This window comes from Vicia villosa, linkage group LG7 (assembly GCF_029867415.1).
Source record: "Vicia villosa cultivar HV-30 ecotype Madison, WI linkage group LG7, Vvil1.0, whole genome shotgun sequence".
Lineage (NCBI taxonomy): Eukaryota > Viridiplantae > Streptophyta > Magnoliopsida > Fabales > Fabaceae > Vicia > Vicia villosa.
Window position 1 is genome coordinate 114,611,006 of NC_081186.1, and position 72,089 is coordinate 114,683,094.

At 34.3% G+C, this 72,089-nt stretch overlaps 6 protein-coding genes, 1 long non-coding RNA gene and 1 other non-coding gene across 9 annotated transcripts; 5 read left to right on the forward strand and 3 right to left on the reverse strand.

Moving 5' to 3' along the window:
• Window positions 1-2,516: 2,516 nt before the first annotated feature.
• On the forward strand, window positions 2,517-4,285 carry LOC131616640 (exopolygalacturonase-like). Its single transcript, XM_058888019.1, has 4 exons — window positions 2,517-2,663; window positions 2,770-3,078; window positions 3,179-3,700; window positions 3,784-4,285. Exons 1-4 carry the CDS (start codon window positions 2,538-2,540, stop codon window positions 4,012-4,014), a joined length of 1,188 nt encoding a protein of 395 aa, XP_058744002.1. The 5' UTR covers window positions 2,517-2,537; the 3' UTR covers window positions 4,015-4,285.
• LOC131616641 (F-box/kelch-repeat protein SKIP4) lies at window positions 4,266-6,708 on the reverse strand. 2 transcript variants are annotated; one of them, XM_058888020.1, is made up of 3 exons: window positions 6,569-6,708; window positions 5,240-5,751; window positions 4,266-4,954 (listed from the first exon to the last, which is right to left on the reverse strand). In XM_058888020.1, exons 2-3 carry the CDS (start codon window positions 5,734-5,736, stop codon window positions 4,357-4,359), a joined length of 1,095 nt encoding a protein of 364 aa, XP_058744003.1. In that variant the 5' UTR covers window positions 5,737-5,751; window positions 6,569-6,708; the 3' UTR covers window positions 4,266-4,356. The 2 variants fall into 2 exon arrangements, with proteins under 2 accessions (XP_058744003.1, XP_058744004.1); XM_058888021.1 differs by lacking the exon at window positions 6,569-6,708 and adding an exon at window positions 6,352-6,562.
• Window positions 6,709-20,209: 13,501 nt separating this feature from the next.
• LOC131618330 (voltage-dependent chloride channel 1, chloroplastic-like) lies at window positions 20,210-23,128 on the forward strand. The gene is made up of 4 exons (XM_058889575.1): window positions 20,210-21,007; window positions 21,851-22,018; window positions 22,236-22,442; window positions 22,617-23,128. The coding sequence occupies exons 1-4, from the start codon at window positions 20,321-20,323 to the stop codon at window positions 22,791-22,793; spliced, it is 1,239 nt and encodes a 412-aa protein (XP_058745558.1). The 5' UTR covers window positions 20,210-20,320; the 3' UTR covers window positions 22,794-23,128.
• Window positions 23,129-24,515: 1,387 nt separating this feature from the next.
• On the reverse strand, window positions 24,516-24,589 carry TRNAV-CAC (transfer RNA valine (anticodon CAC)). Its single transcript has one exon. It is a non-coding gene; the product is annotated as a tRNA-Val (tRNA).
• Window positions 24,590-26,605: 2,016 nt separating this feature from the next.
• On the forward strand, window positions 26,606-31,490 carry LOC131616643 (uncharacterized). The gene is made up of 2 exons (XM_058888023.1): window positions 26,606-26,902; window positions 31,080-31,490. Exons 1-2 carry the CDS (start codon window positions 26,780-26,782, stop codon window positions 31,194-31,196), a joined length of 240 nt encoding a protein of 79 aa, XP_058744006.1. The 5' UTR covers window positions 26,606-26,779; the 3' UTR covers window positions 31,197-31,490.
• A 1,113-nt stretch (window positions 31,491-32,603) lies between these two features.
• LOC131616642 (serine/threonine-protein kinase BSK3-like) lies at window positions 32,604-36,569 on the reverse strand. Its single transcript, XM_058888022.1, has 11 exons — window positions 36,291-36,569; window positions 35,192-35,413; window positions 34,886-35,103; window positions 34,649-34,784; window positions 34,437-34,570; window positions 34,254-34,359; window positions 34,091-34,176; window positions 33,776-33,964; window positions 33,452-33,604; window positions 33,235-33,348; window positions 32,604-33,144 (listed from the first exon to the last, which is right to left on the reverse strand). Exons 2-11 carry the CDS (start codon window positions 35,271-35,273, stop codon window positions 32,890-32,892), a joined length of 1,473 nt encoding a protein of 490 aa, XP_058744005.1. The 5' UTR covers window positions 35,274-35,413; window positions 36,291-36,569; the 3' UTR covers window positions 32,604-32,889.
• A 27,641-nt stretch (window positions 36,570-64,210) lies between these two features.
• LOC131618331 (uncharacterized) lies at window positions 64,211-64,929 on the forward strand. Its single transcript, XR_009288802.1, has 3 exons — window positions 64,211-64,390; window positions 64,477-64,538; window positions 64,842-64,929. It is a non-coding gene; the product is annotated as an uncharacterized LOC131618331 (long non-coding RNA).
• A 1,228-nt stretch (window positions 64,930-66,157) lies between these two features.
• LOC131618333 (uncharacterized) lies at window positions 66,158-67,077 on the forward strand. The gene is made up of 3 exons (XM_058889576.1): window positions 66,158-66,351; window positions 66,438-66,499; window positions 66,757-67,077. The coding sequence occupies exons 1-3, from the start codon at window positions 66,294-66,296 to the stop codon at window positions 66,880-66,882; spliced, it is 246 nt and encodes an 81-aa protein (XP_058745559.1). The 5' UTR covers window positions 66,158-66,293; the 3' UTR covers window positions 66,883-67,077.
• Window positions 67,078-72,089: the final 5,012 nt, after the last annotated feature.

A 72,089-nucleotide genomic window follows, 5' to 3' on the forward strand; every position in this document is an offset into this window, starting at 1 on the left:
AGAAATATAGAGAAAACGAATTTTTAAAAAAATATAGAAAAATATTTGACATTTTTTGAAAAAATGATTTTGTTTAGAATGATAAAAGAGTCATAATTATTACAAAATTTTTAATTTTCAAAATAGTATAACAACCTAAAAGATATTTGGAAAATTTATATAAGCCCTTCAAAACCCTCCAAAACCCTCCTTCAATACAATTTTTGAGTTCCCCCATTTTATGGGGTTTTTGGTGTTATGAATAAAACCAAACCCTCCAAAACCCTCATACTCAAAATCCTTTTATTCTTTTCACACAATTCTTCTTATTTTTTAAAGCCCTCCCCTCCCATTCCCTCCAAACTCCCAAACATAGCATAAAGATTCACCTATATTTAAAGTCTAATTAAGCTTATTAACTTTATTAACAGTCACATCCCCTTTAATTTTAAATCATGCACTAACTTCTCGTGAGGTTTATTAAAACATCATTGACACCTTTCGCGTGAGCTTTATTAAAACAGAAATGATAGGTTGACACTAAAACATACACCAACACCGTATTTCTATACAGTCACATGCACATTTGTATTTTTTAATAATTCTTTTCTTGCTTTGGTTGTTGTGCCATAGTAAAATGTTTGAAAAAAAATACGGTGTACATACGGTGTAAGAATTATCCGGTGTCAACATAGCACACCTCTTATTAAAACGTCTTAGACACCTCACATATAGATGATATTTACTATTATTTTTTTGTTTGTCACTAAAACATTTTGGTTGTATATTTTAAAATTAAAAGGGTATCAATGCTATTTTAACATACTTCAGAAAAGATTGGAGAAATATATATATATATATATATATATATATATATATATATATATATATATATATATATATATATATATATATATATATATATATATATATATATATATAAAAGGAATATTCTTATTCCAAGAGTAAATTATCAAGACTTACCATACATATTTGATCATATATTCTGCTCAATCTAATGCTTAAAAATAATGAAATAATGAATAATTAAATATGAAGAGAGAAATCTTATACTCATTTATTTTAACTATTATATTAAAAAAAATTAATGATAAAAATGTAGAGTAAATCTTGATAACTTACTTTTTGAAATAAGAATATTTATCCTTAAATATTTGAATAAAAAATATTTCAATAAAGATAGGATTAGGGAGCACACTTATGACTGAGGAAGAATATCATAATAATAAATTTGAAACAATCAAAATTGATTATAAATCACTATCACTATTAGGAGGTCATATCAAAAATGAAAAATCATATTAAAATGATCTCTGATGATCTTTTGTGTCATGATATTTATTAAAAAAATTAATAATAGATATTTTCACTACTTGTAATATAATAGTATATTTCACCTCATAATTTTAAATATTTAATATTATTATAAAATTTAATTAATATGCAATATTTTACATCAATCATTAAATATTTACAAGTTTGAATTTTACTTTTATTCCATCTAAAATACCATTTAAATGGTTGTGATAGCTTTTATATATATATATATATATATATATATATATATATATATATATATATATATATATATATATATATATATATATGAGGGTTATATTTACTCCAGGAGTAAGTTATTAGAACTTATTCCAAATCTATTTATTCCAAATCTAGACCATTGATTCTTTTCAATCTAGTAGTTAAAAATAACCACTAGATTGAAAAGAATCTAATAGTTTTCTCTCCACATTTAATTACTTGTTATTTTTAACTACTAAATTGAAAAGAATCAATGCTCTAGATTTGGAGTAAGTTATAATAACTTACTCCTGGAGTAAATATAACCCTCCTTATATATATATATATATATATATATATATATATATATATATATATATATATATATGGACTTATTAAATAAGAACTTTATCTATAATGAAAACTGAGAACTTTTAATAATAACCATTGAATTTGAAATAATGACTCAGAAAATATACACTATCGAAAATATCACTTCAATAACCATCTCATATTTTAAGAAGTGTATTAAAAAAATGGGTCACCCTCATTATCTAGAAAACTAATTTCTTTTTGTTTTTTGGTCTAGTCAAAAATTAAGAAAAAAATTTGAAAAATAAATCAACCTTTTTGGTCAATTAATCAAACATATCCGATCAAGAACTTTCTTCCCAAAAATGATTTCAATAGTAATTTTCATTATATTATATGATTCTTCTTTGAATAATATTTATGGAAAACATATTAACTTTATTGATATATGGATATTGTTTGTGTTTCCCATAATAATAATGACAAAAAACATTAATATTTTGCCTCAAGAATAACGTTAAATATTTCTTACCTAAGATCACGCTAATACTCATCTTGGTTATTATCAAATAAATAAAAAAAAAGAAACGATATGCAAATTACTAACATTGAATACATTTGATTTCCTAAGATTATATAAACCTAGTACACTATTCTCAAAAATCCAAAACCAAACTAGAAAGCTTTGTGATAAAAAAAAAATAAAAATGAACACAAATTTTTTGTTTGTGTTTTGCTTACTAGTTTGTATTGCAGAAGCAAAAGTTGAATACAAAATTTTCAATGTGATGAATTATGGTGCTCGTGCTGATGATAGAACTGATAACAGTGTGGTAATTAATTATTATTTATTATTATTAATTATTAATTAATAATATTCATTAATTAGTAATTTCTTCTCTTAATTTTTTTCTTACAAGTTTGATTTTGATGAGTTAGGCATTTTTGAAAGCTTGGAATGATGCATGTAAATGGAGAGGAAAATCAACAATTTTGGTTCCACAAGGATCATATATGCTTCATGAAGTTATATTTAGTGGTCCATGCAATGCTTGGATGAACTTTCAAATTGAAGGAACATTGAAAGCTCCAAGTGATATATATTTGTTTAGGACTGATACTTGGATAAGTTTTAGATATATTAACAAATTGAATGTTGGTGGAGGTGGTACATTGGATGGTCAAGGAGCTTTTGCTTGGGCCAAAAATGATTGTGGGAAGAATCAGAATTGTCGAACACTTCCGACCGTAAGTTTTTTATATTTATATAGATTTAATTCATATGCACTGACAATACTGGTGATTGGTGATGTTAACGGTTTATATGTTTTGTGAATTTGTTTACTAGACGATGGCATTTCAGTTCGTCACGAATGGTTATATCCATCACATGCGTTCGATTAACACCAAACAAAACCATTTTGTATTGTTTGAATGTAAGAACATATTGATGACAAAATTGAAATTAATGGCTCCTGACGATAGTCCGAACACGGACGGTATCAAAATCGCGAAGTCGACGGGAGTAACGATCTCGAGCGTGAACATTGGAACGGGAGATGATTGCATTGCTATGTTATTTGGTACTAAAAGGGTTCGGATTTCAGATGTTTTTTGTGGACCTGGCCATGGAATTAGTATCGGAAGTCTTGGAAAGAATAACGGCGAAGATGATGTTGATGATATAGTTGTGAAAAATTGTACATTTAGTGGCACAGATAATGGTGTTAGAATCAAAACATGGACTGCTGTGTTGCAGAAAACCATGCATGTTTCTAATGTTCATTATGAAGATATTGTGATGGAGAATGTGCAAAAGCCCATTGTCATTGATCAAAATTATTGTCCAAGTCATCCATGCCGTCCAAAGGTTTGCACTCCTAATCCACACTTTTTGAGATCTCTATAGATATCTTTTGACTAAATTTAATCTCTGCTAAAAAATTTGTGTAGGGAGGGGTTTCAAGTGTGCAAATAAGCAATGTGAGTTACAAGTTTATTAGAGGAAGTGGAAATTCAGATGTTGCAGCAAGTTTGCAGTGCAGTCCAAACAAACCATGCCAAAACATTACAATGGATACTATTAATTTGTGGCCTAGTGGTAAGGGTAAGAAACTAAACAATGAGTGTCTAAATGTTAATGGTGCTTCTTCTGGCATCCAGAGCCCCCGTGCTTGCATATAGTTTTCTCGATTTCTATATGCTCATTGATACAGAGATGGAGATGAAATCTCTGTATTAATGAGAGGATTACTCAAGTACATATTGGTGTAATATTAAGAATAATGTTGCATCAACTAAGAATTAGATGTTAAGAGATGCAACAAATGTGTATCATTGTTTGTGTTTGTGGTAAGAAACCCTTTTGCAGCAAGAATAGTTTGTTATGTATTATTCAATTTTTGTCAGAGGAATTGGTGTAAGAAAAAATGAAATGAAATAATACAATACATTCTTTAATCTTCATATTGACAAGCATAGAAGAATCTTAATACTATCATTATACAAAATACACTTTAATTGTGATCAGATTGACAAGCATTTACAACTAATTACATTGTAATCAGAGACTAATTTAGGTATAGAAGAACCCACCATCAACCTTCCCGTATTTTCAATATCGCCAACATCAACAACCACAGTGCTAAGCTCTTTTCCGATTATATAAATGCTTTTACCAACTGCAACAAGTTGGCATGGTGGTCTTGTACGCAGTGGTGACAACTTACCAACCGGTATCCACTCGCGTGTCTGTTTATGCCACATCATTAGCCTGGTACCTGAACTTTGATCCAAAACGAAAAGGATTCCGTCCACAACAACCGCAGGACCTCTCCATCCTGAAACCATGTCAGCTTCTGCATGCTGCCATGTGCCACTTGATGGTTCGTATACAACAGCATACACGTGAGGTGTCACAGGAGATTTGCCACATCGGATGTATATTTTTCCGTCCATAACTATTGAATCTTCAATTTCGGGAATGATATTTGGATCTCTGTGAGATGACCAACCATTGATGCGAGGATCAAAAGTATCCCATGAATGAGGATCACTTGAATTTGAACCTATGCCACCAATAGCATATAGTTTTTCGTCCATAACTTCACAAGCAAAGTAGCACCTGAAAGTTTTTTGTGAAGGAAACTGGTGATTCTTACATTACAATCGGAACATACCATGCAATTTCAACCTTTAATTCGTGAAAATCAACAAAAATAAAAACTTGCAGATCGATATTATAAAAAAAATCCATGTATAGTACTTTGTTTGTGGCTTTGTTTTTGGCATAAAAAGTTCCTAGAACTCCGAAAATTCCTAGCAGATTGATATTGCCAATCTATTTCTCGCATTTCTTCCAACAGTTACTAACATAACTTCCCAAAGGGAGAGACTAGAGGACATTTACCTAGCAGTTGACAAAGAAGCAGCTTGAACCCAAGAGTTCGAGGAAGCATTGTATGCATAAACCTCGTCAGTAGCATCTTCAGACCAGCCACAACCACCCAATAAGAAAAGCTTATTTCCCAAAGCTTCAAAACCCATACCCTTCCTTCTCACGATGTGAGGCGGAAGCCCATGAATGAGCTTCCAAGATTTTCTTGACGAGGTTGGATCCAAAACATAACAGCATACATGATCCAATTTGTCCCTGCACAAAGCATAGATCCATGTCTCGTCAAGTTTGTGCTTTCTACGATAATGAAGCCACTCTTTGCTAGAAACTAAGTCCCTCCATCTCTTTGAAACAGCCCTCAGAACTGAATGATATGTTCTAGGAACTCTTGCCAAGCACAATAGAGAAATATCATCCGGAAGGCCACAAATAAGTGGAGTATTAATAGCGACTTTTACTTCATCAACATTCTTTGATGATGATGCTTCCTCATTATCTAAAAGCTTCATAATAATTTAGAGAGCCTGAAAACAAAACAAAAAAACATGTCACTAGAGCTGACAACAAACCATCATTTCAATTGTATTTACAATTAATTTGTGTACAATGTATGTAAAGCATCTCGCCATTATGTTCCCAAACTAAATCTGGGTGAATGCCAAGACAAAAACAAGATCAAGATTTATCACATTTGTGTGATAGGGTTCATACATCTTTATGGCTTGATATTTTTACAATGACATGGCATAATCATATGACTTGCATATGTTTGGTTTTACCATGAAAAAAATTGATTCCGAGTGAATTGATTCAGTAAAATTGATTCTCGATAAAAGTGAGTTGAAGGTAAAATGATTTATTTTTTGATAAATTCTTGTAAATGTGAGTTGAACAGTAGAAATCACGTTTAGACTCAAAAGCTACAAATTCTAGCTTCAAGTTGAATCAATTCTGGAAAGCATAATCAACTCTAATATAGAGCAACCAAACATGTCAAAATCAATTCTACGCGTTCAGATGCCAAAATAAAAAACTAAGCTATATAAAAGCAATAAACTATAAAATCAGATGCTTAATTATTTCAAGTACAAATTTTTTCACAAAGATTCAATTTTTAAACCCACCCAAAAAATGCAGTGCGTTTAATTTTGCTAAACCTAGGTTTTGACAGTTTTCCCCAATTTGATTTTCTGTAGTTGGAAGCAAGAGTTGCAATTTCAGATCCAACTCTAAAAGGGCACTAAGATTTCATTTTGCGATTGCGAAAGTTTATGAATTGCAAGTAAATGATGAACAATCGAGGAAATAGTGGAAGGGAAAAAGAGAAGAGGGAAAACTCACCAGCACGGAATTAGGGATTTCGTCTAAAAAGCGCGTTGCAAAAAAGAAGAGAAAAACCATAAATTTCGTCTATATTTTCATTACATTCCATCATACTTTTATCCATATGACCCGAAATTTAAATTCAATTATGTCTTCTGTTTTCGTAGATACACATTCGAAAATATTTTTTTAATAAAATTTGGTTTGCCCGTATGTACATTTATGAAAGCATTAAAAACATAGTGAACGTTGAGGAAATTCATATTACTCAGTTTAGTGAATCTTCCCTAAATGTATCTACGAAACGTGTTAAAAACAGAATGTTTTGTAGATGTACCTACGGAACCTTCTGTTTTATGTTCAAATCAATTACATTTCACTCCTAAACTCCAATATTTTTAACAAAATAAAAGATCAAATTATAGTACATCAAAGTAATGCAATTTAAAGGCAATGGAATATAGTACACCAAAAGAATATAACGTATAAATCATCCAAATAATGTCAAATACATAATCAAAATAAAGTACATGAATGTAGTCGAAATACAAACATCAATAAAATCACTGGTATCACTATTGTGCGTGTCGGACAACATCTTCCTCCACTCCTCTACATTTGGCCCCGCCTCTGCGTCCACCACGTCGTCTGCTGGCTACTCTGCCTCTACCGTCAAGTGTCTCACTTGTCCTGGCACGATGTTAACGGTACAAAAATGCCTCATTTGTCACCTTAATGATATCATCCAGTATACGCCTGAGATCAGACCCCTCAAGGAAGAAACCATCAACAATGTCTGGCCGCGCCATGTCAGATATCTCAAGACAACGAGGAAGAACATCGTCAATGTGGTCCAACTGAGACTTATGAGTCTGCAATATCTCCTCATGGGTTGGTCTGGGTGGTGATCCTGTTGCAGCGAGGAACATGTATGAATGTGACACCGTGAAGTACCAAGTGATGTACCCACTGGCGCAACTCCAGTCTCTCTTTGATCTGGTCGCCCGAGTCTCACCAGGAACCTTGTGATGCTCAAAGTCTGCAAAGACCTCATCTATCTGTCGACGGATAATGATGATAAGAGCGAAAACGAAAGGGTGGTGAAGTATCGTTTGAAAATAGGCAAACTGCCGCATGACACGCTCCAGAAGATAACGAACAATTATGGTCGAATTGGAATATAGGGCAACATCATCTCACGCAACCGTCTCACGGTGAGCAGCATAGCACTCGTATCGGATGTCCTATGCAGCCATGCGGTCAAGAGACTCTATGTAAGGATCTGACACCTGGTTCCCTCTGAGGGGGATGAAAGCACTAGCACGCGGCATGGTCTTAGTGTAGCCAAACACCTCTCCCCAACCAATGATCAGGGGGGAAGTGCCGTAATATCCAACCCTGAAAAAAACACGGGGATCGAACACTATCACAATGATATAAGATTGTTACAACTAAGAGGGAACAACTGTCAGCCACAGTCATTGCCTTCCACAGGCATCCCTCTCCGAGTCTATGGTAGTTGTACGCCAGTGTAGCCGCTCCCCACTTGTACGCATTGATACGTGCGATATCGATAAGTACTTCAGGTAAACGACGTATGTGTACGAGGAGCTCGTGTCCACAAACTGCTGAGTGCCTAATAAAAATAGGAAGTAACATCTCAGCACTTGCTGTTTGTGTATCTCCACCTCTACTGGGTCACCAGCAGCCTGTTGTGCCGCAAGGAGCTCGGCCTCGTACTGGCGCGTCAAGAAGGAAAACCTCACGTGCACGGCGCGAGTCCTCTCCACCTCCTCAAGCGCGTCTTCAGGATCAGCCCGGAGCTCCTCGATCAGAATCTCCCTCGCTTCCTCCTTCGTCATCCTATTGTGACCAAGGAGAGTACCCCTAATATGTATATTCAGGAGGCATGCGGTGTCGTCAAGAGTGATGATAATCTCACCATGAGGTAGATGGAATGACGACGTCTCTGGGTGCCACCTCTCCGCAAAAGCCATCAGCATCCCATTATGTATGGTGGAGTAACCATTCTGACAGAGGTCCTTCAGCCCAGAAGCTGTGAGGACATCATGGAACCACTGCTCGATAGGCTCCATGAGAGAGGCAATCTTCCAGTCGTGGTTGTAGAACTTTTGGGGATCCATATCCTGAAATTTTCCAAAGAAAACACTGTTAATAATTATCAATGTTAGAATAATAAATTTTCACTAAGGAAAAAAATAATAAGTCTAAGAAATTTTACCTCTCTATCTCAGACATGTCTAGCTGTATGATCTACATACCCTGTCAACAGGGATAAATCATAAGGACCCCCTGAGTAGCCCACGGGTGTCTCATGCACATCCTCCTCCTCGTGCAACGGGTCAATACCATCAGGAGGTGGCACGGGAGATCCAGCATCGGTCAAAGGTGGCATAGGAGTAGAAAAAGTGACCCGACAACGTCTGCGGGCGGAGGGCATCTGTGAGGAACCCTCACCATCATCCCTCGCCCTCTGAGATGAAGTGGTAGATATGAAATGCCCCTCTGCTGGAACAGGTGTATCAGGTACATCTACTGGAACTGATGTACCAGGTACATCTACTAGAATGGATGTATCTGGTACATCTGATGGAACGGTGGATCCATCTGTCACCTGGACACTACCTACATTCGTGCACGTCGCACAGAGGCATGTTGTGCAACCCTCCCACGTATAAGTCTGTCTAACTGGTTGGCCATAATGTCTGTATTGTTTTACAAATAAAATCGAGTTAAATACAATTTAGTTATAAAAATAAAAAGAAAAACAAATTTATCTCTGTAGGTGCAAATATGAAAATATTTCGTCGATGTAGCTACGGAAGCACTCATCATTTCAAAAAAACTAGGATAGTTATGTAGGTGCATCTACGGAACTACCTAACGTTTCATTTGTTTCGTATATGCACCTACAGAATATTCTAAAACTCCAAAAACACAACAATGGCGTTTGTTCCTGTTCCAGTCACTAAAAAAACTCCATTTTGGTGGCTACATTGTCTCTAAACTATGTTTCTAAAACTAACTAATGATTTATACACCTAAAAGTGTTTTCCAACTCTATTACGGGAAATACTCTAAAATAACTCGAAATCTCAAAAACTTACCGATTAAATTGAGTTTTAAAGTTGTTGGAATGTGTTGATCGTTGATGCACAAAAGTTTAGAGCGAACTCGAGAGAAAAAACAACTTTGGTGGATTTTATTTTTGAGGTTGAGAGAGTTTGAGAGCGTGAAGAAAATGAGAAGTGAATAATGAGGGAGGAGAAGAGTCTGGCGGTAATATAAGATCAAATGCTTCCATAAATGCATCGCTGCAAGTCTTCCGTAGATGCACCTGCGGAACAAATGAACTTTGAAATAAAAAAAAAAGTGCTGCTGGAGATACATCTACGAAAGCAGGGGGATATTTTTGGCAACGCATATGGTGCATAAGACACTCAAGGGATGGGGTTAAAGTTTCTCAAAATATATAGTATTTAAAATAATACAAACTAACTTTATACATTTTTATAAATTTAGTTTTTAAATATTTAAAAATATTAATTTGTTTGAACCGAACCAATTTTTTTTAATTGGCTTGACTTAATTTTTATTTCATGAAAAGCAATCCCACCATCGAGCAGAGCACATTTTCCACGTACTTCTCTTCTGAGGACACACCATCAACTGTCTCCCACATCTTGCGCGGCTAGTAAGACAGTTTCGTCTCCCGTAACAGGCAACTCTGCCCACGCCTTCGGAGATCGCAGAGCAGTTGACCCAGGATGGTGAGCACGTGTTGCTCACCCCACATGCACGTGGAAATTCTGGCATCCATTCATTATGGGCTTGGACATTTAGCCCTTAATGGAGAACATTGGTCTTGCACTGAGGCTCACTATACATACCCTCCTCTGCAGGAGGGTCATGTATTCACTTTTCTAACTCTAAACTTTGTATCTCTACGACCGATACTTACTTTAGCATAGGAGTGTATGCAGGTACACCCCTCCCCCGTTGATTGCATCAAGTCCACGATGTCTACCGGCCACACCACAACTTTCTGATCCCAGTAAGATCGGTGGCGTTGTAACACTTATCTAAATCCCGCAGAAAATATGACTTAAATTAGAGTAATATATCATGCATATCAATTCAAGGGTGTCACACATAATTCAAAAAACCACTAACACGTATCATGCTCAATAACACTTGTCTATAATTCACGTTTTTTCATAAACTTCAACATATGCACTTTCGCATCGGAATCACATTCAATCGAACAAACACAATTATTGTCTCATAATAAATTCACTTTATTTGAAAACTTAGGCATAAAAGCCAAACATAACATAATCTCTTTAGGATTAACAAAATAGAAAAAGAATACAAAGTATCCTTCATAACATGAATCAAAATGTTCCCAAATATGACATGACCAGAGCATGACTCAAAATCCAAAATGCAAAAATAAATAAAGGTAGCTTCTCCAGCTCCAAGCAAACTAGAATCAACTATAATCTTCGGTACCTGAGCATTGCCAATATAAAACACCATTCCAACAAAAGGGTGAGAATTCACATCATTATATAAATTATATAATAACATATAATGATTAACATACATACACTATTAAGAATTCACCACACTTCATATGTTTCACATATATAGCATCACTTAATTATAATACTATTTTCAAGAATATACCCACAATTTATATTTTCACAAAATACATCATTTCCACATAATTCCATACTTTCACATAACCACAATGTGACTCAATGCAGTACTCACGCATGTGGTACCAATCACTTCTTACTTTATTCGGTTTTTACATTTAAATTGGGTCCGTCCCCTAGACCAATAACACAACAAAAAGTCTGTCCCCTAAGCTTTCAAACCCCACTCTAGGTTTGGGACAAGTCACTAGCTCCCACAGAACTAACGAACATCGCCTCTTGACCAAATGATGCATGTGCAATTACAACAACCATATGCATTTAAGACCATTCTCTAATCTTAACATTCATGCATATCTTCAATAATTCATCACACTTGAATTACCACACATTTACACATACATACACATACTCGTGAATTATTCACATACAATTCAAATTTATAGTATCCCTGCACCAAAACATCTTCACAACACATAGTAAACAATGTACAAAACATCTTTATAATCCAACATCAATAACCAATATGCATAACACATATACATGTCATTTTACACAACCACACAATGATTAAATCACCTACTGTCAACAAAACTATTTTTATTGAAAATATTATCGCGCTAGCTTTATAACCCTTCGAACGATACTCAAAACAGACTTACGGTTTGGAAGTTATAAATTTTCGAAAATATATAAAAATGTTGTTTTCGCGAGCTCGCTTAGCCACCCAAGGCGGCTTAGTGGGATCACCTAAAACGACAAAAATTTCTTGCGCAGACAACATTCTCTATGTGCAATTCCTCCATCCAAAAACACATTTTAACACCCAAATTTCTACGATTTAAGGCATTATAACCTATATCTAACATGTATTTTCAAATAGAAACATCATAACACAATTACTCATCATATTCAATTATTTCTCATCAAAACCTAACAATTTCAAAACTATGGAAATGTAGGGATTTCATCCTAAACATGAATCTACCTATCATACATCACCATGCAATTCCCATAACAATGTAAAACACCCACCCTTATCTTGTTTGTTGATGAACTCTTTCGAACTCTCTCTTTAGGATTATCTTCTCCTCTTTCTCCTTTTTGTCCTCCTCTTTCTCCTTTTGTCTTTTTCTCTACTTTAGCATTTTTTCTCCTTATTCTCTTACTAACTTCTATTTTCCTCTTTTTATTAAACCCTTAACAATACACTAACTCTAGTAATCACTACTGGGCTTACTAACACACCCCACATCTACCCTTCACATTTCATCATTAGGCCCAATTACTTATTATTCTACTATTTTCTACAATTCTCACTTAATAAAATAATTTCATCATAAACCGACATTATTACTAATTATAATTCTACAGTTTCGACATACTTAACTCGACTAACCCATCACAAAGCACACCTATCAAATAATTTAAATAAAACCAATTACTCACAAAAATAAAACAATTAATTAATATAAAATGTATAAATAATTACTAAAATTGGGGTGTCACAACTCTCCCCCGCTTAAGATACTTTTATCCTCGAAAATTACCTCAAACGAACAGATTAGGATAAGACTCCTTCATCTGGCTCTCGAACTCCCAAGTCACATTTCCACCCACTGTTCCTCCCCAAATTACCTTAACCAAAGCGATCTCTTTACCTTGAAGCTGCTTCAACTCCCGATCCTCTATCCGCATAGGCGATGCCTCCACAGTCAGGTTATCCCTCACCTGCACATAATCTACTTGGACCATATGAAACGAATCCGCAATCTATATTCTCAATTGAGACACGTGAAACACATCATGGAGATTAGCAAGCGACGGCAGCAAAGTAATCTGATAGGCCACCTCTCTTATTCTCTACGAAATTTGATAAGGACTTATCAGTGCATTTTGATGCACATTCCTCTATGTTTATACTTATGCATTTTCATACTTTACCTTGGTTATTTTTCTATTTTAATGTGTTTTTATAAATCAATTTATTTTTGCACTTATTTGATTTTCGCACTTTATTTTCAGCATTAGCAGTCTGCACTAAAATGATCATAATTGGAGCTACGGAAATCTGATCGACGCGTTCTGATAATCACCGGAAAGCTAAGAGAAAGAGCTACAACTTTCATGTTAGAGTCAATGGCATATTTGGAGTGCATAATTCCCAGAATTCCGTTTAAGTTGCAGCTTTAGTTATATTTTCATTTTGGGTCATTTGTTATGGGCTTGGGTTATGTATTTGACCCAGTTGGGTTGTAAACCGAATTGGTTTTTCTCTAGTACCTAGGTCTGGATGTACTGTTCATTGACGTTTTACTATTCACAAAATTATTCGAGTACGAATTCCTATGGATAACTAATTCCTTTGAGTTGATCTGCTATATTCAGGTTCCGATACTTGAGGTTATAAGATTTTACAATTCAATTACTATTCATATCAATCCTGTTTTATGCTATTCGTTTGCTTAATCCTAATTATCATAGAGTAGTTTTTTTGATTCGATTGATTTATGCTCCCTAAATTTTATTGTGTGTTATCGTTTGCTTAATTCGTTAATTTGCTTATCTCTTAACCGTTTGCTTAATTCGGTGAAAAAGAAACATAATTCTTATAATTTCATTCTCGCTTGTTGATTGATTTTGTGATCGAATATGAATAGAAATAACCTTAGGGCAGTGAAGTTATAGTAATCGATGATAGGTAGGAACCGAAACAACATATTAACTTATTTTCATAATCACTTATTTTAATCACTTTTTCACTCTGTTATTATTAAATCGATTTTAAACCAAACCCCCTAAATCGATTTACTGTTGGTTAGTAATAATCAAGAATCCTTCTGAGAACGATATTCGGGTTGTCGTTACCTCTAAACTACTGTTTTACAAAATACTCATCTTTTATCCGTGCGCGACAACGAATCAAGGACCAATAAAACGCGACGTTAACTTACGCGACTTCAACACTCGACCAACACCATTTACCGGAGTAACTCAAAGAAATACATGATCTCCTTCTTAAAATTTAAGTGCTTTCCTCCTCTGATCATGATAACTCTCATGACGACTCTGAGAAGCCTTCATCTTCTTCCGAATCATCTTAATCTTATCGGTAGTCTACTAGACTGTCTCAGGTTCAATCATAACACTCTCTCCCGAATCATACCAACACAATGGTGTCCTACACCTCCTACCATACAATGCTTCAAACGATGTTATTCCGATACTCGAATGGAAAATGTCGTTATAAGTAAACTCAATCAAAGGCACTTAGCTATCCCAAGAACCTCCTTTTCCAACACACAGGCTCTTAAAAGATCCTCAAGTGACTGAATCGCCCTCTCTGTATGACCATCTGTTTGTAGGTGATAAGTAGAAATCCAACGCAACTTCATGCCCAAAGCCTCTTGCAAGCTTCCCCAAAGTCTCGAAGTAAACATTGGGTTCTCTATCTGACACAATGCTAGACGAAATACCGTGCAAACTGACAATCCTCTCAATGTACAACTTTGCTAACTTCTCCAACGGATAATCCATTCTCATTGGGATGAAATGAGAAGATTTCGTTAATCTTCCCATAATAACCCAAATAGCCTTAAAATTACTTGGTGTTCTGGGTAAACCAGACACAAAATCCATAGAGATACTATCTCATTTCTATTCAAGAATGGATAACGGTTGCATCAAACCCAACAACTTTTGATGTTCAATCTTCGACTTTTGACAAGCCAAACAGGAATACACAAACTCTGCAATATCTTTTATATTTAGAACACTAACTCTATCACGACATCTCATGATACCATTTTCATCAATTCGAAAATCGCTTCCTCGACCTTGATTGATCAAAGTCACCTGATCCACCAAACTCATATCAAAATTTTGACCTTCCTGAATTTCATCAAGAATATCACTAGTAAGCCTCAATATACCAAGCTTAACTCCAGAAGAAGTCCTTTCACAAATCAAACTCATATCTCGAAATTGTTCAATCATTTCTGATTCTCTTACCATTAACATCGACATATGCAAGGATTTCCTACTCAATGTGCATCACCCACCATATTTGCTTTACCCGGATGGTAATTCAAACCAAAATCATAATCCTTTAGAAATTCTAACCATCTTCTCTGCCTCATATTCAACTCTTTTTTATCAAAGAGATACTTCAAACTCTTATGATCATTGAACACTTCGAATCTCGATCTAAACAAATAATGCCTTCAAAGTTTCAATACAAACACAACGACAACCAACTCCAAGTCATGCATCGGATAATTCCTATCATGCACTTTGAGTTGTCTTGAAGCATAAGCCACAACTTGCTGATTCTGCATTAACACACCTCCCAATCCCATCAATGAAGTATCACAATACACAAAAAACGGTTCTGCCGATTAGGCAAAATCAAAACAGGAGTTGTCGTTAACTTTCTCTTAAGTTCACGAAAACTCTCTTTACATTTTGCATCCCAAATGAAAGCCTGACCTTTCCTAGTTAATTGCGTCAACGACAAAGCTAACTTGGAAAATCCTTCAATAAATTTTTGATAATAACCTGCTAAACCAAGAAAACTTCTAATCTCAGACACAGATTTCGAAACTTCCCACTGAGATATAGCCTCAATCTTCGACAGATCAACAAAAATACCTCCATTAACACGAGGAATACAATATAAATTTGAATTGAAGGTAGATTTGTCTTAAAAAATAGAAGACTTCAATGAGATAGTAAAAAACACAAGAACACAGTAAGGCATCAAAATCATTAAGACCCAAAATAATAAATACTTTTATTTATACCTAAGCTAACCAAATCCAACAAAATACCAAGATACAATAATTTACCTGATTGGAGGATTTTCGACTTGCTGATGTTTGGTTGGTTCATTGCCTGATTCTACACATGGTAATTGACTCATAAATGTTTACATCATTTTGATCTTTCTTTGGAAAAAACAAAGTTACAATGAAAATTTGATAAATCCATTTTTCAAATGCAAAGTAAAACATGTTATTACATCTCCAAAATGATGATTAAGTTGTGACATAGTAAAATAATATTTTGCAGGTGGCAGAATATCCAATGAATCTCATGTGTAAGAAGTTATTTCCCACATTATTAAATAATTCATAATCAAAAATAACATTAGTGGGCAAAAATACTTGCATTAATTGAAATTGCATCTGGTGGAATTTAAGGTATTGTTGATAAGGATCAATGAAGTTTGAGATACATGACTGATTTGAATCATGTGTTCCAACTGAGGAGGGTATGTTATTATTTGCCAGTTTTGTTGTTGGCATTGTGAATGAGTCAGGTGTAGGAACATGCGACATATGGAAAGGAGGCATAGGGAACCTTGGTTTGAAATTTGCAGGCAAAGTATAACCAAGCAACATGTTGGGAAATGACATTACTCGTTTGTTGATTCCCATTCCAATTAGAGGCATATATTGTTGGATTCCAAGGGATATCATAGGTATCATTCCATATCCCATGGACATCATCTGCATAAGTTGTACTCTCTGTTTCATAAAAGAAACTACATGACAAACTTGCTACTATAGTGGCATGACTGTTTGTAAAGATAGCAAATACATAGAGGAATCTACCTGAACTTGCAACTGCAGTGACTCCAAGTACTCGATTGCCTCATTCAACATAAATGTTGTGTCAAACTATGAATTAAGAATGAGAGAAAGATTAGAAACAAAAATTAGGAAGGAAACGAAATCTAAAATCCCATCCCTTGTATCATCAACAAATAAAGAATATGAAATCTCAAAAGACAGTTAACCTTATTATATCGAGATATAAATTCTTGCAGAACTTTCATCTTTTTATTAATTCGACCACGCCGTGATAGGAAGTTGTTCCTATCAAAACTAGGGTTTATAGAATAGGAAAGGAAAACACTAAAAGACTAGAGAAGACAAATAAAAACTAATTAAAAAGATAAAATTCATTTGATTTCTTGATTGATTCCAAATGTCTCTATGAGACTACAATATATACTACTCTAAATGGATATTAAACCTAAAAGCCCAATTACAATTAAAGCCCAATACTAATAATAATACTAATAAATAATACTATAAATACTATTATCCCCTCTATCATTGCCGCCGGGTTCACTTGAACCTTGTCCTCAAGGTTCTAAAATAACACTAAATAATTTTTTTTTCTCTCTTAAAAATTGTATAGAGTCCTTCAATGTGTTGGTCTCCTTGATGGTACTAAAAAAGTCCACTTTTGATTCTTTGGGGATTTTGTTTGGTTTATGATGAGAGAATAAGTTGGAAGGAAATTTGGTGGATTTACTAACATTTAATTAATGGGTGATTGTATGAAAAAAATGTTAGAAAGAAAATGGGAAGGTGTTGGTGACGTGACACAAAGGTTGTACAACCTTTTGTGTGTAGTAAGCCACTCTTGATGACATGGTCTTGTCCTTTTCAATATAATTCATCAGCACTACACCAATCCATAGAAAGCAACTTCAGGATTACATAAAACTTCATACAACATCATAACCATTGAATAGTCACAACTACCATCAATCATGCCTCTAAGAATGCAACACGTGTCCATCATTATCTTTCAATTTTCAACAAAAAGACAAATTTGTAGAGAGTGGCACGCGACCCACCTGTTTTTCTATATGATTCAAAATGTTGGTGAGGGCACATGAGAGAGTCTAACCAATTAATAACTTTTTTTTTAACGTCACTTTTTTTTCCTTCTCCTTCTTTCTCTTCACCATTCATTTCTTCTTCTTCTTTTTTTTCCTTCCCTTTTCTTACTCTTTTTTTCCTCCTCCCCCTTTCTCTTCTCCATTCACTTATTATAACAAAGTGTATAACTTTAAAAATTTTATTGCTTATAATAGTGAATATTCCTCCGGAATCAAAGGGAAAAGTATGTTTACCATGGATATAATCTGATTGAAGAGGGTTAGAGATGAGAATCCCAAAGGTTGTAAAACGTTTTGATGCTCTCTCCGATTTCTTCTGTGGTGCGAACGGAGCCGGAGCTGATGCCAGAAATTTAACCGGTGGGGATGTCGCCGGAAATTTGGCCGGAGAAGGTGTCGGGAATTTTGCCGGAGAAGGTGCCGGAAATTTCGCCGGAGAAGATGGGTCTGTTTTTGTCGAAGAAAACAAAGAAAATTTTGCAGAAAAAGATTCTGAAATAGTCGCCGGAGTTGTTGCCGGAGATGCTGCCGGAGAAGAAGCAGGAATTGTCGCCGGAGAAAATCTCAGGGAATCAAAATTTTCTGCTACTTTTTTTTGCTCTTTCCATTTTTCATGTGTTTTTTTGAATGAATCAGAAAGATTTTGGAGTTGTTCTTTCAACTCCTCTCTAGATCTGTTTGAGATTTCATGAGTCTCAGTTATATATTGTTTTAGAATTTCTAACTGTTGAAGTGTTTCTGGCTGTGAAAGAAAATTTGGAGATGATGATAGTTCTTGAGGTGGAGCAGAAACTATGTCTTCTTGTTGATGGTATGTGATGTATGGGGTGTAAGGAATAAAGGTTGAAAATGGAGGATATGAGGTTGGATAATAATATGCAGGAAATGGGTTTATGAATGGTGGGGCAGAAATTGTTGCTGTAGTGGAATAATGTGAGTGAGTGCATGAAGGAGAAAATGGGTGGTTGTAGTAACAATATGCCATGGAGGATTGAAGTTCAAGAATGAAAGCACCAATTGATAGGAAGTTGTTCCTATCAAAACTAGGGTTTATAGAATAGGAAAGGAAAACACTAAAAGACTAGAGAAGACAAATAAAAACTAATTAAAAAGATAAAATTCATTTGATTTCTTGATTGATTCCAAATGTCTCTATGAGACTACAATATATACTACTCTAAATGGATATTAAACCTAAAAGCCCAATTACAATTAAAGCCCAATACTAATAATAATACTAATAAATAATACTATAAATACTATTATCCCCTCTATCATTAATGATAGAGGGGATAATAGTATTTATAGTATTATTTATTAGTATTATTATTAGTATTGGGCTTTAATTGTAATTGGGCTTTTAGGTTTAATATCCATTTAGAGTAGTATATATTGTAGTCTCATAGAGACATTTGGAATCAATCAAGAAATCAAATGAATTTTATCTTTTTAATTAGTTTTTATTTGTCTTCTCTAGTCTTTTAGTGTTTTCCTTTCCTATTCTATAAACCCTAGTTTTGATAGGAACAACTTCCTATCAATTGGTGCTTTCATTTTCGATCTCACTTCCGCTTAAAGTCATGACGATATTATTATTTGATGGGGAAGAAGATGCATATTGGTGGATTCTATGTTTGGAGAAATTTTTCAAGGAGCATGAAACACCCAAATCCTAATAAAAACTAATTAAAAAGATAAAATTCATTTGATTTCTTGATTGATTCCAAATGTCTCTATGAGACTACAATATATACTACTCTAAATGGATATTAAACCTAAAAGCCCAATTACAATTAAAGCCCAATACTAATAATAATACTAATAAATAATACTATAAATACTATTATCCCCTCTATCACGCCGCCTCTAAATGTGTTCAACTACATAATGTATTATCTAATTTCCATCATAAAAAAACCGAATAGTGACAGTTCATATTAAATAGTTTGAGTAAGTTAGTAATTACTAAGAATTATGATTAAATAATTTTGAAACTAGAATAATTCTTCTTTCATATATATTTTTGATTTAACACTTAATTGACCCGTCAACATAGACGAGAAACTAGAATAAACTGTATTAGTGTATTCTAAGATTCTCTTTTTGAAAATTTTCCTTTTTATGTTTCCTCATACCGGCTACTATCTGGTATTTTTCTAAAATATCTTTTTCTTTCATTATAGATATCCGAGACGTGTAAAAACATGGTTCACTACAAGCAATTATCATGTGTTTTAAAATCTTCTCTAAAAAAAATAAAAATCTGGTAAGATCTTTTAAATAGTAACTCACCCACCACACCAACCAATTTTTAACCAACTCACTCTCTCTTCTTCACCTTTAACATTAACATTCTCATGCTTTCTTCATCTTTCCCTATTCTCGATCTCAATGTACCATCCCAATAACCAACTCAAACCAACAACTCTAACAAACTTAACTTCCCAATTCACCCCAAAATGCCCCTACCAACTAACCCTCCTTCCCCTTCACTCATCTTCCAAACCCTTCAAACTCCAAACCCTAACAATAACATGCTCCTCCTCACCACCCTCACCAATCAAAACCCTAATCTCAATCCTCCGTACAATCCCCGACTGGGCCGACCAAACCCAAGAACGCGGAATGCAGAAGAATCGAACTCTTTACAACCACACAGACTGGGTTCAACACCGTTCCTCCCTCCGTCACGTGCGTCACTTTTTCTCTAGTCTCTCGTCACGTGTCATTCTCTCTCTTGTTCCTCCCGTTCTGTTCTTCACCTCCTTCGCCGCGGTTGTTGCTACGTATAACTCCGCCGTGTACTTCCAGTTGTTGCCGGAGTTTTTTCCGGTGTTTAGAGCTTCTTCGCTTCCGTATCAGCTTACCGCGCCCGCGCTTGCGCTGTTGCTGGTTTTTCGGACGGAGGCTTCGTATAGTAGGTTTGTGGAAGGGAAGAAGGCTTGGACTTCGGTTATTGCGGCTGCTCATGATTTCGCGAGGCTTGTTATGGCTGTTGTTGATACTGGGACTCAATCTGAGTATGAGCTCAAGAATGGGCTTTTGAATTATATCATTGCTTTTCCTCTTGTTCTCAAGGTGCTCATTCCCGTACTCTTTCTTATTTTTTATTGCTTAGCTTACCATGAAAATATTAATCTGAGAGAGTGTCAGGTAGCGTCTATAATGGAGAAGATGCGTAAATTAGACTTAGTTGGTTTGAGTATGTAGAGATAAGACCCGTAGATTCTGTAACAAGGATGATAGACCAGATGGAGAAAAGACAAAAAATTAGAGGAAGAGGAAGACCTAGAAAGACTATCAGAAAAGTTATTAAGAAAGATCTCGAGATTAATGATTTGGATAGAAGCATGGTCCTTGATAGAACATTATGGCGAAAATTGATCCATGTAGCCGACGCTACTTAGTGAAATAAGGCTTAGTCGCTACTTAGTGAAATAAGGCTTAGTCGTTGTTGTAGCTTACCATAGAAGTGTAATAAAAAGTAAAAACTTAGTCTCTGTAACCTAGAAGCTAATTCAATTTGGGTTATGCATTGTTAGATTGTTAGTTATTTGAGGTGAAGATAGTTCAATGCTTCTTGGATTGTAACTTAAGGTGAGACTGGGTTTCATGTTTGTTAGGTTTCCCCTTTTTTCCTCAATGATATAGTGAAGGGTGTCTGCAATTGCAAGGTTTTGTTTGAGTTGGTTCGAGTAAGATTTTTAGATTGGTAGTTGTAGTTGAAGATGGGTGAATCGCCATTTTAGTCAAACTAGTTACATGTTTGTTGGGTTTCCTTTTTTTTTTCTCTCTCTTCCAATTAATTAGTGAAGGGTGTCTATATTGTAAGGTTTTGTTCCGAGTTGTTTAGAGTAACTATTTTGGGTTGGTAGTTGAAGTTCAGGGATGAAACTCATCATTTGAATAATTTGAATGCAGTGTTATGTGTTGTATGGTTCAGACATTGAGAGTGATCTTCAACATTTGCTAGAGGTAGATGATATAGCATTGATCATGAAATCGAATCATCGACCTCGCTGTGTTATTGAGTTTATATCGCAAAGTATTCGGCTACTAAAATTGGAGGATTCTAGAAGAAATATCCTGGTAAGCACATTTGTTGAAATTGTTGCATTATAGTATAGAACTACATATTGAATTTTAATATCATTGTTTTCGAAAATAACAATTTGATTGCTTAAAGGGTAAATACATGTGTTTCCATTGGTAATTAGGTGAAAAATGTTAGATACAAATCTTTTGATATAAAAATTCACGCAATTTATTATTTGTTTGCAATATATTTTCCCAAATTGCGGTACAGGAATCAAAGATCACTTATTTCCATGAAGGAATTGGCTTATGTGAACAGCTTAAGGGTATCCCCATTCCGTTATCATATACTCGCTTGACTTCGAGGTTTCTTGTCCTATGGCATCTGACTCTACCTATCATACTCTGGGATGATTGTCACTGGATTGTGGTTCCTGCCACCTTTATCAGCGCTGCCTCTTTGTTCTGCATTGAAGAAGTATGTCCCTCACCTTATCTCAGTCCAAACTATTGACTCAAATTTTCATTGTAAAAACATATTTGCTATTCTGAATGCATACAGAAGTGATTGATAGATGGATTGTTAAAATGCAACTCTGATTTTTGGCAAGACAAAAGCTAATCGAAAAAAATGTGAAAATGATATTTGTAGGTTGGAGTTCTTATCGAGGATCCATTTCCAATGCTTGCACTTAATGATCTCTGTCGAAAGGCCCAGAATGATATCCAAGAAGCAATTGCGACGGAAAGTGTGATTAATGTGCACCTTGCTGCAAAGCAAAAGCACCACTCTAAAGAACATTCACCAAATGGCCGACCTAACTCCTGAATCGAAGAAAATTTTGCTGCGAATATCTTCTTCAACTTTTGCTTATGAGGTGGATCTGTATGTGGCATCTGTTTAGCCACATTAGCTGTGGTTTGGAGTTATATCATGTAATTAATCATGATGATAATTGTACTACACTTGCACCAGCTTGACAATTTCTTAAGGAAATTGCTTCAGATACATCAATAGTGCTTTAGGAGTATATTAGGCTAATGTAGTGAGTCTGTATATATCATAAAGCCATAATCATGTAAATATAAAATCTGCGTGTACTATACACCAATTTGTACCTGGTGCAGCTGTTATAATCTAAAATCTTTTGATTTTTTAGGTAACATTCTAACTTTATGGTCACAAACTGTCACTTTATTCACCTTCATTCCCTCTCTCCCACCCTACCTCTGCCCTCCTATTTCCTCCTCCCCTCAGTTTTATACACCAATTTGTACCTGGTGCAGCTGTTGTAATCTAAAATCTTTTGATTTTTTAGTTAACAACTTTCTAGATTAATGGTCACAAACTGTCACTTTATTCACCTTCATTCTCTCTCTCTCTCCCACCCTCTGCCTCCTATTTCCTCCTTCCCTCAAAGTTTTATTTCCACGCAGTTTTAAAGCTTTGATTAGAGAGAAAGACGCATAACTCTCAGAGCCATCTTAACTTTTTGGAGGTCTTGTGTAGGTTAGTTTTTTGGAGGTCTTGTGTAGGTTAGTAGCACATTAACTAGTGGAAAACTAATAGAGATTCTATTAATTTATGATATTTACTTTTGTTTAATTAAAATAAATTTATGATTTAAATAATAATGAGAAAAACACATTACGGAGAATGATAGAAAAAGAGGAGAACAGATGAATCTTAATTTTTAGATTTGAGAATTTGAGATTTAAGAAAATAATATTTTTTATTTGAGAATTAAGGAATTTAAAAAAAGAATATTTTTGATTTGGAAACAAATAGATTTAAAAGAAAAAGAAAGAAAGAAAGAAGAATAATGACAAAAAAGGAAGAAATAAATTGAAAAAAAATGGACTTGAGAAGAAGAAATAGGTTAAATTTATTTTTTTATGTAAATTTTTTAAAATCTTTAATTACATGTTATTCTTTAATATAATTGAATTATTCCATGTCACAAAATCTTGGGTTATATTATTAAAACAAAAACATATAAAAAAAACATATCATCATTTTTTATCATAAATAAAAACAATTTAATTAATATGTACTAATAATGTAAAGATGTTTTATACGATCAGTTAATCATGATTATTAAATTTTTATAAATGTAATTTTTCTTTAATCACCTATAAAATACCAAATGATTATAAGGCATTGATATATAAAACTTTTTTATATTAAAAGTGGATACTAATTAATCTCAATAAAAGATATCAAAATTATTTAAAAATAAAATTGGTGACAAATTCAGAAGTGACCAAATAATCAAATTACGCGATAGAGTGGATTGAATCAATGAAAAAAAATTAGCGGCTAATTTTATAAAAAAGATGATGTTTATTTGATTAAAAAAAGAAGAAGACCGATATGCAATATCCAATGAAAGTAGAAAATATTATGATTATTAATTCCTTTCTTGTAATCTTTTACTTTAATTAAAGATTTCGGTTTAATCATAATCCCCAATGTTTTTAAAACTTGAAGCTTTACTTAACCACACACACTACGCTGTCCAACATATAAAAATAAATCAGCTGAAAAAAATGTCTGAGCCCGGGTTCGAACCGGGGACCTCTAGTGTGTGAGACTAGCGTGATAACCGACTACACCACCCAGACGCTTGTTTTGTTGTGTTGTGATGAGTGTTCGAAATATATCTACTAATAGATGTTTTAACGAGAATGAACTAAGTTGTTAATTAATATAGTGAATAGTAAATCACAAACTCAGACTTTTTTTTTCTTACTCAAAAATCATATTAACATGAAAGAAAAGGGATACATATTGTACAATTAAGATAAAAAAAAATATTAAGATTAAATATATACTTTTAATTTCTATAAATTATTAGTCTTTAAATTTAGGTTTTTGGAATAGTTTGTTTACTTTTAGTTCTTCTTAAGAGACTATTTTAAAAATTAAAAAATATCTATTTATATTAAAAAAATTAAAATATAGACTTACAAAATAATAATATAACCTTTCAAAAATAAATAAAAATTTAAAATATTAGGATTTTAATATGTGAACTAAACTAAAATCCTTGTGATTATATATGTTAAATAACAAAATTATTTAACATAAAGTATTATCGTTATTAGGGATGTTCAAAGAACACATATAACCTGAACTCAATTTTAAGAATAGACTGAGTCAATTATAGACATGAATCTAATTTTAAATTTGATAAAATACAAGCCTAATAAGAATGTGATAAAATACTAGTCTTACGACAACAAAATTCATATATGCGAGTATTCACCTGAACTCGCTCTAAAGTTGACGGTAAAAATCGGTTTTGATTGGATTTAGGTTTGGATTTGAGTTTTTCTGATTACAAAAGATGAGGACGGATCGGGTAATGGGAACACTGGTACTCACCCCATTTATTTTATTATGTACGTTAATATTTATTTTTGATAGTTTATAATATTAAATACGTGGTCAAAGTTTTGATAATTTGTTTTTTATTTATTATTTAAAATATTTAAAATGTATGTATGAAATATTTTGAGATTTTTTATTTTATTATTTATAATGCAATTGAATACTATCTCAAATACTTATCAAACATTTTCTTCGTCTCATAACTATTTTTTCAATCACAATATCTTGAAAACATATCTTCATTCTCTTAAACTTTTCATTTTCATTTGAAACACACTTATGCAATCATATTTTAACTCAATATTTTTTCTCCAAAGTTAACTAAATTTATTTTTAATGGATCAACCCAGCTTGACTCATAAAAATATAGGCCAGTTACTAACCTCACTATCATCACTTTCTAAAACAAATATCAAAATATAACATAAATTATAATTCCGTATCAAATACCAAAGAACATTATAAAACACTAAAAGATAAATACACCTACCCGCATCCGGAGTTTCAAGAACAGATGCTTTAACTTGTGAATTCACACAACATGGAAAAAATCTCGAACATTGAATCCCCATTTCTATGTACTAAAATCAAACGCGCGAAAGTAACAAAAAAACCTTTTCCACTTTCAAAGACGCCGATTTATCAAACTTATGAACTCACAAAAGACCCCTTCATATCCGACTCAAATAACTCGATACCAAAGCTTCAGTATCTGTAACATGTACGAATCAAAACTACAATCTTAATCACATCAAAACCTACAATCTCAAAGCTACAAATTCTAACTTCAAATAGAATCATTTTGTGTAATGGTCTTAACTGATATTTGGAATCATCTACTGGTATTTTGTGTTATGCTTATGTATCTCAATTTGAATTGATGTCATTTTGTGTACTGGATATGAAAGTCATGTTTAACAAATTTATGTTAATGCCAATTATGTGTTATCTTGAAATTCTTCCCTAGGACTTGTGGGTTGGTCCAATGAGCAAAGTTCATTTTGACAACTCTACCCATCGATACTAGTCTACATATAATTAAATATTAAGTCAAAATAAACCAGTTCTTAAAATTTTTTATACATAAAACTAACATGAAAAAAAAAAATCAAATTGACTAATAGAAATATATTTAGAAGACCTAATAGTACCTTTATTAAAAAAAAATGTAAAGGATTAAATACCAAATTAAGTCAAAATTTTATGTTAAATTCCAAGTACTTTTTACTCCTAAAAACAACCGAACCAGGAAGCAGAGCATCCGTAACCTCAACCAATCCATCCATACCTTTGTCAAAAGAAAAAAAAACCAATCCATCCATAGCCTCCTACGCCTCTCGCACACACAATCCATCACAAACCAGAACTCAAGTGAAGATCAGATTCATAGTTAGGTTTCATTACAAGATTATCAATCAATCATGAGTTTAATCAATCCAAAAACCGACAAGCTTGTGAGAAGATTAACCATTGCTGCAACTATTACCGCTTCCTATTTTCTCTTAACTGCTGATTATGGCCCTCAACCTAATGCTCTTGACCCTGTAAGTTTCTCTTTTTTTTCTTTCTTCTCTTCATTCAAAGCAACGATTTTTAACCTATCCCTGTCATATTTCATGATTTCTTTGATACCCAAAACGGATTTAGCTTGGTGGGTGGTCTTTGTTTTTGAAATTTCTAAGTGGGTTTTTCTGTTTCTAGTTGTATTACCGTTTGGAAATTGGAATACTAGTTGTTTTTCATGAATGTTTGTTTGAAATTAGGGTTATGTTGTTGTTGAGTCGACATTGGTTATTGGTTTTTCATTCTATTTGTAATGGTGAATGGTTTGGTGTGAAGTGCGGTTGGTTGCTCTAAAGTAGAATTGATTATGCTTTTTAGTACTTAAAGTTAGGATTTGTATCTTTTGAGTTTAAATGTGATTTTTATACTGAAATTTATTATTCAACTTAGTTTTGCAAGAATTTATTGAAAAATAAATCACTTTACCTTCAATTCACTTTTAATCAAAATCAATTCACTCATAACTAAACACACACTAAGTCTCAAAGCTTTGTTGAATAGGTCTGACCTATTCTAAAAACTTATGGTTGTCGGAGTTATTTTCATTCTTGTGTTTGTTTTAGGGGTAACATGATAAAATGCATGCCAATCATAATGGGAATGGTTACTGGCCTTAACATATGCATTTAGCTTAGGATGATTACCTCTTCAAAAATGTTAACTGGATCAATGATTTCATCTTTGCAACCACATACGATACATGTTTAGTATTGATCATGTTTTAATTAAATTGTTCAAGATAGAATGAAAACGGGAGAATTAATTTCGTTTTTTGGTTACAAAGAAGGTTTGTCACTACATACCATTCGAGATCGAACATTATAGCATGCTTTGACTCGTGTAGCTCACCCTATTTAGTGAAGAAAAAAAAAAGCTTTGATTGTTTTAGTTGCAGAGTTTGCATTGCGGCGCCATGGCGACCGCCACGAGTTCAACGTTCATGGCGGTATTATAGAAATTACAATTTTATTTTTTTAAATCTGAATAATTATTGTTTGAGTATTCAGTATTGTTTTTCCCGACCCGTAAAGCCCATAAAAATTATAATTGTGGTTAAATACTAATCACTACCATGATTAAATTAAATATTTATAAAACCAAAACCTAACCTTTCGATTCTCCATGCTTTTCTTTTCTCCCTATGTTCCTATTCTCTTCTCACGCCACAAACATTTCTTCTTCTCTCTTTACTCCTCTTCATACGCATCTGTTAGATACTCTTCTTCAATTTTATTTCTTTTTTTATTTCTTCATTTGTTTTTTCTCTTTTTATTTCCGCATTCAACTGTATTTTTCTCCCTTTGTAAGTGCTCTACTCTGTGTAGTTTTAGACAATGTTGAAAATCAAAAACCTCCATAATCTCTGGGGTTGGCAGTTCAAAGAAAACTGATTATGGACGAAAATATATGGAAATAGTTAACGGAAATACAAATTCTACTCGCTGTATTTTTTTTGCACAAAATTGAATAATGGAGAAATAACAAGAGTCAAACACTATCTAATGGGAAAGAAGGACAATGGTTAAAAAAGAGATTTTGGAGTATACCAAAAACAAAAGGAAGCAAAAACAACATTGAAAATAAGATTGATGGCTACAATCAGAAACATGAATTTTGGACCAATAGCTTCTAGAAGGATAAGAGCTAAAAAGGACTAATGGATTTATAGGTTAGAAATCCTTAAATAGTAATTGGGATGAAAAAGAAAGAGAAATTGAGACAAGCAAGCATGAGAGATTCTTGTGATAAAGAAGTTACATCTTGAGTTAACTAATATATTGCTCCTTTTGAGATACAGGATCAAGCCGGATTATAATTACACATTGTTAACCTAAAGAGTTTTGGGATATGATTGCAGCGATTGGTTCTTATGGACCTCATTCAATGACTGGGAACATATCTCCCAAACTCTTCATTTTTAGCAAGATAATCCGACGTGGTACGAAAAATGAGCAATATATTGATGAACTCAAGATGCAACTTCTTTATCACAAGAATCTTTGCTTGTCTCAATTTCTCTTTCTTCCTAATTGCTAACTCAGTCTTTCTAACATATAGATCCATTGGTCCTTTTTTTCTCACATCTTTTAGGAGCTATTTCTTCATCTGCAAGGTAATTTTCACTTGCATTCGTATTGAATATCTCCAAAATCTATGTTTCTGATCGTAGCCATATCAATATCAATGTTGTTTTTGCTTTCTTTTGTTTTTTGTATACTACATAATATCTTCTTTAATTTCCGGTAGACATCTTGTGCAAACTTGAACGTTGTTTTTCTTTTCCATTAGATGGTCTTTGGCTCTTTCATTTATCTATTAATCAATTTTGTGCAAAAAAAAATACAACAAGTACAGTTTGAATCTCTGTAAACTATTTCCATTCATAGTCAATTCTCTTTGAACTGTCAACCCCCAAAATTAGGGAGGTCTTAATTTTCGGACATTGTCTAAAACTACTTAGAGTAAAAAATAAAATAAAAATAGAGCACTTAAAAAAGGGAGAAAAATATAGTAGCAGCGTGCAGAAATAATGAAAAAAAAAAATTTGAAGAGTCGCGTGAGAAGAGAGGAGTAACCGAGAGAGAAGAAGAAAAGTATGCTGTGTGAGAAGATAATAGGAATAGAGAGAGAAGAAGAAAAGTTTGGAGAGTGGAAAGGTTAGCAGAGTGCATAATGAAAAACGATAGTTATTAGTATTTAACCACAATTATGATTATTTTGGGCATGTTTATGTGCTAGATAAGAAAATACCCCGACAAGAATTATCCAGATTTAGAAAAATAAAACTGCAATACCGCCGTAAGTGTTAAACTCGTGGCGGCGGCCATAGCGCAATGCAAAATCTGCAAAACCGCAGTTTTCCATGGCACTATGTTGAATTTCCGCAACCGCAGTCCGCCATGGCCGCAATTTGACAATACTGGTTTAACCCAATTCGAGCCTCCCCAACTAATGCCATCTCAAACTGAAAACACTTACCTGCAGACCTGCCACCGGATTGTATCTGCCTGAACCCGCCCAACCAAGGCCATCTCAAACTGAAAACGTCTACCTGCCACTGGATTGTATCTGCCTGTTTTAGTCAGATTTCAAGCTGTCCGGGTCAAGCTGTCCATCCCTACCATGCATTATGATGTTTTCTCCTAGAAGTACCATGCATTATGATGTTTTCTCCTAGAAGTTGCATTGGAAAATAAGAATGTTGTGCTGGACTTGGTCCACAGACACATTAACTTTGCTGTAACTCTTAGATAACCAATTCTTTAATTTTTGTGGACCAAAAGATTTATAGTTTTTGTAAATTGTGATATGACTGCATTTGCAATTTTGCATTAGTTTGTCTTTTGTAAATATGAAAATTGCACTTGAAAAATAGACCATAGTAGGCTTCTTGGACTTGCACTCCTCTTTTGCAAATCATGTAAGGTATAACATAAGGCCGTATATGAGATTCCTTAATGAGTTGTGTCTTGAGGCATTACAAATGCAAATGCCGACAAATATGTGTATTCTTTACCATTGGAGAGATTCTAAAACCTCTTCATTGATAATATTCAGGATGTTTAAGTTAATTTACTCAACCGAGCCATCTTCTAAAGTAACATTGAATTAACTGCTTAGAAGGACTACTTTGGTCATATCCATAGTTGATGCAGGATCTTAACACACCCCTTCACACCTTGCACTGAGCATTTGGAGCGTGGTGAACAAGTGGCCCAATAACATATCTATGATAGGCTCACAAACCATCTTAGAGTCGGATTAGGTCCAACTCGATCCCCAAAACACTAGTTTAAGAGGTTAGGACTGTCAATTTTTTAAGATGGTATCAGGATTTATAATTGATTTGTTATTGCGGTTATCCACGCTTGTCCACACTCGAATTGTCATGTCTTGGATGTGATGGGATGTGTTGAGATCACAACAGCATGAGATATTGCCAGTTATATTATAAAGTTTGAACTTTCCTCGCTCGCGAGCTAGTTTTTGAAATTGAATTAGGTCTAGCCAAAAGTCTACGATACTCTAGGATAAGAAACTAGAATTAGGAGTTCATACAAAATTTTCATATCATCTATAATAAAAAACTATGGGAATTGTTTTTTTCTTCTGTTTTTTTTTCTTCTTAGATCTGATAGTCTGATTTATTATTGGCAGATTAAAAAGCAGATACTTTCAGCAAAGAGCACTGTGAAAGACTACTTTTTGGGATCAAAAACAGAATCTACAGAAAAGCACATAGAGAAACTGGACAGCAAAAAGGATCATCCATAAATTCATGGTCATCTTGTACAGGAATATTATTGACTCAAGGTTTTCTTTTAGCAAGTCTCCAATCTAATGGAACGGTTCAATAGACTTGATGCTGAGAATGTGTAAAATTAATTAACCATCTTGATTGACTTATCAGCACAACTAATGTCATCAATCAGACAAGAATATCATGATCATGTATTTGGCATCTGTGTTGTTTCCCTTTCTTGTGTTTTTCTTTTATGTGTAACTCACATGGTGGTATTATTTTGCACATCAAATAATTAAAGAAGCTTATGCATCACTAAATTCCAAGCTTTTAAAAGCTGTTAATATAAATTGGCTTTTCTTTAATGGAACTGCAGAATATATATGCATACTTTGAGTTTAGTATACAAGGATAGCATAGGTCACATGTACTAATATAGAACTTTTGTGTGGTTAAAAAGGCCAGACTAGCATCCCATTCCATAGTCACTAGTATAGTATTATATTGTAACTTTAAGTGGAAATATGTTGATAACCTTAAAAGAAATGCCAAAAGCAAAGGCTTGTCCTTTTTTGGCAAATCTACTTGTTATCAAAAGTGTACCAATAACCATTGATTGTGATCATAGAGGCTCCTATATTATCATTGTTATCGTAGTTCCGGGCGCTCACAAGGTGTAAGACGAAAAGCTTGTAGAAAGCAAAGGAAGTGAACCCAAGGAACAAGTGTTCCCCCATTCTCGCCTAAAGCATACAATTCTGCCCCATGAGGCATCGTCCACTGTCTAGATCAATCAGCCGACTTCTGCGTTGCATGTTGCACTCTCAGCGAACGATTTTAACCGCTTTCACTATATAAGAGAGAAAGGGCAACATTCGCAAATATTCAAATTTATTCTCACTCTTACATTACTTCTCATTGTCTCATTGATATAAACATTTGAGTATTAAACTTACAGGTCATCTCCCTCTCCGTTGATCATATCAAAAAGTTTGCTCCATCTTCTCTCACTGATATGAGCATTTAAGTGTTAAACTTACAGGTCAGTCACCTCTCCGTTGTATCAGAAGCTTGCTCCATCGTATCAGCGTGTCAGGATTCTATTTCATCTCTCACCGAACATTCTGGTTCAACCACGGAACAATTATATATTATTGAAGGATGACCATATTTTAGGGATGCTTGGCCAAATATTTGTGCAAATGCTTTTTTTAATGAAAATATTAATACTATGATTGTTCTTGTTGCAAAGTTGTGCCAAAATAGACGATGAAGAATTATTTTAGTAAACTTATACCATGACTTTGAAGTGAAGGTGCATGTTTACAACTATTATAGCACATCATATGAGAAAATGTTTGCAACTAAGAAAATCAACTCTTCCTTGACATTGCATCACAAAAAATACATCCACTCTTCACATTTTAAACTTTCATAAATTAAAAACAAAAATTTGATATTTCATTCATGCTCAAGAACCAAATCAAATCATCATAGAGCTAAAACGAACATCCTAGCCTACCCAACAAAAAAAGGGGGAGGGGGTGTTGCCAACAACATTCATCCAATCATTGTTTCATGAGAAAGTCTTAAAAAAAACATGCAATTTCTTTGAGGGGGTGAATCTATTATAGATGAAATTTATAATCAAATATTGTTGTTGTAATCATCATCATGCAAGACACAATCAATCATCAAGTATTTGTTTGTCTCTGTACAAAATCTTCACTTTTGTTTCGAAGTTGCATTCCGTTTCGATTCGAGTGTTGTTCCTTCTTTAAGTGCTGCCTGTGCTTCATTCTCCATTCCAGCTGTTGCAAGTGAAACTGATTGAAGATAAGATGCGATGTGCCATATCGGTGAAACAACCTGTGCTTGCATTGCGTCGTTCAGCGCTTCCTGAGCCATGTCGCTTATGAGATAACACAAACTGCGTCTTGCATAGACTGTTGGCGAAACCATCGTTCCAGCATCGATGAACTGCAGATAAACACAATGATCAACATGTTAGAATCCGAAAAAGATAAGCCAAATTTAGATTAGTCCAACTTATCAGAATAAGAACTCTACCTGTGTGTAGCACTCGATCGCTTCTCTGAATTCTTTCTGTCGGAAAGCGGCATCACCCTTTTTCTTGCAATTCAATGTGTCCTGCATTTGATCAGTCCACATCTGGAATGATAGCTGCAGTATCAGAAAAGAGAATACACAAGTTACAATCTTTTCGAAAACAAAATTGAAATTTTTTATGTAGAAGTTCAGTAAAATATGATTTAGATATAGAAACCTCATTTGCCACTCCTTCATCATCTTTATAACCAAGATTATCCAGAACTTCATGTATAGCGGTCAAGTCCTTTCTTGAACATGCCTCCCCGAGTGGAGATAATGACGCGAAACTGGTGCTATGTGGTATACCCATCAATACATGTGAAGGAACCTAGAAATAAACAAGTATTAATAAATTTTGTTACGACAAAAGGAATCAAGTAACCCAAAAGTGATTGAATCTAACCACACGTGTCTGTGTGGTGTCTGTTTCCAACACCGATATGTGTCGGATACCAAACATGCCTTCAATCTGAAGTGTCAAAAGCAATAATGAGCTAACCTCAGTTTCTTTCTGAAGAGAAGCCAAAGCAGACACCAACGATTTTGGATTAGGCCTTTCTCTAGGTTCATATTGTAAACATCGAGATGCCAAGCGTACAAGCTCAGTTCCATCGTTATCAGAAAATTGTCCTTCCAGACAAGAATCTGTCAGCATCTGAAGATTTCTGTCCCGGATCAAATCAAGGGCCTGCACCAAGTTAACTAATAATTAGATATGTGCACAAGTTTACACCATGCCAAAAGCAAAAAGTAAATGATATGCAAATTCATATATAGTAGAAAAATAATCACTTTTAAGTGCCAACTGACTTACATGACTCGGGGGAATATGCTTTCCGCTAAGAAGGTCGAGCAAAAGAGTGCCAAAGCTATATATTACGCTTTCTGGTGTTACTCTCCCTATAGAAAGTAGACGATATATAAGAAACCATTTTTTGCGCAAATCTTGCAAAATATGTACGAACAAAAGTAGATACCAGTTCTGAGATACTCGGGAGGGGTAAATGCCAAATTGGTGCTATAACTTTTCCCGTCCCTGCTATTTTTCATAAGTCCAAAAGTAGATAGCCTAGGATTACCGTCCTGCAAAATTGTAACACGAATTTATATCATTCTAGTATTTTAGACGAGACTATAAAAGGGTAGAAACAAAATCTCACCTCGTCAAAGAGAACTCTATATGCGTTAAGGTCGTGATAGAGAGCACGTCCTTTGCTTGTGCAGTACTCTAGAGCTTGTGCAAGATGTAGAACAACCCTAAGTCGCATTGCCCATTTCATAGGTTGTGATTCCCCTGATTTCGAGACATTATTACGTCATAAACAACACGATCACGGCAATATATTCTGGAGTTACTGAAAGAAGCACTTACAATGGAAAAGGTGTTTTGCAAGTGTTTCGTTTGGCATATATTCGGCGACAAGCAACCTATCATCTCCTTCACAACAACATCCAAGCAAGTTTGCTAATCGTTGGTTACGAAGCTGACCAACTGCTCTTGCTTCCTCCTGCAGTTATGATATAAGCGTTTAATTAAACGGTTTATCTAAATAAGACCTTAAACCTAGAGAGTGGTTGAATAAATCACGGAAGAAGAAGGAATATTTACCACAAACTGTCGGGTATCAGGCCAAGCACTTCTATTAAACCGTTTTACAGCAATTCTCATTTGATTCTCCAGCTTCCCTTTATAGACAACATTTGGAGCTTTCTCTCCATGCTCGGATACGATATTCTCGACAGCAAAACCAGACGTCGCATTCTTAAGTTGCTCAAGTGTAAATTCACGGAATATAGGCCAGTTACTAACCTCACTATCATCATTTTCTGAAACAAAAATCAAAATAAACATAAATCATATTACCGTATCAAATACCAAGAACATTATAAAACACTAAAAAATAAATACACCTACCAGCATCCGGAGTTTCAAGAACAGATGCTTTAACTTGCGAATTCACACAACAAGGAAAAAATCTCGAGCATTGAATCCCCATTTCTATGTACTAGAATCAAACGCGCGAAAGTAATGAAAAAACCTCTTTCACTTTCAAAGACGCCGATTTATCAAACTTATGAACTCACAAAAGACACCTTCATATCCGCCTCTATTAACTCGATACCAAAGCTTTACTATCTGTAACATGTTTGAATCAGAACTACAATCTTAATCACATCAAAACCTTCATCAAAACCTACAATCTCAAAGCTACAAATCCTAACTTCAAATAGAATCAATTCTAAAAAGCACAATCAGTTCTACTCAAGAGCAACCAAACACGTCAAAATCAATTCTACACATCCAGAATCAATTCTAAATGCTCCAAACGTGAAACCAATACACCAAGTGAAGCTATAAAAGGGCAAGCTACAAAGCTAGTATTAATAATTTCAATCTCAATGCAAACTATTTATCAATATGGTCCTTAGTAACATATTCATCACATAACTCTCATAAGTTATTAGTACTACTCAAAAGCATCATGAACCTAGAACAATGAAAAAAGTAGCTGAAAAAAAATCAACAATAAACAAAAACACAGAATCTAAAAGCACTTTTTTAGTTGATCTCATGTTCTCAAAACCAAATCTAATGACAAAAACAACCCTTATTTAGATGCTACTACTACTTACTTATATGAGTTATGACAACCTAACTACTAGCATCTTAGCATTTAAAGCTAAACAACATTAAACTTAAAGATGTACTTACTTACTTGCATTCCTCCAAATATTCAAAACTATAAAACATAATAAACACACATGCTCAAGATTCATAACTTCATATATATCAATCATGTCATATCCTACCTACTATAGCATCTTAGCATTAGCATCTATCTTCTTTTCTTCAAACTTTTCTATTTTTTTCAAAGTCAACTTAATCACTTTAACTACCAAAGAATTGCAACTCAACTCAACTCAACTCAACTCAAAAGTCCTCATTTTTCTTTTCTTAATGTGATGTAAATGTAAAGCAACAATTTTTCAAACCAACTAAAAAGCTACTTCACCTTTAAGCTTCTCCAATGAGAGAGGAAAAAGTTGAACAACCAGAAGCTGAAAAAAAATGATTTTTTTAATATAATTTCTTGATAAAATCAATGGCTTTTACAAGATCCACATTTTCAACATCAGAATGTAAAGCTTGAGTCTTTTGAAGGATCCAAGCAAAACCCAGAAACAGTTTCACCTCAGAAAGTGAATTGAGAGAGAGAGAAAGAGAAAGGTGAGATGAAGATCTGTGTGAAGAGAAGAAGAAGAAGAATGTGAAAAGGGTGATGAATGATAGAGCATGATGTCTTTGGTTTTTCTAACATTTTCTTTTTTGGCTTTTTTTGTTTTTTAATTATAAAAAAATTGTAAGAAAATCAATTATTACCGACATGTCATGAGTGCATGTTATGAGTATGTAGATTCAAAGATCTGTGTAATCTTCATGTTATTTTAATGATTTTTTTGTTAATGATTTGTTGGCACAACACATTTGTCTGTCTTTTACCAAAAATAAAAACTTTTATGTTTATGTTTTTATTTATTTTTATTGTTTAAGACTTCATAAGATATGGTAACTAATTCTAATACCAATGTGAAAGTTTATCTTTGTTTGTATTAATTTTGGCTTAGATATGAATTTGAAAAAAAATTTATTGATAGGCTTTTTATGTAAGTATTTTTGCTAAGGTTTGTAGTTATGTATAATTTTTTATTAGTTCATTAAAAAAAATTGTTATGTATAATTTTTGTTTTAATATTTTGGTTATTATGATAGGAGTTGGGTAATTTGGAAGCAGTGTTTTAAAAATCGAATCTAACCGGTTGGTCGGACCGGTCGAACTAGAAAGCAGAGGGGTTATCAATTTAGTTTGATTGTTAGTTCGGGTATATTATTGAATCGATGGGAACCAGTCAAAATCGATTAAAACATGTAAAAACAGGTGAATCAATAATTTTAAAAAATTGACTGATCAAATACATTTTTTTTTTGAAAAAAAAAATGATGTCATTTTCATAATATTTAAAAAAAAATAGATTTTATTCAAAATTTATTTAGAACAACTTTTTTTATTTGCAATTAAATCTGGTTTAAAATTTATTTAAATTTTTATTTTATATAATTTTATTGTGAGTGATTATTATATTTAAAATATGAACATGTGAAATAATGATATTTTAACATTTTGAATTTTTATAGGTGTCATAATATTTTTAAGAGTGAGTCATTGGGTTTGATCAATTTAACAAATATATAGTTTTGTTATAGAGACGAGTTCATTTAACCGAATTATTCAATTTAATCATATGGTTCGACTAATAATTCACTGCTTCAGCTAATCAATCAATAATATTTTTAATTATTTTAGTCAGTGATTTGATGATCAGTGATTTTTAAAACATTGATTTGAAGTTTGATGAAGATCAAAATAAAATCTAATTATTAATTATTTTAGTCAAATTTTAAATTCATGTTTCTAAATAATTTATCATTAATTTTTTAAGGACAAATAGTTAATGATTAATCATTATTATATATTTACGTTATTGATAGAACTTGTACTCTAAACCTATCATTAACTTGAGTTCATATTTATAATTTTGTTAAATATGTGTCTATTTTCTAATCTAAATTTTTTATTATCAGATCAGAGAAGAAAGAGAAACGGTATGTCAGCAAATATGAGAAAAAAATTGGAATACCCATGTTAAAAAAACTTAAAAAATCAAGTTTTAGTAAAAATTACCTGAGTAATCAAGTTTAAGGGGAGCTCTACACGTAGGAGTCATCCCTATGGCGTCATAATCTATTTTATTACACTTATGCGCCACCCCCCATAGCTCATATGTGCAAGCACAAAATGGGCTGCCATATGGGGTGGCGCCGATGCCCAAATAATTTTTTTAATTTTTTAATTTTGTTTTTTATATAAAACTAAATATTTAATAAATAATTAGAAATACGAAAATATATATTAATGATAAAAGATGCATTACAAGTTATTTTAAAAAAGATTACAAATATTCTAATGTCTATTGTCACCGTAACGACTGTAAGTTCCGCACCTAGGACCTACCCGATTTCGTTGGGGTAGTTGTCGACTCTTACCCCTTTGAGGTTCTTGTTTTGTTTGGGTAGGTGGGCCTTGGAATAGCCCCTCCATGCGTTCGTTGTCCATGTACTCTTCGATCCTACTGTCAAAGAGTCGGTTTCCCATGCCCTCAAAGTTTTGTCGTGGTGGTGGGGTAGCCATATATAGTTGGTAGCAACTGGCACTTGAATTGCTTTAATAAAAAGGCAATGTTGGTTGGGTGTGGTGTAGCCATATTGTTGTTGTTGGGAGCTACGGTAAAGTGATTCCTATGTGATCATTGGGTCGCTTGGGTCGTATTCCTCATATGGGATCAAGTCGGACCTAAGATGGGATGTGGAGAGGTATACGTCTGTCTGATTGAACAAGATCGACTGTGCATGTCCGATATACGCAACTCAACATGGCTGTGTCTGATCACGTCGATTGTGCAACTGCATCCATTAATCCTATCAATAGTAAACGTCTGTGACGCTACAGGCATGCATCCCACCAACTTTATACGCATGTGAGTGTACATTACTCCCATTCAAATAATTTTGTGTTACACTTCTAACTTTCTTCTTCTACATAAAGGAAAGAACTTATTGATAAAAAATCAAACATCTCATTACACAATTAACAATGGCCTCTACACAACATGTAACACCCTATTTTTATTAGATTTTATTTAATTAGGATTATTTGATAGTTGGTATTGTTTGTGTGTTTATTTAATTATTGTTTGAGTGATAATTATTTGATTGTGTGGTAATATGTTACTTAGCTAATTAATTAATGGTAGAATTATATTAGAATTAGCTATTGGGCTTAGTGGGAATTAGAAATGAGAATAGTAGATGGGTTAAGCCCAATGAGATAATGAGAGTTAGAAGAGAATTTTATGAGTTAACCTAAATTAGATAGAAAGATCGAAAGAAGAGTAGAGAAGAGAAAAGAGGCATAGAGAAGAGAAGAGGAGAAAGTAAAAGAGGAAGTAGATTCTTGAAGATTGGAGGAGTTTGAATAGAGGTAAGGGTTAGAATCTAAGTTCTTATAGTTTATATGATTGGGTAATGTATGTGTTTGTGTGATTCTCTTAAATCTTTGAAATCCTATGAGAATGTATGAACCCTAATATTTATGTGAAATCAATTGGATTTTGTGAATTGTTCGTGTTCAATGTGTTGTAAGAATGACCCATGATTAGAAACATGTTTAGGAACATTATGTGTGCTAAATTTGCTTTCAATTGATGTATGGATTGTGTATGGGTTAATGGGTGTTGTATGAGGGAATTAGGGAAGAAAAATGGTGAAATCTAAGTTTTCACGCAGCCTGGGTCGACCTACACAAAGCCTGTGTCGACCTAAACAACCCAGAAAGTCAAAAATCTGTTTTCCTTCAATTTACATCGACCTGAAGGAGTTTGCGTCGACCTGAGAGATGTATGCGTCGACCTAGGGGTTCAATTTTGAGCAGATTTTTTAAAGACCATAACTTTTGATTCGTAACTTCGTTTTATATGCCGTTCGAAGCGTTAAGAAGCTAATGAGATTTTCTATATGATAGAGTAGGGTTGATTGGCATTTATTTAATTTAATTATGATGTTAGTTGAGAATAACATGTAATTATATGTGTATGTTATGGATGAATCTTGTATGATCAATGTTCATGGATGCCTTATGAGATGTTAATGTCATGAATTGTATGATTGATTTCTAAATGCTAATTGATGTTTGAGATTGGATTGAATGTCATGTTGTGTAATGTTGTGCAAAGTTATAAAGATGTGATTGTGTAGTTTAAGAGATAGAGAGATCGTCTTAAATGCATGAGTCTTGTTTTGTTGCACACGTACACAAGCATGAGTCTCTGAAAGTGACAATGTCGGGTAATCTCGCGAAGATTATTTGCTTGTCCCAAATCTAACGCCGAATGGGATGTGAAAGCTTAACGATGTATGGAGCTTTGAGGTGGTTATCTAGTCTATAGAGGAAAGACAATCGGCATGATCGGAAATGATAACGGATGGGATCCACATGCATATCGCATTGAGTCACACTTGAGTCGCACGTGTCGGTGTGAAATGTTGTTGTCGGTGTGATTTATGTGATATGAATTGTGTGGAATGATGTTGGTGGATATGCATATATGTGGATTTGTGATTCATTTGATATGAATAGTTGTTGTGTTATGAATGTGATATATGTGATTGAAACATATGTGATGTAGTTGTGAATTTATATGTACTAATGATATATGTATATATGTGTGGATATGTGAATCATGTTTGATTGATGATGATACATTGGGTAAGAGAGGTGATTACATGTATACTTGTGATATTGATGACACAATTCCAATTATATAAATATATTCTATGATGTTTTGTGAAATGGGATAGAGATGAATATGTGCATTTGATAACTTTTATATTTAGAATATGATTATGTTTGAATACGATTGTTACTTCGTGAATGTTGTCGAAAAGGATATGTACTTAGAATCCATATGTTGGTGAAATATGATTATGTACATTGTTTAGGAATCATGTATGGTTATGTGGAATTGAATGAGCTAGGTTATATGACATGAACATGTGAATCTTGATTAATTGCATATGATGCATGTTTATGTGAAGAGTGATGAATTCTTGAAATGTATTCTTGTTGTATTTTACATTTCCCATATTATATTTATCTATAAGAAGTTGAATTTTCACCCTTATGTTTGAATGTTATCCTTTGTTGGTAACGCGCATGTTTTCAAGGATAGTGGTGCTTCGAAGGAGGCTTAGCTTAGGGATTTAGATCTCTTGTAGAGTGTCGTGACTATGTAGTCACTTGTGCTCTGGTCATATGTACCACATGGGATTTGGGTTTTAGGTTTTTATGACTCGATGTTACGAGATATTTGTTTACTCATATTGTATTCGTATTTGAATATGTTATTTTGTTAATGCGTGGCCTTGAGCCGAGATGTTGAGACATGGTGGATGATGTATGGGAATCATCCAATTATACCATTTAATTGATGAGATGATTATTCCGTTGTGGTTTTGCATGTTATTTTAAAATCCCGTGTTATTTGGAAATGATCGTTGCATGTGTAAAGATAAAATGTTATTTTATTTCGAAATATGTGTGACGCCCTCGTGAGATGCATGCTTCTTTAATCTGATTTACGCAAATGTATGCCTTATTTGTTTAGTATAGAATTGGGGGTGTTACACAACACATTATCAATGCTCATGTAAACGGTGAGACATACGTATATGAAGATGCTGGTTTTCTGTTTAGAAGCACTTAGATTACAAGATTCTATTTAAATATAAAAGAAAAATTTAGTTACTTCAAAAAGAGATTAGAGGCGAAGCTTGCACGGGGTGATGTATTTCAAATTTTCTACCAATATCCATTTTTTCGTGCGAACAACCCAATCAAGTTTTTCCAAGTTGAGGTCCAGGATGATGAAGACTTGCAAAATATGTTTGCCAATCATGTGCATTCTGGTTGCATCATACATGAAGAGAAGTGATTCCTGGGTGATAGTATTTATTTCCCAAGATCACACATGCGTAAACACGAATCAATCCCAAGATCATCGAAAGCTAATTTAGGATATTATATGTCAAGAAATCTTACCTCTTGTGAGCAACGATCCATCATTAAAGGTGAAAACGATAATCTCTCATATCGTTGCGACTTACAATTATACTCTACCTGATAGAAAGGCGTGGATGGTGAAAACCAAAGCAATTGAAATTGTGTATGGAAACTGGGAGGATTCGTATAAACAACTTCCATGTTTCTTAACTGCGCTTCAGACTTATGCTCCTGAAACCGTTTCTATTTTAGAGACACTTCCGGCATGTTCTCCCGGCGGAACGTGTGTTCAAGGAAATTGGATATTCCATCGACTATTTTGGGCTTTTCGACCTTGCATTATAGGATTTGCATATTGCAAACGAGTTCTTCAAATAGATGGCACTTGGTTGTACGGTAAATAATTGGGAGCCTTGTTGATGGCCGTTGCACAAGATGGAAACAGTAATATTTTTCCAGTTGCATTCGCTCTTGTGGAAGGTGAAACTGCTGGGAGTTGGATTTTCTTTCTCAGAAATCTCCGGACATACGTTGCTCCCCAACCTGGTCTCTGTTTGATTTTAGATAGGCATGCTTCCATCGAGAGTGCGTACAACAATCCAGCAAACGGTTGGCACGACCCACCTTCAACGCATGTCTACTGTATTCGACATACTGCACAAAATTTCGTGCGGGAGATCAAGGATAAGGTTCTTCGAAAGACTCTTGTCAATGTTGGATATGCATTAACTCAACCAACTTTCCAACATTATCTACGTGAAATCGTATTGTCAAATTTGGATGCAGACAGATGGATAGATAATCTAGCCAGAGAGAAATGGACTAGGGCTTACGACAACGAGCAACGATGGGGGCACATGACTACAAATCTTGTGGAGTCAATGAATAGTATTTTTAAGGGCATCAGACACCTTCCATTTACTGCCTTGGTGAGATCAACCTACTTTAGGATGGCTTCCCTTTTCACAAGAAGAGGTGAGTGGTGGAGTGCAGTTTCAGAATTGAGACAACTGTTCAGTGAAAGTTGTGTGAAATTTATGAAAGAACAATCTTCCAAAGCCAACAGCCATAATGTTACATCTTTCGATCGATTCAACCGCACCTTCAGTGTCAAAGAAACAATTGACCATAATGAGGGCCTTCTGAGACAAGAATACAGGATTCTTCTAGAAGAAGGGTGGTGCGACTACGGAAAGTTTCAAGCCTTTCACATGCCTTGCTCCCATGTCATAGCAGCATGTTCGTATGTGCACCGATATGTTTTAGCACTCTTATCTCCCATTTACAAGATGAACACCTTGCTCTGAGTATACAACAATGCATTTCCAACCATCAAAACAACTACAATTCCAACTACAATAAAACAACTACAATTTCACGCTATCACAACCATCAAAACGATGTCATATGTGTCATGCATCATGGTCATGACATCAACGTCGTTCTTAATTTCAACCCACCAACATTCGGTTTTTCCCGTGATAATTGACATACTCGTTCTCTGCCTCTGAATTCGTCGGATGCTTTCACTAGCTTCGTACTTCCCGTCTAACCAGCGCAACAACGACCTCTTCAGATGGTCCATGGAATGAATGTTCCAAAATTTATTTTAATCGGAGGTTTCATAGCTGAGAAAAAGACATGACCATCTCTCTTAAAAATCGACAAGACTGCCATGACTAGAAAAATCGGAGAGAATGTGAGAAAATGATGGAGTAAATGTGTGGAAAACGAAGGGGGTTGGGGGTATATTTATAGAAAATACCCTAACACATAGGAGCCACCCCATATGGCTCCTATGTACAAAATATATACATAGGCGCCACAAAGGGGAAACCCTAATTTTGCCTTCAACATTGGCGCCACCTGGGGGTGGTGCATTCATACAAATTTTTTAACTATGGCGCCATAGGGGGTGGCTCCTATGTGTAGGGCTCCCCCCAAACTTGGTTACCCAAGTATTTTAGCAAAACCTGGTTTTTTTGGTATTTTTTTAAACATGGTTATTCCAATTTTTTCCCAATATGAAGTTTTAACTTTTTTTTCTTTATGCACTCTTGGTTTCTAGGGGAATGGGGCTCTAGTAATCCAAAATTCGTGCCGAGAGGTCATGACACTGGTCAAATATTGTTTCCACCAGAAAACGAACTCGGTATTTTCCGAACATTCGTCCTTAGCAGAAGCTCGTTTACTACTATAGCCCAATTGCTTGGTCGAAGTTTGGTTTAAAGTTTTAACTTTATTTGGCTATCTCTTTAGAACATAAAATCTTGAATTAATGGGTGGCCTTAATGATATAGATTTACTTTCTTAAAATTAGATAAAAATCAGACTATATTATTATTTGTAAGTTATGAATTAACGTGACTTTTTAATTGTACATATTTACACATCTTGAATATGATAGAAAATTAGGCAATAGAATATTCAACAAGATGTTTAGGGATCACAATTAGACAAACCCACAATGGATATATGTCAAAACGTAGGGTAAAAATTCGTAAAATGATTATGGACATGGTCAATTCTACCGTCCACTAGCAGAGACTCATTTAAAGGCATAACAAAGCTCTGTATAGACTGGCTCAATACAAGAATTGTTAGCACCTAGCAGAATTTGAAATTGAGACTTTGAGAGGAGCACACTCATAAATCAAACATCCATGAATAGGTCAACCCTTTGGGGTTACAATATTCATTGTAACTCACAAGTTTCAAAAAATAATGCATATTACTGCATCTTAAAGGAAGATCTTGACAATCTGAGTTATTTCTTTGTTTTCCAAAATATCAAAGACTTACTAGGAAATAAGCAGTTTCCTGATATGGATCTTTTGGAGACAACACATCATACATGATCAACATCAAAGAAACCTAGAAAATGGATTGTTGAATCTCTAGGAAAGAACAAGCCACGATATGTGATGTCAAGTCTTCTTGTGGTGAGATAGAGTAGTCTGACCACTAATATTTTGTGTGATGGAATGTTCTCATCATAGTGTAATTTTGAGGAAGGATCAAATAGCATTGAGATTGGCTTATATCCTAGTAGGCCTACATCAAATAGAAGATTTAGGCAATATTTTCTTTGACATGGAGAGTGTTGAAGCAGGCATAGCGGCAAGCAACAAAAAAGATTTGGAAATATTAATCCGGGAATTATCGTCCTCAGAGATGGAGAGATGTCATTCAACAATTTCTACGGTTTTGAACTTTGAATTGAATGAGCAAAAAGTAAACAAAGATATAGACAAGAAAAGAATAAACACATTCTTAGAAGAGAAATAACTTATCAGGAATGTAAATATATTCACTCTTCACAAACATACACTTACCAACCCGTTATACTCAACCTACGATACTCATCTATGTCATCACGTATCTCTCACATAAGCATCCATCTATGGAGCACAAACGAGATCATCTCACAACTAAGGTTATCTCTAACGCGAAGTCGCGAGAACATCCGTATTCTCGCGTCGGCGATCTCTCACGCGCCGCTCAAACACGAAAGCATTAAGTACAGATACCCACAGTGAATGCTAGCTCTAAATCTATCTCTAGAGTTCAGAACCAATAGATTATCATCCTAGATAAGGATTCAAGAAGTTTATCTCGAAAGCAATCCAAATCCCCAGCATAGAGCAAAAATCCAGAACAACATCAACACAGATTTGTAAAGCAAGTTAAACATAACATTATAATCGGTAAATATACATAAGATTCAAGTAAATATACAAACAAACCCAACACAAAAGAAATACACAGAGAATATAAGAGATAAACCAAACATCTCGCGGGTTGTCAGCTCCGGTTGATGAGAAATCCACCTCCGATCTTCCAAGTGCATGACCCGGTGTTGTTTTCTAAGCTAATCCTACTCTAAGAATGAAAATGATGGAGTTGGAACCAAAAACTCTCCAAAACCATAACCCTAAAATGGTTCAATTGAAGAAATATAAAGACAATTCTGCGCAGGTCCGCTAAGCGAGCAAACCTCGCTGAGTGGACTACACTTATTACAAAAATATGTAGAACAGTAAACAGGGGTCCGCTCAGCGGCCAGACCTCCGCTTAGCGGCCAGGAAAATTGGTTCGCCACTGGAAAGCGCGCTGGACGGGGGCTCAGCGGAGCTTGCTGAACAAAACTTCTCCAATATGGCTCCAAAATTGCTCCAAAGTGTTCCAAACTTGCACGCTTCATTCCAAGCTTCCCAAAATATAAAATACCTACAAAAACATAAAGAAAAGCTAGTAAATGACACATAAAACAAATGAAAACTAAAGTATGCGAATATATACACAAAAGTGGGGATTTTATTACAAAATTAGAATGAATAGAATCGATAAGTGCCACAATTATATACTCAAAATATCAACATTTTGGCACTTATAAAACTCTCCCCAACTTGAAACTTTGTTTGTCCTCAAACAATGTCAAATAAATCAAAGAATCAAAAGTAATAAACCAAAGAATTGCGAATCAACAAGTTTTGAAAATCAAAAACAAATGTATGGCTTAATACAAAAACGTATAAACAAAGTAAGTACTTACCACTATCCTACAATGACAACATGTAAACGAAACGAATCCTAAGCACAAAAAGCATACAAAACATTCTAACACAATACATGCTCACATCATGAGTCACACCTAGCAAAAATTCATCAATGGATGAAGAACACACAAAGGTGAAGGACTTTTAACACTCATCCAACAATCTTGCAAACAAAAGATTAAATTATGCATTCATCCAAAAATCACATTGAAGATACAAAAGCAAGAATCACAAGGACTTTTCAAAGTTGTAATGTGGCTTGGTTAACAAACAAGGGATATGTCCTATGGCTAATCGAAACAAAATTTTGCCTAAACCTAAGGGAGTGATCAATCCACCAAAGATTCAAACAACAAAACCTCGATTAAACTTCTTCCATAACCACAAGTTTCTCAAACCAATCACAATACTTATTAGCACAATTATTCACTTCTCTTTTCTTTTTCTTTTTCAAAACTTTTTCTCATTTTTTTTCTTTTCATATTTTTTTTCTTTTCTTTTCAATTTCATATCAACAACCAAATAAGTGCACAATCATTTTTCTCCCCAACTTGAATTCAACCACATCATCATGTGAATACTCCCTACTTTCTAAGGCAAGGTAAGAATTCATACCAAAAATCATGGTTGAGGGTTCAAGAAAACAAAGAACCAATCATCCATGCAAAAATGAGAACTAAACACTCAAAGATAAGCATTTAGCAAAAACAACATGGACATTGACAAAAAGGCTCAAAAGGGTTAACAAATGATCACACACTCACAAGGTGAATTGACTATTTGGTTTTGGTAGTTGTGCTCAAAATGAAACAAAATGCCTTGATCCTTTTCATGTTTTCATAAAATCAACATAAACAAAAGATTAAGCATAATAAAATCCAGTTAAAACAAAGATTGTGGCCTCCAACATATGTAAACAATGGAAAGCTTCCTCACATTTATGGTTTGGGAACTAAAGTGATTCAATCAATAAGCAAGTAATGCAAAAGAATGAATGGTATGGTAATTGTACAAATGAAAAGTTTCCTAAACATGTTATGCTTTAGAAAGCGATAAATGAGTACCTTGAATTATACACTTCAAAAATAATATCCTACCATACATCCGCAAGTTGAAACACTCAAGCTTTGGAAAATTACCTCAAAAATCTTCGAATCACCGAACAAAATACGAGTACAAACAACCAATAAAAGAATTAGAAAAATAAAACTAGTATCTACTACTAAATAGCCTTGGTGAAAGTGGGAAAAAGGAGTGAACCAAGTGGAATAGGAACCCCACTGGTACAAAGCAAGAAAACAAAATTTTACTGTCATCGCTTAGCAGAGCTAGGCTCGCTTAGCGGATGACAGAAAAACCAGAAAAATCATAACAGAAACATATGTTTAGCTTGCTTCCACTTCACCTAAATACCACATAAACATAAAAATAACCAAAACTTTACAACCGTTGGGGTGCCTCCTAACAAGCACTTGTTTTACGTCGTTAGCTCGACGCCTTTATTGTTTCGGTGTTTGGAAAGTAGCCTCCTCTCGTCATGCCTTGGTGACGTCTCACCGCACAAGCCTAAAGAAAGTGTCCTAACCAACCACTTAACAAACGTTACATGTACAAATATATACAACGATTATACGAACATAAAAACGAAAATATACAACTATATACACAAACAAACATAGATGCACAAGTATGGAACACAAACAACTATTATTATACAAAAAGGAAAAATTGGTGAATGTTGGATTCACAGGTTGAAAAGTGAGGATTTTGAATAACGAACTGGTCCGATCTCAACGTGTTTCACCAACATTCACCAATAAAAGTATACTTGTATGCAAACATATTCAAGTAAACATGTATGGTGAACATATACAAGTAAACATGTACAAGTAAATATATGTATACAAGTGAAACTATACAATATATAAGTTATATACACAACTCAAAACCATGAAAACTATTGCGATGCAATTCACAACCATCCCCGGCAATAGCGCCATTTTGTTGAATGCAGTATAAGGCAAACAACAAAAAAGATTTGGAAATATTAATCTGGGAATTATCGTCCTCAGAGATGGAGAGATGTCATTCAACAGTTTCTACGGTTTTGAACTTTGGATTGAATGAGCAAAAAGTAAACAAAGATATAGACAAGAAAAGAATAAACACATTCTTAGAAGAGAAATAACTTATCAGGAATGTAAATATATTCACTCTTCACAAACATACACTTACCAACCCGTTATACTCAACCTACGATACTCATCTATGTCATCACGTATCTCTCACATAAGCGTCCATCTAGGGAGCACAAATGAGATCATCTCACAACTAAGGTTATCTCTAACGCGAAGTCGCGAGAACATCCGTATTCTCGCGTCGGCGATCTCTCGCGCGCCGCTCAAACACGAAAGCATTAAGTACAGATACCCACAATGAATGCTAGCTCTAAATCTATCTCTAGAGTTCAGAACCAACAGATTATCATCCTAGATAAGGATTCAAGAAGTTTATCTCTAAAGCAACTCAAATCCCCAGCATAGAGCAAAAATCCAGAACAACATCAACACAGATTTGTAAAGCAAGTTAAACATAACATTATAATCGGTAAATATACATAAGATTCAAGTAAATATACAAACAAACCCAACACAAAAGAAATACACAGAGAATAGAAGAGATAAACCAAACATCTCGCGGGTTGTCAGCTCTGGTTGATGAGAAATCCACCTCCGATCTTCCAAGTGCTTGACCCGGTGTTGTTTTCTAAGCTAATCCTACTCTAAGAATGAAAATGATGGAGTTGGAACCAAAAACTCTCCAAAACCATAACCCTAAAATGGTTCAATTGAAGAAATATAAAGACAATTCTGCGCAGGTCCGCTAAGCGGGCAAACCTCGTTGAGCGGACTACACTTATTACAAAAATATGTAGAACAGTAAACAGGGGCCCGCTCAGCGGCCAGACCTCCGCTTAGCGGCCAAGAAAATTGGTTCGCCACTGGAAAGCGCGCTCAGCGGAGCTTGCTGAACAAAACTTCTCCAAAATGGCTCCAAAATTGCTCCAAAGTGTTCCAAACTTGCCCGCTTCATTCCAAGCTTCCCAAAATATAAAATACCTACAAAAACATAAAGAAAAGCTAGTAAATGACACATAAAACAAATGAAAACTAAAGTATGCGAATATATACACAAAAGTGGGGATTTTATTACAAAATTAGAATGAATAGAATCGATAAGTGCCACAATTATATACTCAAAATATCAACATTTTGGCACTTATCAGAGAGATACCTTGTTTTGAGTTGTCAATTCAATACTAAGGAAGTATTTGAGTTGACCTAAATTTTTTTAAACTTAAATGAAGAATGTATTATAGTTTTAAGGTGATTAAATTCTTCCATAGAATTACGTACAATGATTACATCATCTACATATACAAAGAGCGATGTGAAAGAAGATATGTTTTTCTTGATTTAGAAAGAATGATGAGATGTTTCTGTAGAATAAAAAATGGTATAAAGAGCAATAACATATAAATGTGAAGTTGTGATGATAAGAATATAATTAAGAACAGTCGGTACTATAATTTGTTTGTTTCCATTTTGTGTAAAATTCAATAAGGTTAACCATATATACCTCAATAAAAACATGATAATTTGCACCCAGACAAACATGATCATCTGTATTTAACACATGTGACCACATATGCCTAGATTAAAAATTTAACACCTCTGCCTAAATGCATAATTGATCACTTGTGCCCAAATGACTGAAGATATGATATGCTGAGTCACCATAAATAATATTCTCTCAACGGTCATATATTGAAAATTGTGTCAATACAATGAATAAAAGGATAGGGTTACACACACACAAATGATTAACAAAGACAAATGATCAGCAAATCAAATATCCAACTCTTACATAAAGTAACCAAATTTGATATTGGAGGTTACCGATTTTAATAACTTTTGAAATACTGAATAAAACTTTTAATTATTTGTAAGTTTTGCAAATATTTGTAATATTATAAGAAAAAATAAACATCTAGACACAAGTTTTATTTTATTCAATAATCTATTTTAGGAAAGTTAAACACTTTTAACCAAGATTTATTGAGCTTACCACTATATATAAGTTGTTATAAATAAACACTTCTGTAATCTTTCAAATTCCTATATTTTAAGGCAAGAATTTCCTTAGGCTATGTTTGGATTGGTGGTATGAGATGCAATGAAATGGAATAGTATGGTAACTAATGAGATTCCATTATTTAGATTTACCAATAATGGATGAAATGGAATGGAACATAATAGAATCCATTCCATCCAATTCCCCATTTCTTATTCCATCCAATTTGGGGTATATGTGATGGAATGAGACATTTTAAATAAAATAACCAAAAAATGGAGTGGAATCTATATTTCATTCCGCTCTGCTCTATTTCACTCTATTATGTTCCATTCCGTTATGTTCCATCAATCTAAACACAACCTTAATGGTTTAAGGAAAGAAAGTCCTCTAGTATGCGAAAAACAAAGCTAAGACTAGTTTGTCTTAGTGGTTGTGTGTAATCAGATTCATTTATAGTGGAAATTTCTCAAGTGTGTAGGAGGCACTAAACTAGCCCCTTCTTAACAGGGTGAACAAATACAAATTATGTTTGTGGGTCTCTTTCTTATTCTCTTCACATTCAACTACAATATACCATGTCCTTGAGAATATCAATTTTTTAAAACCAACACAATTCAACCCCACTTCTTGTGTTTTTTCACCTTTAGTAAGCATCAGACCTTGGTCTCTTGTTTGAACACTTAACTATATAAGAGTAAATGATCCTTGATAAAAATATGACTACCATCCCCGAGCATTCCATTGAACCGACTGAAAATCAAAATCATGGAAATCCTTCATTTCTAACTTAATCACTTGTATTTAATGGAGATTTTGAAAAATTTTGTGGTGGAAGAACAACTTGTATAATTTCATGTCTCAATATGAAGATCTATAGGACATGCTTAAAGATGATCATTGTGTAACTGTTAGTACATAAGGAGTTTCTATAGAGAGGAGAACACTATCACTTGAGGTTAAGAAGTATAAACTCGACCATAAATTTAAAATAATTATGGTGAACACTATCTCTTTAAAGGAATTTTCTTAAAATTCCTAATCAATATGTTGTCAAGAGAATATTTGAATCTCAGTTCAACACCTATGAATGAGATTAACAAATTAAAGAATTCAAATTCAGACTTCTAATTTAACAATATGAGATGTTTAAGATGAAGGTTAGTAAATACAGTTAAACCATGTTATAAAGATTTCAAACTCTAGTCTATGGGCTCCATGAATTTAACAAGAGTTAAACTACTACTGATAATTAGAAGAAGATTCTCAGAAGTTTTCCTACTAGATGGAGATCCAAAGCTACAACCATTCAAGAAGCTAAATATTTGAATCAATTGGCATTAAAAAAACTCATAAGCTCTTCGAAGAGTCTTGCTCTTAAATTAGATGCAGATTAACCTCCCAAAAAGGTCAAATCAACTTCCTTAAAGTTAAAGGGTGTATCTGTAAAATTCAAGACACTCCAAGTTGAGAAAGTGGAATCATATGAAACCCCAAACGATGAATATGTCGAAAGATCATATTATTAAGAACTAGTTTTTCTCACCAGTAGGATCTAACATATGTACACAAGTAAAAAGTTTCCTAGAGGGAGCGCTTAACCCTACCAAGGACCAACATCCATACCCTACAAAAAAGACCACGGGGTCTGTTATGGTTGCAATAAGCCATGACACTTCAAGAATGAATGTCTATAGTTTTGTAAGGAGAAACCAGAAGGGGGACCTTAAAAGGAAGCAATAATAAGGGTCTCATGTCAACATGGAATGACTTTGAATATGGAGAAAATGATGAATAATTTAATGTAGCATTAATTAGTACAACCTCTGACACTAAAGAAGACATGCATGATGAAGTAGAAAATTTGATATTTTCTAACTTGTTTAGATCAAAACTCATTTCTACTTTGAAAGACCTGCTTAATAATGCTCATAACAAATCAAGTAAATTAAAAAATTTGCGAAAGAATTATACTGTTTTACTTGAAAAATAAATAGCTTTGAATGAAGATTGAGAGTTTAAAAACTAAAGAAAATTCATTTTACAAAAAAAATCTCAATCATTTGTATCAAAAGCTCTAACTCTCGCGAACATGAAAATGTTTTCACAAATTCTTATTTAATGGAATAGGGATAAGAAAGATGGCTTTGATTATCTATGGTGTTAGTAGGAAGGAACAATAAAAATAGGAATTGGTTGTACAAAGGAAGGACTTGTTATTAAAGTTCATACCCCATAATAAGCAACTTATATGATCTATTCTAATGTCTTAAAGAGGGAGCATGACAATACATATTGCTCAATATATTGAAAACTTACAAGTTTAAATCATTGATAAACAAGAAACTTTCTAGAATTAACCCCAAAGGATCTAAAAAGATTCGAGTACCTAAAGACAAAAATATCCATGTAGTAGATTCGCTTCACAACAAGACTAAAATACTAGTCTTGATATCTAGGTAGTGGATACTCTCGATGAAAGGAAATCGCGATACAAATCATAGAAAAAAAATTTGTTTTCCTTTTGTTGATCCTTACAAATGATGCATGATCAGTGATAGAATGATTATCTCTTGTGGCGACTAACACCTTTAATGTAGGATCGGAGGAATGATCACGAGCATTGAATGGAGAATAACATCTCTACTCAGTCCATACAAACATAATACCTCCAATCTTAGTGCAACTGATACTTTAAGAATAATGTCTATATACTTAATGAGATCTCATAATTAAGTCACACTTAATGTTTCATTAAATGGACTAGTTATTCTAGGGATTTAATTATTTCGGAAAAATAAATATAATAAAGAAATTCCTTTTAATTATTAATAAATAATTCAATAGAAGTACTAAGTTCTAATAGAACTATTGGCCTCTAGGGCATACACCAACACTAGAAATGTGACAGGTTAAAAATATATATTCCAAAACTTAACACAAAAACACGAAGAAATTGTGGGATTTAGATGAAACCAAAAAGGAAACATCATTGGTTCTGGTAAAGTTGGTAATTATCTTTTCTCTTATATTCATAATTTCTTATTGATTCAAGGGCTAAAACATAACCTACTGAGTATAAGTTAATAAGTGATAGAAGTTGACATAATCTGCAATCAAAAGTCATATAAATCATTAGTTAAAATATGACTTTATCTTGTTCAATGGGGAAAGGAAAAAGAATGTCTATGGAATCATTTTTTTGATTTACAATTAGAGAAGGTGAAATGTATTTGTTTATGAACGAAGAGAAATGGATCTGGAACATAAAGTTAGGACATGCTACTTAGAGATTAGTCTCTAAACTTAGAAATTTGGAATTTGTTAGAGACATATCTGATTTGAAATACAAATTAGATTCTCTTTATGAAGATTGGAAAATTGGGAAAATGGTCAAAAATTATTTTAAACCAAAGAACTTTGTCATTTCCTCTATACCCCATAAACCTTCTTCACATTGTCTTGTTTAGACCAATTGATATTGTGTCAGTCAATGAAGAAAAATATGGATTATTCATAATTGATAAATTTAGTAGATTGACATGGGAAAAGTTTCTTAGAATCAAGGATAAGTCCTACTATGTATTTGATGTGTTATGCAAACAAGTTTAAAATGAGAGAGAAACAAATATTTTAAAAATTAGAAGTGATCATGGTAGAAAATTTAAAAGTGAACTTTTTAAAAAAAACTTGTGAACAAAATGATATTATCCATGATTTTTCTTGTCATTGAATTCCACAATATTTCAGTAAGGAAAAATAGATCTCTTCAAGATATGTTATGTTAAAATAAGATATATATGAGAGCTATCTTAAACAACACTCCTTATGAGTTATTGAGAGAGGGAACATCAAACATTGCTCATTTGGATATTCATGTTACATTATAAACACACGTGTTTGCCTAAATAAATTTGATGTCAAAGCACAAAAGTGTATCCTCCTAAGATATTATGAAACATCTAAGGCATACATAGTATCCAATAAGGAATACTTAATGATTTAGGAATCAAACCATGTAAGTTTCAATGAAAAAGAGTATGACAATGAAAAGTATGAGTTAGTTGGAGCTTTTGCATATTTGAAGATCATAGAGATGCCTCTGTCACCTATAGGTTCACCAAACATTAGAGAACCCTCAGATAATACAGAGGATACTACACCAAATGATGATGATAATGATGATGATGATGATGATGATGATGATGATGATGATGATGAAACACCACCTAAAACACTCTTCAAGTACATGACAACACATCCAAAAGATCAAATTATTGGAAACAAAGATGATTCTCTAAGGATGAGATAATCATCATCATCATCATCATCAAAATGTGTATTTTTAGAAAAATATTAGTTTAAAAAAAAATTCAAATATTTTCATAGTTTAAAATCATTTTAAATAATATTTTAATAATTTAGCATAGAAAAGAAAAATAGGTAGAAAAATAAATATTTAAGGGTAAAAGAGATAACACCAGGAATTATATAGGATCAGTCGAAATGAAGTGACCTAATCCTCTCCCCAATATTTAGTATTGAAATTATCCATTAATTTTTAAGATTTTTCATTAGATTGAACTCTCGAACCCCTTTATACAAGGAAAAATGAAGTTTTAGGATAACTTCCAACCAAGAATCAAACACTGGAGGGAAGCAGTTCGTCTTCCTTCCAAACAACAGATTGAAGTAATTAGTATTCTTTCCAAACAACAACTTGAAGTAGTCAGTCCCCAAGCTAAACTGAGATTTTGCACAGGCTTATCTTAAACCAAAGAAATCTTTTGAACTAGGATGAACTCATGAACCGAACCGAGGTTTTGAACAGGATAACCAGGAACCACTAAGATTTAATACAGAATCATCTCGAACCAAAGAAAGCTTTTGACTGGGATGAGCTTACTAATTGAGCCAAGGTTTTTACCAGGATAACCACAAACCAACTTGAGATTTTGAACCGGGCTAATCTCGAACCAAATAAGGCTTTTGACCGGGTTGAGCTTACAAACCGAAATTGAGACTTAGTATCTTCCAATCCCAAGCTTTTCAAAGGTTCAGCTTTGAACATAAAAAAACATCTTTTATGGAAAAATTATTATACCAAGGTAAAATATTCCTCATAGAATTTACATTACTACCCTTCTAGAATACAACAAATTCCTCAATACATAAAGGAACTTTCTTGAAGCCCTGTGGTTAAAAACATGTGAGAGAAAGTTAAAAAATACTAGAGAGAGAGAGAATGTGGTGCGACATAAAAAGCTCACGTTTCTAAATGTGAAAATGTGAAGGGAATGACCTCTATTTATCTGCTAGAGGTTTCCACAAAAAAGGAAATTTTCTTAGGCCAACATTAATGTGCCAATCAATTGGCAACATGCGCCAACCAATTGGAAGGCCTCCAAATAATCATTAAGCTATTTTAAAAGGAAGGAAGGGATATGTAGTTTTTGGCATTCATCAAGAAATTGTCCTAAATATTTAAGGAAAATTTTTCCCCTAACCCAATCGACTAGGTATAATTGAGAATCGATTGGCTAGTTAAAATTTTATCCAAATCCTTCAGACAGTTTTTTATTCAACTAGTACGACTCTAAACCATTTTTAGGAATATTTATTTAATAAAAATAAGTTTGAACACTCGCTTTAGTGTGCGTGTGTGTGTGATTTAGTCGTATAACTTTACAAAAAAAACCTTTGTGTTTTTACAAAACTCTGTTTACTTAGACGCGACTCGACGAGCTTTCACACTTCCTCTCTTTCACACTTTGAAGCTTCAAGGCTTGTCAGATAGTCAAGTCATATGGACATTTGCTTGATTTCTTCTTGAGGAGGCTTAAGATCTATTCTTGTTTAGTGCTGTCATCAAAGAACCTTTGTTGTGATCATTAAACCCTAGCTTAGTTTGATTACATCTTTAACATCTTGTTATGTTTACACTTTAGTTGTCATCATCTAAAGCTAGTTGACATCATCAAAAACATATTAATTCTTAAGATTATGTTGTCCAGAGCTTATTTGATTCCTAAACATGAAAAACATGGTTCCACAAGGTGGACCCATAGATATAGAGGTATGCTAGGTGCATTTATTTATATCACTACTTCTAGACTTTATATTATATTTGGTGTGTATCTATGTACCAGTTTCCAATGAAATCCTAGAAAATATCATTAGCTAGTGTTAAGAGAATCTTTAGATATCTTAAAGGTACTACTATCATTAAATTGTGTTATAAGAAAACAAATGAGTACAAGTTAGTTGGGTTCTACGATGATGATTATGTTGGAGACATAATAGAAAGAAAAAACATTAGTGGTAGCTGTAAATTTCTTGGTGACACTATCATCATCTGGAAAGTAAAAGGAAACAAACATTTGCATTATCCACAACATTAGCAAAATACATAGCTGCAAGTTTTAGCACCCAAATTTTATATGCGAAGCATCAACTTGAAGATTATCAGATTAAGGAAAGTAAGATCCATATCTACTCCGATAATATTTACGTCATTTTCTTATCTAAGAATTCAAGTTTGCATTCTACAGTAAAACATTTTAAATTAAGCATCACTTCATTAGAGAGTATGTTTAGAAAAAGACTTTAGATATAAAATTTATTGATATAAAACCTCTACGATTTGATATCTTTACAAAACCCGTAGTTGAGGGTTCATTTAGTATTATAAATAGGAATTTAGCTATTATCTTATTAAAATAATGATGTTTGAAATCTTATGGGTGATCCTCTAGATAAGAAGTCTTTTTTCTTCAAAATTAAGAAAAATGACTCTCTGGGACATTCTCGATCTCTGGTGATTTCAACTACCTGGATCATTTATACTTTGGGGTAAATTAACGTTCTGATGTATTTTTGTCAAATCACTTGAATTCTTCCATCCTTTGGACTTAAAGATACAAAAATTCAAATGAGAAGTAAATGAAGATTATGACATCTCTCTCTCTCTCTCTCTCTCTCTCTCTCTCTCTCTCTCTCTCTCTCTCTCTCTCTCTCTCTCTCTCTCTCTCTCTCTCTCTCTCTCTCTCTCTCTCTCTCTCTCTCTCTCTCTCTCCCTCTCTCTTAAATGCTACACCATCTATATTATTGCGTCTCTTTTTACATTAATTTTTAATTTTCTCAAAAACACTTTTACACTTTAATTCTTAACAAAACATTTTTAAAATTTCTTTATCTATTTTCACAATCTTATACGCCCTACTCTTTCATTTAAAAAAAGTTTCCAAAATATTTTCTTCATCATTGTCGACATTTAAAAAAAAATTGTCTTTTCCTTGTTTTAATTCCATTATAAATTCACATTATTTTAGTCACACAACTGACCTTTCTTTTTCATTCCTGAACCTTTCCAAAAGTATCTTTTTTCTACTTTCACCTACCTAAACAAAAAATGTGTTTGAATGTCTGAAAAGTTTAGTTTTTTTCTTTTCAAAGTGTTTCTACACATGCTTGTTTTCCTTCTCAACCCGTGTATCCTAAACATACATTTTTCAACAATAAATCATCTACATTGCTTTACTTGAAAACATTTTGTTGACAGAGTAAAGCGGGAAGCAAAAGATTTGGAAGTATTACTCCAAAAATTATCATGTCCACAGAGAATGGATGGGTCAGAATATCGTTCAACGGTTTATGCGTTTCTAAGCTTGAGTTAAAATAAACTGAAAGTAAAAGGGTATAAAAAGGAAAATAAACACATTCTTCGGAGAGAATAACTTGTCCGGTATGAATATGCACTACTCGTCACAAACTTAAGCCTATCAATCAGTTGCACTCAACCTACAATATTCATCATTACCATCACGTATCTCTCACATCAATGTTTATCTCTGAAGCACCCACGAAACATATCACAATCGAAGTTATCTCTAATGCAAAGTTGCGATAACATCTGTATTCTCGCATCGGCAATCTCTCGCGCACAACTCAAACACGAAATCATTAAGATTCGATACACAAGTGATTGTTAGCTCTATATCCATCTCTAGAGTCAAAAAGCTAACAAAAATCTATCCCTAATCAGAATCCGTGAGGTATATCTCTACAACAACACAAATCCTAACATAAATGAAAAAAGATTAAGGAAGACAACAATAATATTTTGTAAAACAATTTTTATACAACGCCATGAGCGATAAATATACATATGTTCAGAGTAAATATACATACAAACCCAACAAAAGAGAAATACACAAAGAGGAGAAGAGATAAACCAAGCATCTCACGAGTTGTCAGCTCCGATGGATGAGAAATCCACCTCCGATCATCCAAATGCACGACCCAGTGTTGTTTTCTAAGCTAAGCCTAACCTAGGAATGAAAATGATGAATTTGGGACAAGAACCCCCGAAGACATAACCTTAAACAATGCTGGAAATAAAAATATATAACCAAAATTTACGCAGGCGCGCTACGCGGGCTAATCACATTGCCTTTTACTTTACACATCAAACCGCCCGAGAGAAAATATTTGGATGCGTAAAAAGGATTGCGCTAAGCAGGTTGACCGCACTAAGCGGGTTGACCGCGCTAAGCGGGCTCAAGAAAACAATTCTGTCTCTCGAAGGAAAGTAGTAGCGCGCTACAACTTGGGCTTAGTGGGCTCTGCCGAATTTTTCCTTTTTATTGCTCCAAAATTGCATCCTTGAAGCCGTGTCTTTGATACTTTATTGCTCGAGACTCCAATATGCAACAATACCTATAAAATGAATGAAAACTATTAAATGGCACATAAATGAATCAAAACTCAAATAAAATGTATTATGTACAAATATAACAAAAACACGCGTATTCACACACACAATGAGATAAAAGAGTCGATAAGTGCCGCAAAACTATATACAAAAATAACTATTTTTTTGCTCTTATCACATTTTCACCGCCAATGTAAGTTGGACAAGCTCATAAGCTTTACTAATACCGCTACCACCACCACATAACCCAAACAACGCTTTAGAGTCAAATGAATGTTCTTCAATGGCTGCACCCCAATCAACAATTAAGACACTCATTCATCTTTTTCATCTTCATCTTGTCCATCTCCTCTTAGCTCTAACTCTATTGATCGAGGTTCATTATTTTCTGATAATTCACCTTTGTTAATGATAAATAGAGACATAACATGATTTTTGTACCTTTTCGAGTTAAACAACACATATTTTGGGTTCCACCTCAACCGTTTTCAACGCCATTTGCTTGAAGACTAGACCTTTGGTTGTGTATCTATTGTAGCGTGTCTTTATTTGTCTTTTTGTTGTTTGATCATTTAAAGGATATTTTGAAATGTAATGCTTTGTGTAAATCAATGAAAATATTTTATTTTTCACTTATTGTTGTTCCTTATTTATTTTTGTTAATTTTTTTATTTTTATTCCAAAATCTTTTTAAATTGTATATTTTTATTTTCTCTCTTTAAATTTTTTTATTGATGATAAAAAGGGGAAGAAAAGTATAATGTTATAATGTGCATGCAAAGTGATAAATATGAGCTAAATCAATGTGTATTTGTCTATTAAGATTATAACTAGAAACAAGTTGAACCGGACGTGAATATTGGCTAATATTTAAATTACAATAAATTTACGTTACGAATCTAATCAACACAAATTTTCACACACTAGAAGGTAATTTTTGTAAACTTAGCTTAGATTACGAGGAACCTTACAAACACCGCCCTCTAAGCTTTTTGCAAGTAAAATGAAAGATTGTTGAACAAAAAATGATTTGAAGAACAATAACTCATAATTGTGGAGTTTTTATGATAAAATATGATTAATATATTTAATACTCTAATGTGTTTGTTTTCAGATGTACAACAATTTTAATCATCTATATGAAAAAGAGATGATCATGTGCTCTTAGATAAATAATTGAGTCCTAAAAAAATTATTTGGGCAAGATTCAATTTGACCACTTAAACATGAAGTCTAATATAATCACTAACCCTTAAAAACATGATCTTATATGCAAAAGTCAACCGAGTTAACTATATATACCTCAAGGTAAACATAATCAACTGTACGTGACCATCTCCGAATGAAGAATTGACGACATGTGGATATGCTTAAGAAATGCCTTTTTAAATTACTATTATATTTTAGAAAAGAAAAAAAATATTGAATTTTTTTTATCATATTCATTGAGATTTGTAGCTTATCTTTTCCACATAATGATGTTTATGCAACATTTTAATTTGTAGGTGTCTTGCTTTAGGGAAAACACGAAATGATTGTGCGTTTAGCAACTCCAACATAATTTCTCATGCTCAATTAATTGTGTTCTAATGTGTTATTACAGTTGTCATACTTTTCATGTACATGGACTTTTCTACAATTTTATATGAGACATACTACTCTAAGTATAGATAAAGAGGACAAGAGTTTTAGGTCAAAGTTTTTTTTCTTTCTATTACCCTCACATAAAACATCGACGGTGATGTGTATATTTCTACCCTCTAACATTTATTCCTTGAAGTTGTAAAAATCATTTTATAATTTTAACTTTAGATTGATTTTTTTTATAACAATTTTTTATAACATTCCATGGTTTTCTTACGCACTATTGAATTGATCAAATTGTCTTTGTGTTTCCGTAAATACACTTTTAAAAGTACCTTTTTTTTTAGTTTAACATTGGTTTTTATTCCGTAGATGCACTTACGGAACTATTCTGTAAATGCATCAACGGAACGGTTTGACGTTATAACTCGCGCCAGACATTTTCCCTCCCTCATTCTCTTCATTTCAAATTTCTTTCTCTCAAACTCTCTAAACCCCAAACACTCTCAAGCGCTCAAACACTCGGCCATCAAGTATCAAGATTAAGTATCAAGACATCCATCAACTTCAAATCGTTATTTACCCGGTAAGTTTTCGACATTTTGACTTATTTTAGAGTATTTTGAAATCGAATTAGAATATGATATTTATGTGTAGAAATGATTGGATAGGATTAGAGATATTATTTAGAGATAATGTATGTGTTGTTTGTGGTTTATTTTGGACGATCAATAAAAAAAATGGTGTTTTTGGGTGACTAAACAGTGTTGTTACGCCATTGTCGCGTTCTGAGCTTTAGGGGCTTCCGTAGATGCACATATGGAAGAGATGAACATTAGGGTATTCCGTAGGTGCATCTACGGAAGCACCATATATTTTGAAAATAAGATGCTTTCCTAGGTGCATCTACGGAAGCCCCATACATTTTGAAACTAAGATGCTTCCATAGGTGCATCTATGGAAAGAGTATTTTTTTAATTTATTGTTTATTTATAAATCATTGTTTATGTATAGATACATAGTAGCTGAGTAGATGTTATCACAATGTAGATATTATGACTCACGGTCCGGATAAAGATATACATGGGAGAACTGCACAGCACACATCTGTGCGGCGTGAATGGGCGCTTGTAGTATCTCAGGTGACTGATGGAGCTGTTGTTCCACCTGATACATTCGCTCCAGCCGGGCCTTCTACATCTCTCCCAGTTGAGGGACTCTCAACTGCTGTTCCAGTTTATACACCCGCTCCAGCCAAGACTTCTACATCTGTCCCAATTGAGGGGCTCTCAGTTGCTGTTCCAGTTGATACACCCGCTCCAACCAGGCATTCTACACCTGTCCTAGTTGAGGGGTCTTCCCCGTCTACTACTACTTCATGGAGGCCCAGGGATGATGCTAAGGGTTCCTCACAGATGCCACCCCCCGCAGACGTCGTCGTGGCACTACTTCTACTTCTACTCATGTGCATGTGCCAGTGACGGGCGATACAAGATCTGCTTTGCCACTTCCAGCGGGACACGAGGATGAGCCAGTGCCAAAGCCTATCTGGTACCCTGGAGGTCCTATAGACGCATCCCTTTTGACAGGGTATGCCGATCATGCAGCTAGGCGTATATGGGATGGAGAGGTAAATTTTCTTTGTTAATTACTTTTTTTTCTTCAGTTTATGAATTTTATTATTATGCATTGTGTTTATTTTAAAAAAAATTCAGGATAGGGATCTCTAGAGGTTCTACAACCACGACCAGAAGATTGCGGGTCTTGCGCAGACTGGGAGAGGGATGCCTATGGAAGGCAAAGACGGTGGCAGACAGCTGTACCCTTTTATTGGTAACAATCTTATCCCCTTTCTACTTATTATATATTTGTGATAGTAAATTAAAATAACTGTTTTTTTCATGCTTGGACACTGCAGCACTTTCCATACATTATTGGCTGGAAAGAGGTGCTGACTTACATTGAGCTCATGGCGCGTGCCAGTAGATTCAGCCCCCGCAGAGGGAACCAGGAGCCTCTACCCTACAAGCGCGCACTTGATCGCATTGCTGCCGAGGACGTACGATATGACTGTTATGCTGAGCACCGGGAGACGATTCCCTTTGATGAGATAGCTTTGTATTCTGGATGATTGGCCACCAGCTCGACCATCCTTGTACGATATCTTCCGGAGCGCGTCATGCGTCAGTTTGGCTACGCACAGATGGTACCTCGCGACCCTATAGTCTCCGCTCCTATCACCATGACCCGTCAGCAGTTAGATGAGGTCTTTGCAGACTGGGAGCATCACATGGTTCCTGAGGAGGCTCGGACGATGAGAGTAAAGAGCAACTGGAGCTGCGTTGAGGGACACATCACCTGGTACCACAGGGTGTCACACCGTACATGCTGCCCGCTACACCTGGAGATCCGCCCAGACCAGTCCACGAGGAGATTCTGCAGACTCATCAGGCTGAGATGGACCACACTCACGATCTCCTTCCTCGGTGTCGTGAGATAGCTGACACGGGTTTGAGAGCCATTGCAGATGGTCTATTCCCTAGGGGATCTGCGTAGAGGCGTGTGGTGGATGCTATGATTAGGCTGGCACAGGATGCATTTCTATACAGTCGAAACCGTGCTAGGACTAGTGGGGCACTTGACACTAGAGGCAGAGCCAAGAGAGGCCGTGGTGGACGCAGAGGCAGAGGCGGGGGCCGTGGTGGAGAGCAATAGGAAAATGTCACGCACACACAGTAGTGATGTCTGTGGCCTATTTTTATGTTTGTATTTTCTTTGATGATGTATTCGACATTATTTTGATAATGTATTCGTCATTATGACCGACATTATTTATACTATGTATTTTTTTATTTACCGACTATTGTATTTAAAATGCGTCTCTTTAGTTTTACATTTATATTTTAAAATCTAATTGTAACCAAAATTGAGTTTTGGAGTGAAATGAACATGGTTTGAAATTTTAGCAGACTGTTCCGTAGATGCACATACAAAACATTCCTTCCGTAAATGCATTTACGGTAAGAAACACATTTTTTTCAAATTCATGGTGCTTCCGAAAATACATCTACAAAAGTTGGAGGCAAAATTGAAATTTTACATGGTGGCTAAGAGTTCCCTGGAGTGGATTGAGAAATTGTTTTTTTTTCTCTAATCATTTTTCATCGTATTTACAAATTTTTTGTTATAAAATATTATAAATGTAAATATATTTTCTCCCCTAAAAATAAATGAAAAATCACAAGCCAAATCCGAAAAACCGTAAAGTTGAAGTACCAAATGCTAAATAACCAAACTTCCTTTACGAGTTAGGTCTTTCCCAAATTTGTATGAATTAGGGTTTTGTGAAAAACAACTGCGTCTTCGAAATTCTGCAACACACGAAGGAAAAATGTCTAAGAAGAACGATCTCGCAAAGAGAAAGAGGCAGCACGAATTCGAACTCCGAAGTACTCTCTCACTTTTGAGTTCCCCAAAATTTGCAAACTCACTTCGATTTTTCATTTTCTGATTCATAGCTGTGACATTTTTTCAGGAGAAAAACTCGAGAAGGAGAAGAAAGATAAGAAACTTCAGGCGAAGAAAAACAAGATGAAAGTGAGTGCTTCCTTTTGATTCCTCAAATTCATTTTCTGCTCTGCGGTTGCGTAAAAGCTTTTGCGATTTTGGTCGGTATAGGTGTGGTATAGGTGTTGCGACACTGGTTGCGATCGTGGCGGTGTGAATTAATCACAATTTAATCTTTAGCATTAAAACAATGAATAACGGTATTGGTACTGGCATTTGCCGATACCGTTTTGTCGCGACTGTTTTTATGTATTTGTGGTCAGCGGCCGTATTTTTAATGTGTGTATTTTTAAGATTAATAATGGTATGATTTTGTTGGGAAAATTTGTTTAGGTTGATGGTAGTGACAGGAAAAAGAAGGGTGGAAGTGGGTTTCAGGTGGGAAAAAAGAAAGTGAAGACCAAGGTATCTGCTTTGTCTACCCTACAAGCGCGCACTTGATCGCATTGCTGCCGAGGACGTACGATATGACTGCTATGCTGAGCACCGGGAGACGATTCCCTTTGATGAGATAGCTTTGTATTCTGGATGGTTGGCCACCAGCTCGACCATCCTTGTACGATATCTTCTGGAGCGCGTCATGCGTCAGTTTGGCTACGCATAAATGGTACCTCGCGACCCTATAGTCTCTGCTCCTATCACCATGACCCGTCGGCAGTTAGATGAGGTCTTTGCAGACTGGGAGCATCACATGGTTCCTGAGGAGACTCGGGCGACGAGAGCAAAGAGCAATTGGAGCTGCGTTGAGGGATACATCACCTGGTACTACAGGGTGTCACACCGTACATGCTGCCCGCTGCACCTGGAGATCCGCCCAGGCCAGCCCACGAGGAGATTCTGCAGGCTCATCAGGCTGAGATGGACCACGCTCACGATCTCCTTCCTCGGTGTCGTGAGATAGCTGACATGGGTTTGAGAGCCATTGCAGATGGTCTATTCCCTGGGGGATCTGCGCAGAGGCGTGTGGTGGATATTATGATTAGGTTGACACAATATGCATTTCTATACAGTAGAAACCGTGCTAGGACTAGTGGGGCACTTGACACTAGAGGCAGAGCCATGAGAGGCCGTGGTGGACGCAGAGGCGGAGGCGATGGCCGTGGTGGAGAGCATTAGGAAAATGTCACGCACACACAGTAGTGATGTCTGTGGCCTATTTTTATGTTTGTATTTTCTTTGATGATGTATTCGACATTATTTTGATAATGTATTCGACATTATGACCGACATTATTTATACGATGTATTTTTTTTATTTACCGACTATTGTATTTAAAATGCGTCTCTTTAGGTTTACATTTATATTTTAAAATATTATTGTAACCAAAATTGAGTTTTTGAGTGAAATGAACATGATTTGAAAATTTAGCAGACTGTTCCGTAGATGCACATACAGAACACTCCTTCCGTTACGGTAAGAAACACATTTTTTTCAAATTCAGGGTGCTTCCGAAAATATATCTACGAAAGTTGGGGGCAAAATTGGAATTTTACATGGTGGATAAGAGTTCCCTGGAGTGGATTGAGAAATTGTTTTTTTTTCTTCTAATCATTTTTCATCGTATTTACAAATTTTTTGTTATAAAATATTATAAATGTAAATATATTTTCTCCCCTAAAAATAAATGAAAAATCACAAGCCAAATCCGAAAAACCGTAAAGTTGAAGTACCAAATGCTAAATAACCAAACTTCCTTTACGAGTTAGGTCTTTCCCAAATTTGTATGAATTAGGGTTTTGTGAAAAACAACTGCGTCTTCGAGATTCTGCAACACACGAAGGAAAAATGTCTAAGAAGAACGATCTCGCAAAGAGAAAGAGGCAACACGAATTCGAACTCCGAAGTACTCTCTCACTTTTGAGTTCCCCAAAATTTGCAAACTCATTTCGATTTTTCATTTTCTGATTCATAGTTGTGACATTTTTTCAGGAGAAAAACTCGAGAAAGAGAAGAAAGATAAGAAGCTTCAGGCGAAGAAAAACAAGATGAAAGTGAGTGCTTCCTTTTGATTCCTCATATTCATTTTCTACTCTGCAGTACCATAAAGACTTTTGCGATTTTGGTCGGTATAGGTGTTGTGACACTGATTGCGATCGTCGCGGTGTGAATAAATCACAATTTAATCTTTGCATTAAAACGATGGATAATAGTTGGTACTGGCATTTGCCGATACCGTTTTGTCGTGACGGTTAATGTGTGTATTTTTAAGATTAATAATGGTTTGATTTTGTTGGGAAAATTTGTTTAGGTTGATGGTAGTGACAGGAAAAAGAAGGGTGGAAGTGGGTTTCAGGTGGGAAAAAAGAAAGTGAAGACCAAGGTATCTGCTTTGTCTAAAGCTAAAGCTGCACAGGCAATGGAGCTTGATAAATAAATAAGCATAAGCTTTGTGACGTCAATTTAATGCATTTTGTTTTGAGCTATTTGACTACGAGGGTGTGAGATGTATGTTAGGAATAGCTAATTTGGTTGTAGTTCTGTCCTCTCGCAATTTTGTTTCTAGTTTTATCTTTCCATTGATGAAATTTTCTAGTTATGAATGGAAAACAGAATTATTCACGTCATGAAATTCACCTCCGAAAGGATAACTTTTCAAGGATTCCCTTTTTTCGGGTGTCTGATTTGATAATGTATTACATGCCAATATAGTGTAGCATGTGTTTGGTTTGGTTTCACAAACGATCTAAATGTGTTGGACGTCTAACTAAACACATGCTCATACAGATGTACACTTACTGTTGTCGATGGCGGTCCATGGGGGAGAGCCAAAATTATGCCATACTGGCCACTTTGCTGTGCTGTTATAACTGATTATGGTGGAAAAACGCGCAATGTTGAGCGGTAGTTACCATCGCGGCGAGCCCAAAACCGCCATGTATATCCGCTATAGCGGCCATGGTGCCGCTATTTGATAACACTGCTGCATGTAACCTGGTTATACATCAGTGTTTGGTGAATTCTGTGTATTATGGATTTTTGTTATCATCAGAATGCCAGGTTAATGAACTGCAAATTGTATGTTCTTCCTAGCTATGAGAATTGCTTATTGAAGCTTAAAATACCCAATTAGCATTAGATTAGAAAGTTAAACATGTTTTTCAAAAGAATGCAATATATGAATATTATTGTTTTTTTATAGATATGTTACTGGCTTATTGAAAAGCATAATTTCCAGGAGTTTTATTTTCACAATTGATGGAATTCGGCATTAGCTTTTTATTCTTTGGATTATCATCTCTTTTGTATATTTAGACAGTCACACTAAGCATAATAAGAGATGAAATATTTGGATATTAGTCTTCATTTGGGTGGGAGTGAGGTTCTGTCCAGCACTGAGTAGAAGTGTAGATCCATAAAGGCATGTGAATGGGAGTGGATTTTCTCATAATCACAAATTAATAATATAAATAAAGCGAGAAATTAATACTAAACTATTTTGTCTGGAAAAAAAATGCTTTTGATGGTTCAAGTATGGCAAAGTTAGTTGGCTCTTGGCTCTGATTGCGAGTTAGGAGGAGAATTGAGGCTTTTGGAAAAGGAAATTTAAAGAAAATATAGATGTTTTAATGATAAATAAGTGTTTATATATATATATATATATATATATATATATATATATATATATATATATATATATATATATATATATATATATATATATATATATATATATATATAAAAACACTTTGACAAATGAGAAGAAAAATTTCACTGAACTCAAACAAAACTTAAGACTAGACATGACAATAAAACCTAGACCCACTGGTACCCACCTGAACCCGCCCCGAAGTTGACTGGGAAAACCCACTTCGACTGGGTTTGGGTTCGGGTTCGGGTTTTCCCTGATTAGAAAACATGGGGATGGGTCGGGTAATGGGGACACTAGTACCCACCCCGAACCCGTCCCTGAACCCGCCCCGTTTATTTTAATATGTACATTATTATTTATATTTCATAATTTATATTATTAAATATGTGGCTAATGTTTTAATAATTTGATTTGTATTTATTATTTTAAATATTTGAAATATATGTATGAAATTTTTTGAGATTGTTTTATTTTGTTATTTATAATGTAATTTGATTTTTGAAAAAGTAAATATTTTTATTAAAAAAATTGATTTTACGAAATACATGGTGGCGGGGATACCCGAACCCAACCCGAACCCGTTAAGGACGAGTTTGGGTTTTAATTCCCCATCCCCGTTTAGGTTTGGGGCGGGTAACGGGGATTGATTGGGAATTCGGGTTTGAGTTTGGGGAAGATAAAAACCGTCCCCGACCCGCCCCATTGCCATGCCTACTTAAGACAAATGAGCACAAAATTCCACTGAAGAGATAAAATAAGGTCAGCACATTGAGAAGAAAAATTCTCCTTTGCGTGATATTCTACTCCTCTCCTAGTTCCCATTTTCTATTGAGTTACTGTTATCTTCCACTTATTTCTTAAAAGTCACAAATTATCCATTTCTATTGAGTTACTAATATCTTCCATTTATTTTTTAAAAGTCACAAATTATCCATTTATCAATCTGGATGGTGAAAAATACTAATTTTTTTCTTAAATTATATATAATAACAATTAGAACTCGAATAGAGTTACACAACTCCTAATGATTGCCTACATATAAAATTTGGTCTCACATTAGAAGACCAACCATCCATGGACTCTACCCAACTGCAACCATACAATAGAACTATAGAATTTCTGCATTGCGCCAAAATCACACTACTTATGTTGTACCATGGCAGCAACTATCTATCTATCTGAATTGTAATAGATAGCTACACTAACACAGTTTGCAGCAAAACAGTGTGCTCTCATCAACATCTAAACATCAACAACCAGATGAAACCAATCAAATCACATGTGATCGAGAGCCTCCAAAGCAGTACCTCAACCTCTGACCAAGTCTAGCATATTGGCCGAGCGATTGGCGATCAAATTGAGTGCCTGCACATAAATGCCATATATTCACACGTCCAAAATTCTTAAACACCCCATAAACCATTGGGTGATGTTATCTTTGATCATTTTTTCCATCCAGATAGATGAAGTCATTTTCAAGACAGAATTTTTGCTTCTTCCATCATTTTTTCAACAATGATTTTCTCATTAAAAAATCTTTTCGTTACTAGCCTTTCAAATGATCCAAATACATGAAAAATGGAACCCCATGCAAAATTAAAACACAGAAAAATAGATGAGACCGACTCCTCACCTCCAAATTCACCAACATACCTACTCAATCTTAAATCAATGACCCATTCTATGTAAATTAGTTATAGTTAGAATTCTATTTTGAAGCAATCACCACACCATCCTAGGCACGTTTGTCGGAATCACCTTGGTCCAAACCCTAAAACAAGAAATGTTCAAATGAATTTGAAATTCCGACATTATTCCCTTGTAAACCTTTTGTATTGAGTACTCCTCTTTCTGAATCCAACTATCTAAAGCTATCTGATTAATACCATCCACCAAATGATCTATCCCTTCTCCCCAAAACGACCTCCAGATGTGTTGTTTCATATTTGTCGACCAAAGTCCTATACCATAAACCCATCTTTCTACTTTTTACTTTGCAAACCCATTTACCTAACACAGCGACATTAAACACCCTTAAATTTCTAATCGCCAACCCCTTTTTTAGATATGCATACATACTTTTTCCAACGTACCCAATTTAGTTATCTCTACTTTCCTTTCCTCACAAAAACTATTTAAAAATATACCCTACTTTAGAAATGATATATCTCCGAACTTTGAAGAATGAGAGAAAATAAATATGAACCGCATACACGATTGATTCTAATAGAACTACCCCACCACCAAATGAAAGGTGTTTATTCTTCCATCTTGATAATTAGACTTTATTGTCTTTATCACCTTATTTTAAGTATTTTTACTCTTCGAATTCGCCCCTATTGAAATATTGACTTAATTGAAAGATGCAAAACCTATTTTACAATTTAGAATCTTTTTTGACTCTACTACCCAACCTTGAGGAACATTGATTTCCATAAACAAATTTTTTGAAAAATTTACTTTCAAATCTGACATCGATTCAAATAACAATATATTTTCTTTTATAATTCTGATATTCCGTCAACTCTTCTGACCTATAATCTCAATATCATCTGTGTATATATGGCAGATGAGAAAGTCTTGAGGTTTAATATTTCTGGTAGCATATGTTATTTGTTTCTCGTAGGAGGTTTGAGGCCAACTCTCTTTCTATTTGTAAAAGAAAGACTAACACAATAACACATACTCTTAGAGTATTCTTATTAAAAAAAGTAAAATGAAGAGGAAAAAAAACTATTTGGAATGAATACATATAAGGTGGCGTTTAAGGCGGGAAAGGAGAATCCTTTACCATCATGGAGCAGTTCAATAAAAGTCTTCATTCGGGTGGAAGTGAGGTTTTGTCCAACCTTGATTAGAAGTGTAGAATCATAAAAGGCACGTGAATGGGAGTGAATTTTCTCATAATCACAAATTTAATAATATAAATAAAGAGAGAAATAGACAATAAACTATTTATTTTGCCTATACATAATAATTAAAATTTATCAATCTGGAAGAAAAAATTGCAACCAATACATAATAACATCATCCTGCATTAGAATTGAAATTGAATTGAAATTAAAATTGAAATTGAACTCAATAGAAATACACAACTCCAAGTGATTGCTTACATATAAAATATGTTAACACATTAGGATACCAACCATCCATGGAATCTACCCGGCTAGTTATACAACAGAACTCCAGAAATTATGCGTTGCCCCAAAATCAAACTACCTATGGTGTACCATGACAACACGACAACAACAGTCTGTCTATCCAAATTGTAACAGATGGTGACATCAACACACTCTGCAGTAGAAATAGTATGCCCCACCCCCTACATCACAATATCAACCGCCATATGAAATCGATCAAATCGCAGACGATCGAGAGCCTCCAAAATTGTAAATCAACTTTTGATCAAGTTTAGAAAATTGGCCGAGCGACCCGCGATCAAATTAAGCACTTGCATAGATGTAGGGCCATCTTTGAGGGTCTTAAATTTTTTACGGTTAAAGCACAACTAAATAAGGCCTTATAAATCCTTGCCACTATTAAAATGGGGTTAAATATGGCCTCTAATTATTTTTCATAGTTGAACCACGACTAATATACACATGGTCTCAAAAAAATTGAGACGACCTTGCATATATGCTATATATTTACGCATCCGGAATTCTTAAACACGCATTCAGATGCGAAAAACCATTGAGTGATGTCATCTTTGTTCTAACTTGACTTGAGACGAAGCCATTTCCAAGATATAATTTTTGCCTCTTCCACCATTTTTTTATAATGATTTACTCATTTCGAAAAAATCTTTTCGTTTCTTATGGATCTTATCTTGAAATATAGAGAGGCAAAGGTAAGAATCCTTTGGAGTTATTTGAAATTTGGGAAATTCTTAGAGGTATCTAAGGGGATTGGAAAACACTTCTAAACCCCTCGGTTTTGTGTCATTTAAATATAGAGAATTAGAGAGATTGAGAAATACTTGGGTAGAAAAT

Bases quoted from the DNA above. Each gene is read 5' to 3' on its own strand.
- LOC131616643 (XM_058888023.1), top strand. From the start codon at position 26,780: ATGAGTTTAATCAATCCAAAAACCGACAAGCTTGTGAGAAGATTAACC. The intron at 26,903-31,079 runs GTAAGTTTCTCT...TATTATTGGCAG, and splicing joins AACCTAATGCTCTTGACCCT to ATTAAAAAGCAGATACTTTC.
- LOC131616642 (XM_058888022.1), bottom strand. From the start codon at position 35,273: ATGGGGATTCAATGCTCGAGATTTTTTCCTTGTTGTGTGAATTCGCAA. The intron at 33,965-34,090 runs GTAAGTCAGTTG...AACTTGGTGCAG, and splicing joins AGCATATTCCCCCGAGTCAT to GCCCTTGATTTGATCCGGGA. The intron at 33,605-33,775 runs GTTAGCTCATTA...GTTTATTTCTAG, and splicing joins CTCTTCAGAAAGAAACTGAG to GTTCCTTCACATGTATTGAT.
- LOC131616640 (XM_058888019.1), top strand. From the start codon at position 2,538: ATGAACACAAATTTTTTGTTTGTGTTTTGCTTACTAGTTTGTATTGCA. The intron at 3,079-3,178 runs GTAAGTTTTTTA...TTTGTTTACTAG, and splicing joins ATTGTCGAACACTTCCGACC to ACGATGGCATTTCAGTTCGT. The intron at 3,701-3,783 runs GTTTGCACTCCT...AAATTTGTGTAG, and splicing joins GTCATCCATGCCGTCCAAAG to GGAGGGGTTTCAAGTGTGCA.
- LOC131618333 (XM_058889576.1), top strand. From the start codon at position 66,294: ATGTCTAAGAAGAACGATCTCGCAAAGAGAAAGAGGCAACACGAATTC. The intron at 66,352-66,437 runs GTACTCTCTCAC...ACATTTTTTCAG, and splicing joins ACACGAATTCGAACTCCGAA to GAGAAAAACTCGAGAAAGAG. The intron at 66,500-66,756 runs GTGAGTGCTTCC...AAATTTGTTTAG, and splicing joins CGAAGAAAAACAAGATGAAA to GTTGATGGTAGTGACAGGAA.
- LOC131618330 (XM_058889575.1), top strand. From the start codon at position 20,321: ATGTACCATCCCAATAACCAACTCAAACCAACAACTCTAACAAACTTA. The intron at 22,019-22,235 runs GTAAGCACATTT...ATTGCGGTACAG, and splicing joins ATTCTAGAAGAAATATCCTG to GAATCAAAGATCACTTATTT. The intron at 22,443-22,616 runs GTATGTCCCTCA...TGATATTTGTAG, and splicing joins CTTTGTTCTGCATTGAAGAA to GTTGGAGTTCTTATCGAGGA.
- LOC131616641 (XM_058888020.1), bottom strand. From the start codon at position 5,736: ATGAAGCTTTTAGATAATGAGGAAGCATCATCATCAAAGAATGTTGAT. The intron at 4,955-5,239 runs GTAAATGTCCTC...AAAAACTTTCAG, and splicing joins GCTTCTTTGTCAACTGCTAG to GTGCTACTTTGCTTGTGAAG.